Source organism: Odontesthes bonariensis, chromosome 11 (assembly GCF_027942865.1).
Source record: "Odontesthes bonariensis isolate fOdoBon6 chromosome 11, fOdoBon6.hap1, whole genome shotgun sequence".
Taxonomy (NCBI): Eukaryota; Metazoa; Chordata; class Actinopteri; order Atheriniformes; family Atherinopsidae; genus Odontesthes; species Odontesthes bonariensis.
Genome location: NC_134516.1, coordinates 27,438,442 through 27,510,530, shown reverse-complemented (window position 1 = coordinate 27,510,530; position 72,089 = coordinate 27,438,442). Strand labels below are relative to the sequence as shown.

Sequence of the window (72,089 nt, the reverse complement as noted above, 5' to 3'; positions counted from 1 at the left end):
CAAATCTCTGTAGAAATATAAAGATGCAACCATATGCTGACGACATTGTATTATACTGTTATGCCAATTCAATTCAAGAAGCTGCTGCCATTCTCTCAGGAGCCCCATTGGCTCAAAAACTGTTGTTTACATTTGAATAAAAAAATAAACAGTCTGTATGTTTTACTCCCGGCAGCCAACAGAGGGACAGCAACCATCAGTCATGGTGGATGCAGAGACACTTGATGTGGTTCAACACTTTAAGTACCTCGGGGTAATCGTTGGTCCTTTTATTTTTTATTTTTCTTAAGCACAAGTTTCTTGTGTTTATATTGAATCAGACTCAGTGAATAATTCCCTATACTCCCTATAATACAGATCAGTGAGCAGTGCTGACCAACATGTCATTGGGGTCATCAGGTGGGAACCTCCTTTCATCAGTGTTTCGTCTAGTTGGGCCCACGACACCTCCAGGAGGCTAGACAATGACCACTGGCGTCCCAGAGTCACCCCCCTAATGCCAGCCAACACTGCCCCTCAGACCACAACAACCATAATCTACCTCAATCATCACGGCAGCACCTCGGTGACGCACAAACATTTAAAGAGAAAGCACGTCGGGCAGTTAAACGAAACGGAGTCTGACTCGTCTCGGTAAGTTTCAAGTAACATTCAAGCCAATACGTTTTGTTTTTGATGTACATTTTATACGCGTTTTTTCGCTTTAAAAGAGAGCTTTAACGTTATGCCTGACTGTGCCTGACACACATATTTTAAATTAAATGCATGCGGTCCGAAGAAGAGAGCCACCATGGACTGTTGACAAAATGCACTTAATATTTGTTTTATTTACTGTTTTACTGCTGCTAATGTGCCTGTCCTTGGTTTACAGGAAAAAATGTTTACTTGATTGTAACTAATTATTTATTTTTATAAAACACATTTGCCCGTCCTTAAAAAACTGGACAGAGGTTTATTTATTTATGGATTTATGTCTATACTGACCGAGCACTGTGCCTAATTGGTTTTAGATAGGACATTTTTATTTACTTTTTGTATGAATCAGCAGCAAAGTTGAATAAAAGATGCATTTTTCATTGAAGTACCCATCTTTCTTGTATTTATTATCATTTGCCACATAATTAAAGCAACTTCATGCTAAATTTAAGAAAAAATTTATAATTATCCGATTAGTCGACTAATCGTTTCAATAGTCGGTGACTAGTCGACTATTAAAATAGTCGTTAGTTGCAGCCCTAGTGCCAAACCCTCCACTTAAATATCTTGAACTTCTTCTTTGCTTTTTCAAAAGTCTGTTTACTCTAAGTGCTCCCCCTGCTGGGCCCCCAGCTGCTATTGCATCTTCTAATCCAAATCCACTGGCTGGATTTTACTGCCTTATCTTACACTTCTTTCACCATTTTCCTCACACTCTGTCCACTTACACCCAGCTCCCTCAACAATGAGACAACAGACTTTGCAACAAATCCTCTACATCCTACTTCCACTAGACAGATTCTAATCTTCCATCCTCGCTGCTCTGCTTCTGCCCACAACTCTACATATCTAAGCTTTTTCCTTTCATATGCTTCTGCTACTAATTCCTCCCAAGGAACAGTCAGCTCTATGAAATAGACTCTCATTCTACTCCTAGACCACAAAACTATATCAGGCATTAGATTTGTAGAGGCTATCTCCTGGGGAACAACAAGTTTATTTCCTAAATCTATCTGCATCTCCCAATCACAAGCATCCTCCAAGCTGCCGTGCCTCCTTATCGTCTTATTAACTTTCTCCCCCTCTTGAACAAACTGAATTGCAACTCTCTTCACCTTAGACCCTCCTAAGTTTACCTGCCCTCGTTTATCTTCAATACCTGCAGCTAAGCTTCTTAATACTTGGTCATGTCGCCATGTATACTGGCCTTGTGACAGACTAATCTTACAACCTGACAAAATATGCCTTAGAGTTGCAGTACCTGAACATAACGAACATAACGGGTCTCCATTTACCCAGAGTTTTAGGTTCCGGGGAGTTGGCAATACATCATATGTTGCCCCTATCAAAAACCTAATACTCCTTTCCTCCATACTCCACAGCTCTTTCCAACTAAACTTTTTCTTCTCTACACCTTCCGAATTCAACCACCATCCCTGCTTAGCCTGAGCCACTGCCTTTGCACCCCTTAACATTTCCTCCTGTCTATGAATCTGCTCAACAACCAGCTTTCTCTTCTCCTTGGGACCTGCTCTACTCCACACTGGTTTGCCTGGGCCAAGCCCCAAGCCTCCCCGGCCTATTTGCACATTACCCACAATCTCTGTATGTCTAAGAGTTGCTTCTGCTTCCTGTGCTGCCATTCTTGGTTTCCACTTCCTCCCCTTGGTTGGGTTTGGAACCACCTTAGTAACTACCACATCTTTATTCCCAGCTAACAGGAGCTCTGTCCTAACTTTAGTACATTTAAACTCCTCTACTAGACTAGATACTGGGAGCTGGAGTATGCCTTTCCCATACAGTGCCACAGTACGTAAGCATCTAGGAACACCTAGCCACTTCCTAATGTAAAAACTAACTAATCTTTCCATTTTTTCTGCAACAGATAATGGAATCTCATACACAGACAGTGGCCACATCAACCTAGGAAACAATCCAAACTGCAGACACCACAGCTTCAACTTTCCTGGAAGTTCTGATTTATTTATTCTATCCAGTCCCTCAGCAACATCTTTCCCAATCTGCACTGCCTGCTCTCCATCATTCATGTCTGCCTGGTACCACCTGCCTAAACTCTTTACTGCCTTTTCCCTAATTATTGGAATGTTTTCTTCATCTATTACAAACTTTCTATCACTTAATTTCCCTCTACTTATTGAGATACTTCTAGACTTAGTAGGTTTGATTTTCATACCAGCACACTTTAGATTTTCATTAAGTCTCAAGTATTCTCTTCATACATGGCACTGTTGTAGTCACTAACATCATATCATCCAAGTATGCTCTAATTCAGTGGTTCTTAACCTTTTTTCCCTAATGCACCCCTTAGCTGTGCATAAGACAAGCCGTGCACCCCCCAGCACCCCGCCCAATGAAAATCCTACCCCCATAGGCCAACACCCTAAAATAATTAAAACAATAATGACAAACACTTATTGGCAAAAAAAAAAACCTTCCTTTAATAAAGTGTATAACACATACACACGTGTAATATGTATTTTCTTCTGGCTCACCAGGTCTATAAAATATCCAGAAATGATAACAGTAAGGACATTTAGTTTTAGCTTATATATATGTCTGTGTGCCCTGAATGTTTACTTTGTATTTATATGTCCTTTCCTATCTGTTGTGCCTGTGCACTTTATATGTCACCGTGGGAGTGTGTGAAACGTCCTCTCGATTCCCTTGTATGTTTCGGCATGTGAAGGAATTGATAATAAAGCAACTTTAACTTTAACTTTAATGTGACAGTGTCCCCTTTTCATTAAGGCTAAACATTAAATGCAGAAAACCAAGGTCTCCTTCAGACAGTTAACAAAAGTCTGATGATATAATGCTAATATAATTAAAATAAAAGGTCTATCAACAAATAGAATGCTGATAAAATTGAAAAAAAGAATTAACATTGATAATTATTGACCATAAAAAATAGTATTATTATCTCTTTAACACTTTCTTCAGTCATAAACTGATGACCAACTTGGGCTTGAAACTTAAACAAGGTCTGCTGAAACTGATTATTTCTAAATGTCTTTCAGTCATAACCTAATGACCACTTTGTGCTTGCATATCTCTGGACAGGGATGTGATGTCAGGTGTAATACTTGTGACAGCCAATCTAAAGTCCTGGTGGACATCAAGTCTGTTTCTGGCTTTTGTTTTTATTGTCACAAGGGCACTGAATGCTGTCTCAGACAAGTATGTGGTGCTAAATGGGAGAATAACCCTTCTTAGTGCATGTTTAGCTAATCTGGGAGCAACAGACTGTCCTTTGACAATCCAAAACTTTTTGTACCCCATCTCACGTAGATATTTTTGGGACACAGAATCAGCTTGAAGGTCACAAAGCTCATCCTCACAGCCGAGGTATTCCACATCTCCGAGGCTTGAATTGTAAGGGTCCAGCACCCACGATTCCTTTGTTGAGTATTCACTGACATCTGCGAAGCGGCTATTAATCTCCTCTCGGAGCATGGTCATATGCCTGGTGAACTCGGTGCGTAAAGACGCACGCACAGTCCCAGCAGACTGCTTCTGCAACAGTGGGAAGTGCTGTAATTCCCCATTTGACATTTTTTCCACTCTGTAATTCAGTTTGTGCACATAAGCATCCAGGGCGTCTTTGCAATGCACAATGTTTGATTCAGGCCCTTGCATCCGCTTGTTCGTCTCGTTGTAAAGCCAGAACATGTCCGCCAGGTATGCCGTTTTGATCCAAAACTCCTCAGTCAACTGTTCACACAGTCGGCGATTGTGATCTTTCAGGAATTCCTTTATTTTTTCTTGCAGCTCCATAAAACGCACAAGCACCTTTCCACGCGATAGCCACCGCACCTCTGTATGTAGCAGCAGTGTTTGATGCTCTTCATCCTCGCACAGCTGAGTGAAGAGTTGCTTGTTGCCAGGACGAGCTTTGATAAAGTTAACAACGCTAACAACAGTTGACAGGGTGTCTCTGAGATCTTCGGACAGTTTTTTACTAGCCAGTGCTTGGCGATGTAGCATGCAATGAAAAATTAAGCAATGTGGCGCTTTTTCTTTCAGGCGGCTGTTAAATCCCTTGTTTTTACCCATCATAGCCGCGGCCCCGCCAGAGCAGCATGCCACCAGCTTTTCATAGGGCAGATTGTTTGGATGTGAGGTATGAGTCCACAGCCATAAATATATCCTTGCCAGTTGTTGTTGTCTCAAGATTTTTAGACATAAGAATGTCTTGCTTCAAGTCCTCGCCATCAACATATTGCACATATACTATGAGGACGGACTCGCCTGCCACTGTTGTGGTCTCATCCAGCTGTATCGCAAAATCAACATCTCTCAACTTATCATGCAGCTGGTTTTGACAATCCACAGCCATTTTGTCAACCCTGTCTTTGACTGTGCTGTCCGAGAGGGGGAGAGTTTTCACTTTATCAACAGCGTGAGCCCCAAATAACCTCTGCACAATTTTCAGACATGACGGTTTGATTAGCTGCTCTCCGATATTGTGCAGCTTTTTAGTCTTTGCGATTAGCAGCGAACAGTCAAATGACGCCTCAGTGACTCTGAGTAAATCACTACCTGCTCTTTCGAAACTTTTTCTGATGTCCTGGGACGTTTTGAGAGTGCCACCTGTTTCTTCCTCTGGAAATATTCTCGACTTTCCCCAATTCTATGGCTGTGCCTGGTCTCCTGGTGTCTCTGGCTCTTCATCGAAACACAGGCACTTTAATGAAATTACATGATGGGGACATAACTAGTTTTCAATATATTTTTAAATGTTTTAATTTTACTGACACCGTTTGGATGTGTTGTTAGGATTCTGTAATTATTGAATCTAACTTAACAAATACAACTTTGGTAACGTGACGTCACGACCTCACCGCAGACAAAATTCTGCGCACCCCTTGCGCACCCCAGGTTAAGAACCAATGCTCTAATTGGTGTAAGGTGCATGCCATCCTCACGTCTCTCTCCTCCTACAACCCACTTGGAAGCTCTAATAATTATCTCCATGGCCATTGTAAATGCTAATGGAGAAATTGTACACCCTGCCATAATACCTATTTCTAGCCTCTGCCAACCTGTTGTGAAACCTGCTGTACTTAAGCAAAGTCTAATATCCTGAAAATATGCTCTTACTAAGTTAACAACTATTACAGGCACTCTAAAATACTCAAATGCTTTCCAAATAAGGCAAGCCAATTTTATTTATAGAGCACAATTCATACACAGGGCAATTCAAAGTGCTTCACAGCTACATAAAACCACAAGAAGGCAATAAAATCATTAAAAAGAAATTAAAAACAAAATAAAGAAATTAAAAACCCAATAAAATAATCATTAATTAATTAAAAAATGAAGAGTGCAGATAAAATACTTTCAGGTGTCATATGCACAGCTAAATAGAACTGTTTTCAGCCTGGATTTAAACATTGTCAGAGTTGAGGCCTGTCTCACATCTTCTGGAAGGCTGTTCCAGATTTTAGGAGCATAAAACTGAAACGCAGCCTCACCTTGTTTAGTCCTGACTCTGGGCACCAACAGGAGACCCCTCCCTGAGGTTCTCAGAGCCCGAGTTGGTTCATATGGCTTTAACATGTCAGAGATGTACTTCGGCGCTTGACCATGAAGAGACTTGTACACAAGCAGAGCTGTTTTAAAGTCTATTCTCTGAGCGACAGGAAGCCAGTGCAGAGACCTGAGCACTGGACTAATATGGTCGTATTTCCTGGTTCTAGTCAGGACTCGAGCAGCAGCATTCTGGATGTACTGCAGCTGTCTTATAGCCCGTTTAGAGAGCCCAGTGAGCAGGCCGTTACAGTAGTCTAACCTGCTGGAGACAAACGCATGGATTAGTCTTTCTAAGTCTGGTTTAGACACTATTCCTTTGATTCTGGCAATGTTTTTTAGATGGTAAAAAGCTGCTGATGTTACAGATTTAATGTGGCTGTTAAAGTTCAGGTCTGAGTCCAATATTACCCCGAGATTTCTAACTTGATAGTTAGGTTTTAGAGAGAGAGTCTCAAGGTGACTGATAACACTTTCTCTTTGTTTCTGTGGGCCACAGACAATGATTTCAGTTTTGTCTGAGTTTAGCTGGAGGGAATTGTTTTGCATCCACACACTGATCTGTTCGATGCAGCGACACAGTGTATCTACAGGCCCGTGTTCTCCTGCCGTCAGTGACACGTAGATCTGAGTGTCATCTGCATAGTTGTGGTAGGATACATTATAGCTGCGTATTAGCTGGCCTAGTGGAAGCATGTACAGATTGAACAATACGGGTCCCAGGATTGACCCATGGGGAACCCCACAGGTCATAGCCATTTGGTCTGAGACACAGTTACCAATTTCAACAAAATATTTCCTTTCCTCCAGATAGGACTTGAACCAGTTTAAAGCACGACCAGAGATTCCCACCCAGTCTTCTAACCTCTGTAATAAGAATGCATGGTCAACTGTGTCAAAGGCAGACCTCAGGTCCAGCAGAACTAAGACTGTGACTTTACTTGCATCTGTGTTCAGGCGGATGTCATTTGTCACCTTGATCAGAGCTGTCTCAGTGCTGTGGTGGGGCCTAAAGCCTGATTGGAAAGTATCAAAAGCATTGTTAGACAGGAGAAAGTCACTAAGCTTTTTCTAGGACTTTGCCTAAGAATGGCAGGTTTGATATGGGCCGGTAGTTGTTCAGCACTGTGGCATCAAGATTGCTCTTCTTTAGAAGGGGCTTAATGACAGCAGTTTTTAAGGCCTTTGGAAATGTTCCAGTCTGGAGTGAGATGTTGACTAGATGAGCGAGTTGTGGTAACAAACTGCTCAGCACAGACTTTAGGAATCTAGTGGGCAACTCATCAAGGCAGCACGTTGATGAACTCAGACTGCAGATGGTCTCTTCGACTGTTTTGTCAATAACAGGTGTGAAATGTGTCAGCTCTAGGTGTCTAGCTGGCTGCAGAGTAGTTATTTGTGTTGTGGAAATTATTGCATTTTTAGTGCCTTGAACTTTGTCATTAAAGAATATTGCAAACTCATTACACTTGGATGTAGAAATGAGTTCTAAAGGCAGTGAAACTGGAGGGTTTGTTAATCTGTTTACTGTAGCAAACAGGACACGAGAGTTGTTACTGCAGTTTTTGATGATTTCAGAAAAATAACTCTCCCTTGTTCTACGCAAAGTCTGGTTGAACACACATAGCTTTTCTTTGTAAGTCTCATAATAAACCTGGAGCTTTGACTTGCGCCATTTCCGTTCGGCTCTCCGGCACTCCCTTTTTTGTGCCCTGACCGACTCTTCTTTCCTCCATGGCGCCCTTTGCCTACTTTTAACCATTCTAACCTTGACAGGAGCAATGGTATCCAAAACATTTAAGAGACTTTAAGTGTAAGAGTTCAACAGATCATCAACATCAGAACACAGGGTGTTCTCAAACCTAATCATTTCCATAAACTGTGTCCCTGTTCTGTCATTTATGAGTCTTCCCCGAACAACTGCAGATCCAGCTGCTGGTTTGGGTAAAGTAGATAGGTCGAAGAAAACACAGAAATGATCAGATAAAGCAACATCGACGACATTTACGTTTGAAATAACAACACCCCTTGAAATGGGCACATCTAGAGTGTGCCCTCTGTTGTGGGTGGGCTCAGTCACATGCTGAGTTAGACCAAACTTTTCAAGGACAGCAGTGAGCTCATTAGCTTCCTTGTTATGCGCTACGTCCACATGCACATTCAAGTCCCCTGTTATGACTAAACAGTCAAAAGCAGTGCACACAATTGAAGGTAGTTCAATAAAATCATCAATAAAACAATTCTGTGGTGGTTTATAAATGGTGATATAAAGTATGGAAGATTGTTTTATCTCCATTTTGAATGACACATACTCAAATGATGAAAAAAACCCAAATGACAGCTTGTGGGTGGGTATATTGTCCCTGAACATGGCACAAACACCCCCACCCCTCTTGTTTTCTCGTGTTTCAGACACAAAATTGAAGTGAGGTGGACTAGACTCAATCAGGACTGCATTTGCTGTGTTTTTGTCGAGCCACGTCTCAGTAAAATCAAGATTGTGAGAGGAAATAAAACTATTAATTAAGAATGATTTGTTACTTAAAGATCTGACATTGAGTACTGCGTGTTTGAGATTAGTTATAGTTGAACTGGATGCTGTGTTCTTGCAAGGGATATGTATAAGATTTCTCTGATTGGACAGTCTGATTGTCCCTCTCTTCACTCCATCCTTGGACCTCTGGTTGAGATGGTGTTTACCAACACAGAGGCCCTTCGCGCCCTAGACAACAGCATTGACGCTGTAGGCACCGGTGGTGGGGGCCAAGCTGGGGGGGGCTTTGGTCGATGGAGTAGGCTGGGGAGGGAGAGGGGCTCAATGATTCTTTGAAGATAGAATTCTTGATCTTGCCATGTTTGGCGTGAGAGGAGCCATTTTAATCCCCAATTTCACCAAGCTTTCAAGGTGATCAGGAAATCTCCTGGGTGACGGTGGAGAAGAGAACGATGGTGAAACATTTCTGGAGGGTGTAGATGCAGCAGGTGGGTCCCAGGCCTGTGGTGAGGCCCGTGGTGAAGGCGATGGTGGAGCTGCTGAATCCTGTGTTCGGGATGCTGAAGGTGCTGCTGTGGCTGCTGTGGCTGCTGTGGCTGAATCCTTTGCTGGGTCCTTGGGTGGCGAGGCAGGAGCTCTTCTCTGGCTCGTCTTTTCTCTCTGCGGCAGCACAGGACCCGGTCCTGGTCCTGGTCCTGGCCCCTGGCCCCTTCTCATGCCTCAGAGCGTGGAGAAGATTATCCGTCAGTCGTCTCACTCCACCTCTGTTCAGGTGTGGGCCTTTTCTTTGAAAGAGATCATCTCTTTGCCAGAAAAGATTAAAGTTCTCGATGAAATTAGGTCCTCTGGACTCACAGACTTTGGACAGCCATGTGTTCAACTGAAGCAGCCGGCTGAATTTGTTGATCCTCCTGTCGATGTTTGGGAGAGGTCCACTTATGAACGTTGGTATCGTCACTTTATCAAGACTCTCAAATAGTTTCTCAAAGTCTTTTTTTAAGATTTCAGACTGATTCTCTCTGATGTCCACTGCACCAACATGCACAATCAGCTGTTTCACCCCTTGGTGTTTTGCCAGCACCTCTGGTAGTAATCTTGTGATGTCAGAGACAGTGGCACTTGGATAGCTGCATGTAACCATTCTGTTTATGTTTATATTAGATATGGCTCTGTCTCCAAGCACAAGAGTATCTTTGACCTTGACACTTGCCACAGTTTCTCTGTCCATCTGCTGCTTTGTACCGTCTCTCTGTCTGTTACACTCAGTCACATTTGGCTCTGACAGTGGTGAAAATCTGTTTGTTAACTTTATTCCAGGTGATGTTACATCTCCTCTGTTGAGGGTATGTGGCACTGAACCAAATGCATTTGCAAGATCCAGAAATATAACATTGATACTAATCTTAATTTTAAGCAACACGTTAAAAAAGTCACAAATACAATTAAATCTAACTTATCAAATTTCAAACATATGAGACCCTTCCTGACTATGGAGTCAGCAAAAACTTCTACGCATGCAGTGATACTTCCTCGTATTTCCTGCTGTTATACAACATGGTCACATACATCAGAGTGCAAAATCTTGGACTTTGATAGCTATCAGCTGTTTTTGGATGTCTGTCTCATCTTTCAGGTTTCCAAAGGATTAGCCCCTCCACTAATACAGGATTCCATAAAGACAGAATCCTCTAGAGTAAACACCAGAGCACTAGAGGAGACTGATGTGCAATGATGCAGGACTAAGTTTGGTCAAATGGTGGAGTCCATCAGAGGAACAGTGCTGGAACACACTGCCAACTCGTGTTAGAAACTGGGACAATTCCACCACCTTTAAAAAGACCCTTAAAGGCCTACAGGAAGGTGATTTTTTTGCACAAAACTGAAATAGCAGATCGATTCCTTATATACCATGGAATTTTTTTATGATTTTAAAATAATTTTAGGCCCCTGGATAGTCCTGATTAGGCCCAATAAACTATCACCACATTTGACTCGAATTTGGCAAACTGGAACGACAGGTGCGTGACGTCGCGAGTGCCAGCTGCTGGAACAACCCCCAGTAGTTCTAGTAGCGAAGCCAGCAGTTTGCCAGACCTGGACAGCTTCTTCACGGCAAATTTCGATGTGTGCCGCGGGGACGTCGCTTGGAAATATAAAACGTTGGGTTCAGTGCAGTTTTTATTGCGAGTAGATATACGAAGTGCGTGTGTTGCCCTCAGCACCAGCAGCTCACACCACCGGGGACAGAGGAAGCAGAGAGACCTAGTGTCTGTGTCTCCCTGTCCGCCTGCCTCCTCTCTGGTGAAATCAGCCGGAGTGCATCCCGCCGTGTTCAGCTCCCTGCGGTGCGGACACTCAGGGGGAATCCACCTGGCGGAGAGCGGACACACTCTCCGCCAGGTGGAGAGTGGAAATCAGCTGGCAGAGCGATCATGTCCACGTCGGGGTTCTTGATGATCGCTCCGACCGCAGTGAGCAACGCAATTCCGGTTATTTTGACAAAATAAAATACCCGTTGCCTTTTATCAGAGGGAAAGCCATTACGTGCTGTTGTTTTGAAAACAGGAAGTGAACCTATCCTCGTCGTAGCTAGCTTGAAACTGCCGTTTTGACAGGAAATGACGGTATGCCGGGTTGCCACCGTCCTGCAGTGCTTCTGTCTCGGCTTGTACGGTGTCGCGGGGCAACTGATTTGTCACTCACAAAACAAGTTGAATTGTCGCTAGATTCAGCCAGATTGAGCCCGAAAGTCGCTAAGTCGCTAGATTATTTTTTTTTTGTCGCCAGAGATGGCCAAAAGTCGCTAAATCTAGCGACAAAGTCGCTAAATTGGCAACAATGAGGCAGCCAGGAAAAACCATGGCACATGTGACGTCGCACGGAAGCCCCGCCCCCAGTCTGGAATTCCAGGAAGGTTTCCTAGCGGCAAATTCAAAATCGCAAATTTCATGCGTTTATGAAATGTTTTGGTGTAGAGTCCAATGATCATTATTGTTCCTCTGTGTATGTATTATCATTATGTATTGGGTGTAGTGTCAGCTTTCTGTAGGCCTTTAAACAGTGGTTGAAAACAGCCAGAGCTGCTCTCATGGGTCACCTCTCCATCTTTTCCCTTTTGTGTACGGACTCTTAACTTTGATGTGAATCTTTCTAAAGATTTTCTGTTTGTTCTTTAGTTTTTTGTCATGGTGTATTGTCTGTGTGTTTTTATGATACCTGCCTGAGGACAACGGATGAAATTTAGCAACTGTGCTAACATATTTACATGGATGCTTTGCTGATATGTTGATTAATGTGCAGAGTCCTAACCAAATAAATAAGAAATAAAATAAAAACCTCCTCCACACTGACCTGTGGCCCGGTGGACCCAGAGGATGAGCCGGCTCTGTTCCTGGTGGAGGGGTTCTGCTCCTGGTTCTGCTCCTGGTTCTGCTCCTGCTCCTGCTTCTGCTCCTGGTTCAGCTCCTGGTTCTGCTCCTGGTTCAGCTCCTGGTTCTGCTCCTGGTTCAGCTCCTGGTTCAGCTCCTGCTTCAGCTCCTGGTTCAGCTCCTGCTTCAGCTCCTGCTTCAGCTCCTGGTTCTGCTCCTGCTTCAGCTTCTGCTTCAGCTCCTGCTTCTGCTCCTGGTTCTGCTCCTGGTTCAGCTCCTGCTTCAGCTCCTGCTTCAGCTCCTGGTTCTGCTCCTGGTTCTGCTCCTGGTTCTGCTCCTGCTTCAGTTCCTGGTTCTGCTCCTGGTTCAGCTCCTGGTTCAGCTCCTGGTTCTGCTCCTGGTTCTGCTCCTGGTTCTGCTCCTGGTTCAGCTCCTGGTTCTGCTCCTGGTTCTGCTCCTGGTTCTGCTCCTGCTTCAGTTCCTGGTTCTGCTCCTGGTTCTGCACCTGGTTCTGCTCCTGCTTCAGCTCCTGCTTCAGCTCCTGCTTCAGCTCCATTCTGGTCTGACTGATGGACTCTGCAACTGTCAGCACATACGATAAGATCCAGCTGTGGCGCGCAGCGTGTTAAACCACACCCACTTTTCTTCTTCTCTTGATAACCTTTCTGCACAGTTTTTAACCATCCAGACACATTCCATTAAGGCGAGACACGGCAGGCAAAAACAGTGATTTTTCCGATGTGTTCTCTAGACCTGCTATAAAGAAAACGTTGAAAACATAAATTAAAATGTTTATTTTATCACATTTTGTTTACTCGCGGCAGTACGTTTCACCCGAATTGACCAAAAAGTTAGCATTCCAACGCGCCATGCTGATCTTCGTCTATTTACTGAAGTCTGTCATGACCGGTATCGTTGGAAAGCTCTGAGTCTCCTGCACAATAACATGTCACCCAAATAACGGCACTTCCTTTCTATCAGTAACCAATCGTGGATGTCTAAAGGCAGATTTATAGCTAATGACAGAATCTCATTGGCTGCTGCTCGTTTCTGCTAACGTGATTCGCTCAGATGCAACACATGTTCGACTCTGACACTTCTGTGTTTAGCTTTCGCTGAATCTCCGAAAATGCCCCGTAACACCGCAACTTTCACAGAAGAGAAAGCAACAATTGAGCTTTGCAAGATGCAATAAAAGAAAATGACGGAGTTAATGACGGTGCAGTGCGACACAGCAGTGGCACCGTCGTAAGTCATACATGTTGCACATCTCAATGAATTGATATGCCATCTTTTATTGGTTTGAGCTTGTATTCTTTATTAATATGATTATTTTATTCAATATTAGTATTACTAAGGGCCTGAGCATTTATTCTGTTTTTGAGCAAATACAAATGTATTGAATTCTCCTATTTAATTCTAGGACTGGGCGATTAATCGAGTTTTACGATTTCTCGAGATGTTTTATGAAATCGAGAAAGATTTTGACATATCGAATTTCTCGAGTTAATGCTGTAGAACAGCGATTCCCAACCTGGGGTGCGCGCCCCCCTGGGGGTGCGCCAGAGAGGTCAGGGGGTGCACGAGACCTCTTCGGGTTAGAGGCATTTAAACGGCCGGATTGTGTAATGATACGCTCATATCTATTATCTGCCGATGGTTCAAATCATTCGAGATCATAAAGCCTGTTTTGCATCTCACAGCCTCTAATAAACGATGTAATACACATGACGTCGTATTGTATAATCCAGTCCCATCAAAGCAAATCATAATAGCTATGAAAACCTTAACTATTTTTTATCTGTATCAGCCTCCGTAGTTAGAACGTTCGAATACTGACTGAGCCCACCCACACTTGTTCCCGCACAGTTAACGTTAAGTTAATGTTAGTAAAAGAAATGACATACTTTTGAAACTATGGCTGACAAACGCAAAAATGACACCGACAGCACAGCTGGGGTGAAAAAGAAAATTAGGACCTACAATGAGAGCTATATTATGATGGGGTTTACCCTGGGAACAGACAACCGACCGGAGTGCGTGATATGCGGTGAAAGGTTAGCTAATGATAGCATGAAACCCAGCAAAATGAAGCGGCACCAGACGACAAAGCATCCTGAAACGGTTGGGAATGATCGTAGTTTTTTTCTAAGGAAAGAACAGCTTCTTAAGGCAAACAAGCCAATGGATATCAGAGCCGCGTTTAATAGGGCTGGCAGTGATATGCAGAAGGCTACTGAAGCCTCTTTTAAGTGTTCGCTTTTAATTGCAAAAGCAAAAAAACCTCACAGCATTGGCGAACAGCTCATCAAACCAGCTTGCATTAAATTAGTTGAGAAACTGTGTGGCCCACAGGTGGCAGACAAAACTAAAAACTGTGCCACTCTCGAATAACACAGTGAAGGACCGAATCGATAAGATGGCAAATAACTGCGAGCAACAGCTGGTAGAAAAGCTTAGAAAGGGGCAGTTCGCCATACAGCTTGATGAAACTACAACTGTAGCAAACGAGGCTGTGCTCATTGTTTATGTACAATTTATTGAGGGGGAAGATCTGAAGCAGGACATTCTTATGTCTGTCAACCTTACCACCACTACCAGGGGTGAGGATATTTTTACAGCAGTGGATTCTTGCTTCTCGTCCCAAAAGCTTCCCTACGAGAAGGTAGTTGCATGTTGTTCAGATGGCGCTGCCTCGATGATGGGTAAAAACAAGGGCTTTAACAGTCGCTTGAAAGAAAAGGCCCCACACTGTATAATATTTCACTGTATGATACACCGCCAGGCACTGGCCAGCAAAAAACTGTCTGACGACCTCAGTGAAACACTCGCGACTGTAGTTAAAGTCGTGAATTTCATCAAAGGTCGCGCCACCAGACAGCGTCTGTTCGCAGATTTATGCGAAGATGAAGCGCACCAAACACTCCTCCTGCACACAGACGTGCGCTGGCTCTCACGGGGCCGAGTGCTGGCGCGTTTTGTGCAATTGGGTGAAAAAGTAGGTGAATTTCTCAAAACTCACAGCCCCTCACTGTTAGAGAAGATAACTGAGTCATTCTGGGTTAAAACTGCATACCTAGCCGACATCTTCAGTCTGTACAATGAAACGAACAAGCGTCTCCAAGGCGCGGAGTCCAACATCATGGAATGTAAAGAGGCGCTTGACACATTCGTGGGTAAACTTGAGTATAGGGTCGGGAAGATGGAAAGGGGAGAGCTACAACAGTTCCCACTACTGCTGAAACAATGCAGAAATGATCCTGAAACGATCCCTGTATCTGTCCGTCGTGAGTTTACCAGACACATGAACGCATTGCAAGAGGAGATTAAATCACGGTTTGCCGACACAGATGAATACGTTTCGAAGGAATCGTGGGTGTTGGATCCCTTTATTGCAAAAGTCGAGGATGTGCACTACCTTGATTGTGAAGACGAGCTCACCGACATCCAGGCCAACTCTCTGTCAAAGAGATATTTCCAGGTAGGCCCACGGTATTGCATTTAATATTGTATCACTTGCGATGTCTAATAAGCCTCTGTGCTCGCGCTACTTGGGGTGTTGGACATATTTAAGCATAATTCAATTCATTCTTTATTTATTTCATTCAAGGAACACGGATTTAAAAAGTTTTGGATTGTGAAGGCACCCAGCATTGCTCCAAGACTCACACTACATGCCACAACAAGGATCATACTCCCGTTCAGTACCACATATCTTTCAGAGACGGCCTTCAGCGCTCTTGTCGCAATCAAAACTAAAGCGCGCAACAGACTGGAGGTGCACAATGACTTTAGACTGGCTGTCACTCAAATCACTCCTGATATTCCAGCCCTGGCTGTGGCTATGCAAGCCCAAGGTTCTCATTGATGAATGTAGGCCTATTAATGCCATGCACTGTAAGATATGAAATAAAATGTGTTCAAAAATTTGTTAAATAAAATGTGTTCAAAAATAGAAATATATGATTTTCCTTTAATAGCTTTTTTTTTGGGGGGGGGGGGGGAGAAAAAAGGTTGGGAATCACTGCTGTAGAACCTAAATTAACAAGATTTCGTCACTCTTATTTTCCTTCTGTGCTGTGGAGCTGTCCGCTCCCAGTGTTTCCCACATAGACTAATTTGTGGCGGTGCGCCACAGATTCAACACCGGCCGCCACATATTGCGTTTCGTTATTATTATTTTTTTTAACGCTATTTAAAAAAAATACTCGTATTCGTTCAGCTGCATTTCCTTTCCCTGCTCTCCCTCAGTCTCTCTGTCCCTCGCGTCTCTCTCGCATAGCCTACACACACACACACACAGCCCCTCCCCTCCGTGCTTCCCTGGAAGCTTGCTAGCTTCAGCGTCGCGTTAGATTAGCTCTATAGCTCTGGCTCAACCGAAAGACGGCTGGAGAAATTCACGAAAGGTTGGTATCACGTGCACCTTTATAAAATCACACATTAAAAAGTCCTATAAAAATATTTTATATTTTGAATACAATGTTGTCCCGTCCCGTCCCGACCCATAGCAAACAAGCGATTACGCCTTCTTTATAAAGTTAACTAGTCGCAAGTTTGTCGTAAAAAATAAAATAAAAATGTAGTTGGGTTGTCGAGGTCATAACACTAGCAGCTGTGAATCAAATAAAGTAGTTTTTTTACCTCTTACACTGAATGTTTGCTGCTTCAATCCAGATGAGTATTGAAAAATATTTTCCGCGATTGAAAGAGAGACGTGCGTGTTGATGATGAGGACCAGCCTGAACCGGAGGTATCAGTCTGAAACAGCTGAACAGTCCGACCAGTGTAATTACAGGGTCCCCCCAGTATTGTTAAACCTAAATTTAATACTTTTAAGACCTTTTTTAATGCCTTTTCAAGTAAAATTTAATACTTCTATCGCACCCATTATTTAAATAATATTGAACGACATTCAATAAAGAAAACACTTAAGTTTTATCACATTTAACCCATTTTACCTCTTAAGAGATTACGTCTCTGTTTGGCAAAAGAATGTACATTTATGGAAAATACAATTAAAAACACATTTAAAGTTGCATTATAAAATCGCCGATCCAGTACCTTACATGCAAGTCCAACTGTTTGGACTTGGTGGTCTTGTTAAGGCTTTCGTCGAACATAACGATGAAGGCATCTGCGCCATTGACTTCTTTCGTCATTTCTTGAGTAATAAACGGTGCAAGACCAAATTTTGTAATACAGTGGAAACCGCTTATAGTGATCACGTTGGTCCAGAGCCAATTTGAACACTATAAGCGGTTGATTACTAAAACCGAATTTGTACTGTATTACAGGTATTTCACTTATTTTTTTATGCAGAATATCAACTAAATGACATTTGTATCGTTTTTCTATGAGAAAAATGAAATGAATTCATTTAATTTTTCTCATAGAAAAACGTTTCCAAAAAAGCTATCCGTTTAAACGGATAGCTTCAGCATTTACTGAATTTTATTATCATGCAAGTTTAATTACAGTACTGTGCAGTGCGCAGACATACTGTAGGCTAACTCAAATACAGTACGTAACTTATTCTCTGCTGTGCCGCTGGTGCTTTTTTTTTTTTTACAAGTCTGAAAATAAAGTTTGAATTCAATCCGCCTTTCAGCACCCCTGCTCAAGAGAGTCTGGCTGCACAGACCTGCACTGTCAGGACCATGTTGGAGACCTGCACTGTGAGGACCGGAAGTGCACTGTGAGGACCGGAAGTTGAGGACCGGAAGTTGATTCGAAGCCTTTCAAAATAAAAGCGTGTGTATCGGAAGCACGTATTTTTAAACAATTTTAAACGCTATATTTTTCAAGAGGTCCTAACAAATGAATTAATTAGTTAACAGTACGACATAAAATCTATCAATTCCCGGTCTATTGTTTTTATTTATATTGTAAACTTTTGTTTGGTCACTGCACACATTTTCTCTTAGGCTCATATTCATAAGCCAACATCTCACAAGATGCCATAGGCCTATACTGTACATTGTATTGTGTACTATAGAGTAAGTCACTGCTATTTCATTATCATTTCATTTTGACTTTATCGCACTGGTCTTTATATATATATATGTATTTGTTTCAATTAGTTTTTCTGTTGTATTAGTTTTTCTGTTGTATTATTCTGTATTTTTATCCTTAACCACCATAAATTTCATGTTTGGTTCTGTCTATGCCAATTATGTTCTTTTTTTTGTTACTTTGTTTATTGGTAGACTTGTACAACATATACAATTTCATCATCATCAATATATATATATATATATATATATATATATATTTCCCCTTTCTTCTTTCTCTTCCTCCAGTTCACAGTGTATGCCCATACACGACTAGTTATTTTCCATTATATTTCAACATACCACCATATAAACTTTTTTTTTTTTCCCACAAATATACACAAATGACACTAGACAGTAGACAAACACATAAGCATACAAGAAAATGGGGCAGAGAGAGAGAGAGAAAAAGTAAGAGATAGAGAGAGAGAGAGAGAGAGAGAGAGAGAGAGAGAGAGGACTGCTGGAACACCTTAGTACCACTAAATAGTACCCTAACTCTTGATATCTACAGTATAATCCAAGTCAAATTATTAAGGGATCAATGAGAAAACATAAAAAGCACACCAAGTCACAACATGATCAAATGTTCTGTAGTGTTTATTCAGTCAAACATTCACAATATGACAAAAAAATCTTTGTTTTTGTCGACTACCTGTTCACAAAATATCAACATGTCGTTAATATTGTGAAATATCATTTTGAAAGGCTCCAGGATCGCTTCTCTTTCATCCTCGTCCAGTTCTTCGTTCCACAACCTCCCATACTGTAGAGCAGCCTCTGCCTGTTCCTCTTCCCCGATGCCCAGAACGCCAGGCAGGTCCACTCTGGCAGACAACAGTGGTTTGTTGGCCTCAGCCAATTTTGAAGAATGCGATCTTCAACCGAGTCCTATGGAAAAGACAGAAAGAAAGATGTCTGTAGTATAGCTGCCACACCAACAGTATCTGACCAATAGATACTGTGCAAAAGCTTACGTCTTCCACTGGTGTGTCCACATCAGCAAGTCTGGCTCTCTTGGAGACCTCTGCCTGCTGCTCTTCTTCCTGAGTACTCAACTATTAATTAAAAAAAACATGCATTATACATACTTTATACTCTTACCTGAATTTGTAGTCCAGTTTTCTCTGTCCAGTTGCCGGGATTTAGTGACTGGGATAGGTTTCTAAAAGACAGAAAGTGAGGTGTCAGATGTTCTTCACTGCAACCTACATTCCCTTCATTTTCCTTTTACCCTTTTACAAACCAAACCACAACCTGCCAGAAGTTAGTAGCGTTGGCTAATACTTATGAGTACAAACAAACAGACAAATACATTATGCTTACCTTTAAATAAAATGCCACCTTTTGTATGTGCCTCTAAGTGGCTCTGCAGCTTGGACAATTTTGCTGGTTTAAATTGTAGGCACAGAGGGCAGTGAAACAGTTTGCAACATGACGTGCAGCGTTCGATTTTGGGCGTAGTGCCGGCGGTTGTTATTGAAAAATGCATCTGTAAGAGACAAATAATGTCGTAATAAGTAAAACTAAATTATATATATATATATATATATATAAATGGCGCATTAAAGTGAGCACTATCGATACGATAACAACGCTAAAGACTAGCCAAAAGTAAAGAAACCTGATTCTTTAAAATTAATAAAACTTTACAGTATATAGTTATTGAAATATGCATCTGTAAGAGACAAATAATGTCGTAATAAGTCAAACAAAATTAAACAAGTCAGCATTATCGATACGAAAAATGGCACATTTAAGTGAGCACTATCAATATGATAACAACGCTGAAGACTAGCCAAAAGTTTAAAAAAAAACCTGATTCTTTTAAATTAATATAACTTTAGATATGGTGTGCAACGTAACGTTCCAGTGAATAAAGAGTGTTTCTGTTTCTTCGGATGAAAGAAAGTTGTTTTCACTCGACTTTTACTCACCTCATCGTCTCCACAGTTCAAATGTGGAACAAAAAATACGTGCTCCTCGCTTGTGTGCTTCGGGTCCTCACAGTGCAGGTGACGTCACAGTGCATGTCTCCAACTAAGGGTCCTGACAGTGCAGGTCATGGATCCTGACAGTGCAGGTCTGCAGCCAGACGCCTCTCCCCCTGCTCGGATCTATGCTCCTCCGTGCCGGTGTTCTGTCGATTTGTGCTACTTGGCGTGAAAACGAAACTTAGAAAATCGGCTTGGCGCATGCGCAAAACCACAAAGTAGCAATTCTCGACAAGTAGGAGAAATTGACTGAACACCGGCCTCCCATCTTACAAGAACCAGTCTGGAGCTTCCAGCGGTCACACACGCATTCAATCCGCTCTCCAGCACCCATCCTCGGACACATGCTCCTCCATGACTTCCTTTTTCCAGCCATGATTCGCGCGCTTGCTGCCCGATGTCAACTCGTTACGTTAGCTAGCGAGGCAGAAGCTTTCCCATGCTACACTCCTCGTTCTAAATGACGGCGCCACGGCACTCTAGGTTTGTACGTCTATGGGTATTGACGTTCTGTGCGTCATCTTCATTATGAAAAAAAAAACTTCGTCATAATTTAGGTTGCACACGGATGTTTTTTGAAAATTCCAGACTTTCAACAGCTAATTTAATACTTTTAAGACGTTTAATGCTGGACAACTAAATTTAATGCCTTTTTAATACTTTTAATAACCTGCGGGTACCCTGATTTAGCTATGTTATTAATTTGTTTACAATGATGAAGATGTGAAAATAATCTGCAGATAGGCCGCACCTGTGTCACCCACCGTGACACAGGTGTCACACATCCTTACGTCCCCCATCATTTTCCTTGATGGAGAAATTATCCAGGTTCCCCCGTGGCCCACCACCACACATTGCCTTCACATCTGTGGGAAACACTGCGCTCCACTATATAACTGTCTATCCTCAGATTTTATGTTTGAATTAACAATAAGGCAATATATTTCTTCCTTGGTCTGATAATGTTAAAAATGGTGCACACGCACTTTGTTACTAGTACCTACTTCTAGGCACTTGGCTGCCTACCTGTTTGTATTTCAATAAAAAAAAACTTTGCTGAATTTGGTGCGATTTATTTTTTTAAATTATTTTTTCCTGCATAGATATCGAGATATATATCGTATATCGAGATACAGCAAACACTAATCGAGATTATTGTTTTTCTCAAAATCGCCCAGCCCTATTTAAATCTTTAAATGTCGTTTTCTCAAAATCAGTTTTTTGTATTTTTCCAGTATCAATATCTCAGCCTATGGAGCACCTACTAACACCAAACTTTCCAGTGATACACATAGCAGTATTCTGAAGATATTAACAGAAGGATTTGTTGATAAATAATTCCTGGCCTGATTTATGTGACATAATAAAAAAAAAAGGCAAAAATCGATGTTTTTGACTATGGACTATGGACAGTATATTTGAAATCCCTCTAATTTTTTTTTCATTTTGTGTGTAAACAAAATGAAAAAAGAATTTTGCACCTGGTTTTATCATATGTTCAGATCTATCTTCCGGAAATACTGTATATGCAAATGTGCACATATATTTAATGAGATCATGCCTAATTTGCATAATTAAACATACAAATTTCTAAAACTTGTAATACATTTTTTTTTCATACTTGTATAAGTAATCAACTGAGGAAGTTTCATGGCGATATCTATTATTTTAAAATATTACCCTATTCACCTGTAGTGTCTCGCCTTAAACTCATTACTGTGGTTATTATTTAAATCCCTGTGAACTTTAAAATGCTTCTTTAAAGACCCACTAAGGTCACAGTTCAAAATATTTGTAGCTTTTTGATCAAATTCAGAAAAATTTTTTTTAATAATAACTCTGTAGACCGACACCCACTGTGTGCAATATCCCATAAATCTCACCTGAGTCAGTGGAACACCATCAACTTAAATCATTTTACTACATTAAAGCTATAATGTGTAATATTTCACGGACAATGAATGTCTCCATGTCGCTCCGCCATTTTAAAACTACGGGATTTGTAGAAGGACATGTCATCAGCTTCGCCCTTTCCGTTTTCAATGTGAGGTAATACTTGTGAATGATAAGACTCAAATTTGTTAAAGGTCCCATGGCATGAAAATTTCACTCTCAGAGGTTTTTTAGCCTTAAAATGAGTTCCTCTAGCCTCCTTAAGTCAACCCAATGAGTAGAAATTGCGAAATGTATTCACTGAGCAGTACAGCATTTCCTCCATGTTTTGAATAGAGCGCCTCCAAGTGTCTCGTTGACTCAAGGCTCCTGGTATGACGTCATACCAGGATAGAGCTCATCAAAATTTCCCACCCCCTCTCTCCGCCACGCCCTCTGTCTCCACCCACACCTGCATTACCTTACCCGCCCAACTCATGTGGAGTAGACTGAGACTCGCCAAAGAAGAAGACTCGCCACGACTGAAGACAGTCACAGAAGATACAGCAATGGCTTCCAAACGACGTTACCATGCGAAATGTACTGTGCCAGGATGTGAAGATGAAGAGAAGAATATGTTTCCGCTTCCATCCTCTGTCCCTTTGAAAACGGAATGGCTTAATTTCATTTACGAGGGACAGGTGCCCATGCATGTTCCAAAGAGCGTCAGTGTTTGCGCGACACATTTCAGAGGAATGCTTTTACAACTTGGGACAGTACAGGGCAGGTTTTGCCCTACACCTGAAGTTGAAGCCTGGATCAGTGCCAATCCTTGCCGGTCCATCAGCTACCCACACCGATCAAGTAAGTCATAATTATTTGCTAGCCGCTAGCACTTTATGGGTGACAGCTAACTAGCCAACATTAGCTGTGGAGGTATTTATCCATGAAACCTACACTGCGCTACAAAACCAATACTCTGTTAAACTGGTTAGATTTGGAAAATTGGTTGTAAAACAAGACATTTGTCTTTTGACCATGTATCTTACGTGTAGGGGACTACATACAGCATGAATACTTAGGTAAGCAAGTCTAGTTCTGTTCTGTGGCTAGATACGTCTGTGACACGGAAAATGACGCCCGACGATAACAATTCATATTTTGTAAGCCTTTCTTTCGATTGGTGACTTTATATTTTGTAAGCATTTGTTGCGGTTTGGTGACCTTTTATTTTTATTTATTTATTTTTTTTTACGTCGAGTTGTTTCTGCGTCTTTCGTGTGGGATACGCGATCGGGTGTTGTGGCTAGGTGAAGGGTGTTTAGCAAACGTTTGCTGACTACCCTCGAACATACATCATTATGTATCTGTCAATTCAAACACAGTTTTGACTTCAAATCTGTCGTGACTCGTCAGTTTATCACAAGTGTAATGCTCGGCTTTCGAACCATGAGATGTGTGCTCTCTGTCTGCATCAGGTTCACTCTTCACTGGCCAGCACATCAAGTGCTCACGTCCAGACATCCCGGACCAGGGATGCTGCCTGCCAGACTGACCCCATTGTCTGTAAATAGGACTGCAGCCACACCGAAGAATGTTGTCTTTCTCTATATTGGAATGCTTTGCAGGTGAGATGTTTTACCTTGTAGTTGTTGAAAGTTTTTGTTGTCTGAAATGTCATAATTGAGCCGGGTTTTTCCAGCACTATAAGGCACGAAACACCTAGACCAGGTCCCCTGAAAAGATTGTCTTGTGAATGTAATTTATATTTGATTTACCAAAAAATGTATACTTTTAGGGGGTTTTCAGATCATAGTTCCTATGAAACTTCACAAGATATGAAAAGCTTTTTCCAAAATGCTTTATACCTACTTTAAAAAATATTGTTTTATTTGTTACTACCATTAAAAGCAGCATTTAAATGTTTCAACATGTTATGTAAATCTCAGCTAATATCACTTTTCCTGATGCTTGAAATCAGATTTAAAAAAAGTAATGAGAACAGCTTTTATAGCATTTTGGAAAAGAGCTTTTCATATGCTCTCCCATGATGATGATGTGTCTCTATCAGCTAACCCCCACCACCATGACAAATGAAAATTCTGTGAGAAACACCGTTTACACATTGTTTCTTGTACTTTCAGACTGTACTTGGCGGGGATCCACTTTAATGAAAATGCGAACCGACCACAGGCCCAGACAGCAGACGGTGTACCTCTCTTCAAAATCTCCTTTCCCAAATCCAAGAAGGGGGAGTGCAGTCAAACGTCAAAAGACTAAGCCAACCTTTGGTAAGACCTCAAAAGTTCAAGAATTCAAGTACAACTACTTTTGCCTGTATCAAATTTACTGAGGTTAATTCCAACAAATAGGAATACAAAAAATGTGAGAAATATAAATCTAAACAAACATAAATATATAGAACAAATATAAATATATAAATAAACATTGAAATGTACAAATGACTAACTGAAATATACAAATGTTGTGCGTATACAGTGTGTATGAATGTTCTGTGTGAAAGGGTATGTGGATGTCCTGATGGACCTAATTTTTCACATGCGAGGCAGTCTAAACCCGGTGCAGTGTCCTTCATCATCGGGGTACTCGGCACGGATACGCAGGACCACACAGGCAGGAATGACCACTCTGATCCGGCGACCCAAAAAGCCCCGGCACCACGCCACGAACTGCGCTGTAGGCCAAATACCTGAAGCGCCTGGAAGAACAGATAGAAAAAATGACACTTGCAGAGAATGTTGTTGTTCTTCTGTTATTGCTATGTTGTACATATTTACATATTCCTATGGATTATTCTTGATTGTGTTTTAATAATGTCTTGTAAATAAATCTACAAACACTCTTCATACCGTCTGCCTAGTGGAATTCTCAGGCTCTATTGGGTGGGTATACTGTAAACTCTATGTATGTGGCTATGAGTAATTATTTTACAGCGCTTACTGATGCGTTCTTCTCAGGCGTAAACTGCCAAAATGGTGCCTGTAGACTCGCCCAGCGGTTTGTAGCGAATATACATTGAGACAGACCGGCTCAAACCCTGGATGATCCAGCATACATGCTGGCTCTGCCGCCACTTCTCCTGTAGTGCTGTGACCTAATAAAGATTAGAACTAGACATGGTAAGTGTCATTTCAGGAACAGGTAGATCCAAATGTTTACAGTGTTACCTGAGGGATCTCCATGCAGCATCTATTCTCCCTTTCTGTGGGCATTATCTCGCAAATTCCACATTGACACCTATTATTAAAAAAAAAAAAAAAGGCAGTGTAATGATATTCTGTTTTCAGGTAATGCCGGCAAATATAACAATGAAACATCTTTAGTGGCAAGTAAATGAGTTAACAGGTGAGCATGGAGAATAATTACATGCTGGTCAGAATACTATCATGTTTTTTGCATGCCATAGGCTACTGTATAACTACATGGGCAACAAACAGCTGGCTGTTCCCAGTGAAGACAGGCTACTAAAAAGGTGTACACAGAAATCTGTAGCATAAGTTTCACTTCGTGTAGTTACACTTTGGATCCAGCACCTGGTCAGGATATGATGAGGAAGTTTTTTTTTTTTTGTATATTATAGCATGTAAACCTTTTTGTCTAGAAAACTTGGTTATAAATCGCTCCCCTTATGTCAACACTGGGTGGAGAATCATTTGCCAAACAGGACAGTGTTTGTGGGGGTAAAAAGTCCATTACCCACCGGCGTTTATTACAGTTGTTTTTCATAACACGTTGGCAATGTGTACTATGGGAAATACTTTGGCAGTGTTACTGTTGTACAATGCAAGGCGACATTGAGAAAGTTACTTGGTGTAGAGACTGGAGATGCCAGCAGCCATACTCACTAATGTTAGCACTGCAAATACGTGCCCACATTGCAAAATAAGTTGGGAACTTATACGTTTTGTAAGCAAAAATAATATTTTAGGTAGTCCTGATGTAGTGACTACAATTTCTGCTCTAATTAGGCTACCGTAGGCTAAGCCACTGCTAGTATCTGCGCACCTCAGTGGTTCGGACCGACCCAACTATAAACGTTTCCAGACATAACATTTCAAACTCACCATTCTGAGACGTGTTGCTGAAGGCGCTGCTGAGCTGCAGTTTGTTGCTGAACTGCCTGCGCCTCGGCTTCAGGGTCCGATTCCGGGTAGAAGGCGAACGGTACGATGGTTTGCTCACCTGCCATTTCTATTTTTTTTTCCTACTAGCAGGCAGCTAACATGCGCGGAGCCAAAACAGAGAATCAGACACGCCCCCATTCAGCCATGACACACCCCTCGCGCTCCTCCTTGCTTCTCATTAGGAAAACAGGGCACTGGAGAAAGCGCTGAAATGCGGCTTTCTTCTAAGAGGCCAAATCTGCGTTTTCCGGGTGAATTTTGAGAACGCCTGGGGGTATAACATCCTGAAGCCTCCGAAAGCCCATTTAAAGTGCCGCTACTATACCATGCCATGGGAACTTTAATAGACAACGTGAAATATTACACATTATGGCTTTAAGACAATGATCCTGTTTGAGGAAAGGGTCCCAATATCATCCCAAAGACTGAGGTTCAGATTCTCTCCGTTTCTAAACCTGGGGCCGTATTACAGAAAACATCCTATCTTAAGTCAAAAGTTAAGATAGGACGAGTGGAGATAAGATTTTTTCAAGTTTGGTATTACTGAAAGCAAATCCTAACTCCGTTTAGGAATCTTATCTTATCTTTGGAAATCCTATCTTATCTTGAGTTAGGAATCCTAAGTAAGCGATCTAAACATCTACGATCGACTTTCATGTCTGTTACCTAGCAACTGATGCTACATTTTTGACAGGTCAGCGACTTCGGTTTGGAAGTCTCCTTTCGCAAAAAAGCGTAGCGCATTTGTTACTTGACATATCACCGGCAGGGCTCCATGTCGCCGCGTAGGCCTTTCCAAAGTCGGGCGGAGTTGCTCGGTTAACAATATTATTAAGTGCCGGGGCAAACGGTACCAGCTAATTAAAGTACGGTCGTCAAACCGTAAAACATCGCCGGGGTCCATCATTGCCCTTTCGATATAAAAATTTCTATTTTCCCTACGACGTTGTACTAATAAAATTCGTGCCATATTTTCTCGATAGAACTGACAAATAACTAATAGGCCTACCTAACTGACAAAACACCACTTAGGATAGCAAAGGGGGTTATCCTAAAGTTAGGACAATTTATTTAAGATTTTTCGAAGTTAGGATGCTTCTGTAATACACTTTTCTTAACTTGAGAGATAGGATGCGTAAACCAAGATAGGAAACGCTGTTCTGTAATGCGCTTTTCCTAAATACGGTCCTAAAGTGCCGTTACCACGGTAACTAGACAGATAAGATAAGATTCTCTAGTTAGGATGTTTCTGTAATATGGCCCCAGTTCTCATTTCCAGAACCTTTCTATCATGTGCTCAGTCCTTGTTGATTGGTGGATAACAGAAAATATTGGATATGTAAAGGAAAGTGAATAATGAAGCTTTCATGAGACACTTCTGAAGAGGACAGTCAGACTGTCTTTTAATGGGCTTCTGAGTGTAAATCTGAGAAATCACACACTGATACTGAGGAGAACTGGATTTCTACTGCTCCTGTGATACTTTCCTAGCCTGGGTGCCAGCCGAACTTAGCCCCGCCCATAAAAGTTTTGGTCGGGAAGTTCGGTCTGGCTCTGCTCAGTTGGGAAATCTCTATCCTCGACATCAAAACAGTCGACCCAATCAGATTGCCAGGGCGGGCTTTATACGATGATGGACAGATGATCAACAGGGACAATATCGACTACGTCACTAAAGAGCTGAACACGGCTGCCGCTGGAGATTCTGCCATCGAGTCTGTTCTACAGGATCTCCACATTGCATTCATTTTGAAAGACGAACAGAGCAACGCGATAAAGGCTTTTATCGATAGAAAATATGTTTTTGCCGTCCTTCCAACAACAAGTGTGTGTTGCTTAAACTACGTCACATACTATGTTGCTCTGATTGGTTGTAGGTCTATCCAATTGAGCGAAGAGGCATTTTTTCTCCTGGTTCGGTTGAAACACGCCCCATACTCAAAACTCTATTGAGCGGTATCAGACTCACATTCTGACTAGAATCGTGAGTATGACGTAGTCAGGCTAATACTTTCCTGGATCACCCACAAGTCTTTATAATAATGCTATGACTCCTCTTCACACAACTTAAACTCTTCATGTAATTAAAGGATTTATATTGAGCATAATTAAGTCCCATTTTAAGATCTAATCATGAAATATGGCATATTGTGTACGTTAAACACATCAAATCACATGTTTTGGCTGCACACTTCTATCAAGCGTTAGCATTAGCAGGCCGGGCTAACTGTGAATAGCAGCCAGGTTATCTGAACTTTTTACTCTCTGCTGCATGTTCTGACTGCCCGTGTCCAGCAGCAGGAATCAAACCAATGACACAGAGCACTTTGAAGACATTTCTGCTAACGTCTGACCGCTAAATTCATTCTTTTCTGGACTCACCTGCATGCAGCTTTCTGTTGCTATGCTACCAGATGCTTCGGCACAACGCCAGAGAGTCTCTATGACAACGCTTCCGAAGCGCAGAACGCATTGTTTGGTCGAATCGGCTCGGCTTCCGTCGCCTGCTGATTACGTCACACTGTATGGCTGTCGGCTTGAAAGGGAGTACATTGTGGAGGGTCGCGCAAGATGGCGACTGCAGCAGACGTGTAAGTGCGAAGCTCTGCAGCATTAACGAGTATCTGATGATAATTTGACGAGGCCAACGGTTTGAACGGCTTGTTAAACGGCTAAACACCAACCAAACAAGGATAGAAGAGTTTTGATAATAGGTTGAAGATTCTGACGAGTGACGACCTACGGACATTAACTCTCCTGACACGTGCGTCAACTAAGCTACAAGCTAGCCTACGAAGCTAACACCAACATTGCACCAGTGAGCCGAAATGACAAAGAGAGACGCAAAAAAAAAAGAAGTCACAAAAGGAAATCTGGTGATGGACATGGAGCCAGAGGAGAGTTTCTACGGCTTGTGTTCTCCTCTTCCCGAGACTCCCAGCAAAAGTCCAAACCCAAAGAAACTGTGTGGAGAAAACAAGGAGAAGGACACGGTTTCTAACTCCGACATCCTCCAAGCCATACGTGAGTTAAAGCGGGGTTTTTCCGTCTTTGAGCAGCAAATGAAACAAAACACTGCGGACATTAAAGAGGCAAAAGAAGTAATGAAAGGGCTTAATTTTCAAGCTAAAGAAACGGAGGATAAAGTGATAACGCTGGATAAAAGAGTGGACGAACTGAAAGAAAAAACCGAAGAAGGAGAAAGATACAGCAGAAGATGGAATCTGCGCCTCATCAACCTCCCAGAAAAGGAAAACGAAGATGTGAGGCATGAAGTCCTCAAAATATTGAGCCAGATTGCACCGGATGAAAAAAGTAAGATGGGGTTCCTGGTTGACACGGTACACAGAGTGGGACGCCCGAGGGATGATAACAAACCGCGTCCAGTCATCATCCAGTTCAACATGCGGACCTTCAGGATTAAGATTTGGAGAGAATCACGCAACGCTGACATCCTGAAGAAGATGAACCTCCGTATGGCCGAAGACCTGACCCGCTTCGAGAAAGACTGCAGAAACAAACTGTGGCCTTTAGTCGAACAGGCACGTAAGGATGGAAAGAAAACCAGATGGCAAGGGCCGATCGTCTTCATCGATGGGGTAAAATTCACTGCGTGAAAAGCCAGCTCTGAAGACCATGATGCTTATTAAAAGTAAAAAAAAAAGAATATTAAGAAAGCTCATTACAAGTAATGTTATGGCCTCAAAACAGCACATTTTATATGCCTGATACTCATAATGTTCAGAGTTTTTCTAACTTTTTCCAAAGGTAGAGAGTTTTTATAAAAAGCTCTTTTCTTGTTGTTGTTTTCTTTTTGATTGTTCAAGTTAGTCGGCATCCAGCTATTTCTATTTTTTTTATTTATGGCGACCAACAATTTCATCAACCTTAAAGTATTTTCTCTTAATGTCAATGGTATACGCAATATTACCAAAAGAAAGGCAATTTTTTTGTTTTGCAGAAGGTCTAACGCCGATTTACTTTTTCTACAAGAGACACACTCCTGTGAAGATGATCGTAAATTCTGGAGAAGTCAATGGGGAGACCAGATTTATTTAAGTCATGGTTCTAACAACTCAGCAGGAGTAGCTATTCTGTTTAATAAATTTAAAGGGGATGTTATAGAATCTCACTTATCTGAAGAAGGTAGATGGATTATTTTAGTGCTTAGAGTAAACAATGTGATTCTGGTGGTGAATAACATTTATGGTTATAATTACAATGCTCTAGCAAAAAATATGATTGTCCAACTGACAGCAAAACTTTTGAAGCTCAAAGAGAAATATAAAGAGGCCCACTTAATAATTGGCGGTGACCTAAATGATGCAGCTGATGACTTAATGGACAGAGTACCAGCAAGAATATCTTCCAATTCAAGATTTAAAGTGATATCACACTTAGGTGAGCAACTTAATGTTATAGACGCCTGGCGATATATCCACCCTTACCAAAAAGAGTATACATGGAGTAGTGCTAGTGGTTCTTTACAATCTCGAATAGACATGTGGTTAATATCTTCTTACACTATGCAATATGTTTCCGAAATATCACATAGTTATGCCCCCTTTTCAGATCACAAAATGATAGTCATTTCCTTTACTAATCCTCTAAAACAAAAAGCAACACTGCGTGGTTACTGGAAATTAAATTGTAATTTACTGAAAGATGAAGCTTTCTGTAACTCAGTCAAAGCAATTGCTGGGAATATTTTCAATGAAAAAGAACTTAGTAATATACAAAAATGGGAATTTTTTAAATTTAAAATCAGAGAATCAGCTATTAGACACAGTAAAGAAATGAAAAAACGCAGCAATCTTAAAGAATCTGAAATCATGAAAGAACTAAATATCCTAATAAACAAAAGTTCCCCTACTCCAGAGGAAGAAATTAAACTGATAAAATTGAAAGATGATTTAGATAGTTTATATATTAATATGACCAAGGGAGCCTTTGTACGCTCCAGGGCTAAATGGTTAGAGGAAGGTGAGAAGAATACAAGCTACTTTTTCGCCCTAGAAAAAAGGAACTACAAGAGAAATAATATCACATCTCTAAAAATAGATAATTCTGTAACCTCCAACCCAACTGATTTAGCAAATCACGCCTTTCAATTTTATTCTGACCTATACAGCTCTAATTATAATTCAATAAAAGGTGAAGAATTTATTAATAATGTTAAAGAATTTACTCCCAAAATATCAGATAATTTTAAATTGGATTGCGAAAAACCTATCTCTAAAGTTGAAATCCTTGAAGCTGTAAACAAAATGAAAAAAGGTAAATCTCCAGGAATGGACGGTCTTCCTGTCGAATTTTACCAGTGCTTTTGGGAAATAATTGAAAGACCTCTTTTTGAAATGCTGAAAGAATGTACAAATAATGAAGAAATGACCACAACCATGAAACAAGGCATAATAACTTTGCTTCCCAAACCAGACAAAGACCACCTTCTATTGGATAACTGGAGACCAATAACATTGCTCAATGTTGACTATAAAATACTCTCACTAATTTTCGCCAGGCGTTTAAGAAAAGGTTTAAGTGAAATCATACATGAAACTCAAACTGGCTTTATGAATAATCGCCACATAAGTTGCAACATTAGGTTTATCCTTGACTTAATAGATTACTCTGAATATGTTGATTCAGACGCTTTAATTTTATTTTTAGACTTCTACAAGGCATTCGATAGTGTAGAGCATCAATTTTTATTTAAATCTCTTCAAACCTTCGGTTTTGGTGAACATTTTGTATCCTATATTAGAATGCTCTATAAAGATATTAGTAGCTGTGTCATGTTATTCCCAAATACCACAAAAAGATTTTCAGTGTCTAGGTCAGTCCGTCAAGGATGTCCTTGCTCCCCATTTCTCTTTCTTATAGTCGTTGAATTGCTTTCAATACAAATTAGACAGAGCAATGTCTTTCGAGGGTTAAAGATTTTTGAGAGAGAGATTAGGATAACTCAATTAGCGGACGATACAGTCTTATTTTTGGAAAATAAACAACAAATAGAGACAGCACTTAAGATAATAGACACCTTTTCTGTTGCTTCAGGTTTAAAACTTAATTTAAAAAAATGTGAAATACTATGTCTCTACAACACAAATGAAACTCTTATATGTAAAATACCAATTAAAGAAAATATTAAGTATCTTGGAATTTATATTTCTAAAAATATAATTGAACGTCAAACAAAAAACTTCAAACCTAAAATACAAAAAACTAAAAATATTTTCAATATGTGGCTCCAAAGAGATCTGTCCCTATTAGGTAGAGTTCTTCTGAGTAAAGCAGACGGTATCTCTAGATTTGTATATCCTACTCTCTCTCTTTTTGTTCAACAATCCCTTTGTAAAGAAATAAATAATACCCTAATAAGTTTTGTCTGGAAAAACAAATGCCATCGTTTAAAAAAAGAGATCTTGGCAGCCCCAAGAGGAGATGGTGGTATGGAGCTGTTAGACTATATGGATGTGAACTATACCTTTAAGACAAAATGGATAAAAGAATATTTGAAAAAGCCAGAATCTCTTTGGTATTTTATACCTCAGAATATTTTTGGGAAAGTTGGAGGGTTACCTTTTCTCCTAAATTGTGATTATAATGTTTCAAAATTACCCCTAAAATTATCTAAATTTCACCAACAAGCCATTTCAGCAGCAAAACTATGCTTTGTCCATAACTTCTCTCCACATAAAACTATTATATGGAACAATGAGTTCATAACTAGGAAAAATAAATCACTATTTCTGAAACATTGGATTGAAAAAGGAATAATATATCTTAAGGATTTACAAAATGATGTAGGTGAAATTTTTAGTTATGAAGAATTTCTTAGATCTAAAATCTTCCCTGTTACCTATAAAGAATTTCAAACAGTGATAAAAGCTATTCCCAGTGGCATTCTCCAATTGATAAAAGGTCATTTTGAAAGGCAAGAGGCAGAGAAAGTTGACTTTACCCTCTTTATTAATGGTATAAACATTATGAGTCACCATTGTAACAATAAACATATAAGGAATCATTTTTTCAGGAAAAGGAAAATTACACCTCGAGGAAAATTTGTATGGTCTTCCTCTTTCTCTGACATTAATTGGAAAACAACATGGCTCCTTCCACATAAATTTGTTATCTCCAATAAAATCAAAGAAGTTCAATATAAAATTATACATAACATCTACCCCACTAACAAATTTGTATCAAAATTTGTCAATATTGATGCCAATTGTGTATTTTGTAATGCCGAAGTGGAAACGATTAGGCACCTTTTCATTGAATGTAATTTTTCCCAGATTTTTTGGAAAAAAATCGAAGCTTACATCACATCACATTCCAACATACCAATTAATTTGAATGCCAAAGATATACTGTTATACTATAATAATAAAGATAGGAAAATGCAACACTTAATTAATCTGATTATTCTAATTGCAAAATTCCACATACATAAAACCAAATTTTCTAAAGGTCGACCTTTCTTTCCTGTTTTTGAAATTGATTTCAAGAACTACCTCGAATGTATTAAAAGAATTGATAATAAAAAATGTATACACACTGTTAACATAATTGAAGGAATATTTGGAGAAATATAATATGTCCTGCCATTTTCTTTCTCCTTTTATTTAATTTCATTTATTTTATTATATTTAGGTTACCTATGTAATGACCTATGCACCTTATCCACTTTGTCTCATACTGTATTTGTTTTATTTAAATCCTTGATGCCTGACTGTTTTGTATTGTCCACAGTCAATGTTCTGATTGTGATTGGAACTTTTAAATAAAGTTTGAAGAAAAAAAAAAAAAAAAAAAAAAAAAAAAAAAAAAAAAAAAAGGGAGTACATTGTGATTGGCTGTAGTAGCCATAGTAACCGTAACTAGGAGAGTTTTTTTCTCGGTCTTTCGGTGATCGGCAGCAGCTATGGAGACCTTTTAGGAAGAAATGAAATATTTCCTACAAAATAGTGTGTACCACACCTTGACCACCACTAGCCCCAAAGCTTTAAGATCTAGTTTGTTTAGTTGAATCATTTTGGCCTTGGTTCACTCTGAAGACAAGCTTCATTTTCAGTTTTGTGTGCTGAGCAGCAATAACCTCTTTGACTATATGCGTGTGGACTCCTGCATATAAATGTACATAAAACTAGCAAAAATTGTTCTGTTGGAAATGTGTGTATATACATACACTATATATATATATAGTGTATAATGGCAAAGCTAGGCTGAATAACTGATTTTAAAGAAGCTTTAAATGACTTGGAGGGAAATATGTGGCTGTAGATGCTTTGACTGATGAGCCGGGATCAGTTCTTCTTTTCTGTAGAAGACCTAATTATTCTGTATATCTCACGTGAACCATGAAGCAACTCTGCTGGAGTTGGGTTAGATGGTCGTGTTGATCATTTCCATCAATCACCAGTGAGTGGGATCAGGTCTGAGTCACTGAAAAGTCAGTTTCAGGAACACAACTCTTTGTCATTCTTAGTCTCCTCCATAAAAGTAGATTTTTACATCTTCAGCTTCTTAGTAGTTCCCAGAACATCCATCTTCCACCATGTCCCACCCTCTGACTTTATCACCCGCAGCCATGTTAGTAAGATGGAAATGTCTCTTCTACCAGAACATCATCTGCTTCTGAGATAAAACTGCATCTCACAGATTCCACTTATTCAGCTCCTCTTAGTCACAGCACCCTCTGCTGGATTGTAGGGGAACTACAGCAGACTGACATTTATTGGAATCTTAGCAGTGTGGTGTGAGGACAGGATGGTGGAACTACATATTTATTGTTCTCACTGTTTTCCCCAGAGATTCTTAGTGGGAGACGTATGCAGCATCTTCAACTGAAGCCTCTTGGTCTCATCCTGTTCCGTCTTTGTTCCCGAGATACTTTCATCAGTCAGATTAACCTTCAGTTAGTGCATCATTTAGGTCCAACAGAATCATGTCAGCATCACTATGGGGTTTCATGGATTTATTTATTCATCATATCTTCAAAGTAATTAAATATAAAATCCATTAGTATATATATATATATATTTATCTATATATATATATATTATATATATGTATTAATTTCTTCTGAGATATATGTATATATATATATATATATATATATATTTAGTTTATTTTATAGTTTCTGTCTATTGTGTTTTATCTTCTATGTATAATGTATTATTTCTTCATTTTTCAACTTAATCATACACAGAATAACATGTTGATTATGTTGATATTTCTACAGTCAGCTCAACACTACAGATATCTGTACAATGTTTTGTATGCCATGCTTTTTGTACATTTACATAGACCAATACATTTTATTGAAAAAAAAAAAAAAACCTCCTAAACCGGTCACATGGTACGGCCGGTTCGAAAGGCCTCTGACGTAACCATATAGTCATCGACACGCGCCTCGGTACAAGCTTCACAAAATACATCCGAAGTTACTGGACACGCGCTTCAGAGTCAAGACCCTGTTGGAAACATCACTACAGACAAATACGCACATTGAGAAAAGGCCCATTACCCGACACACACTGCGAAGCCTCGGCTCACCTCGGTTCATCTCGGCTCATCTCGGAACATCTGGTAGCATAGCAACAGAAAGCTTCATGCAGGTGAGTCCAGAAAAGAATTAATTTAGCGGTCAGACGTTAGCAGAAATGTCTTCAAAGTGCTCTGTGTCATTGGTTTGATTCCTGCTGCTGGACACGGGCAGTCAGAACATGCAGCAGAGAGTAAAAAGTTCAGATAACCTGGCTGCTATTCACAGTTAGCCCGGCATGCTAAAGCTAATGCTAACCGTTAAAGCGTTAAACCATCCCAGAAACACAACCTCAGCTATAGATTTCAATAAGCCGGCCAGATGGCCAAATAAAATGGAGCTTTATCCTTTTAGCTGTGTGTGAAACATACTTCTGGGCCCTTTTCTTCCTTTTTTCTAACCTTTTGGGGCACTTTTTGACCATCCTGTCACATTTCCCACTAAAGCTGCAGTTTTCTTAACTTCTTTCTGTAGTTTTGCTGAAATCTTTTGTGATTTAAAAAGTTTGATGATCAATGTCAAATGTAGAATGGTTCTTTCCAGACTTATCTGAGCATCATTTGGCTTTTTGATAGAAGTGTGCAGCCAAAACATGTGATTTCACTAGTGCAGCCAGCAGTGGTGTCCAGTTCAAGTGGTGAGAGCAGAGTAGTAGTGATATAAGGGAAGACAAAACTGGTGGTGAGGATGATATAAATGACCGAGAGCCAAGCTGAAGCTGCGGCAGAAGGTAAGCCCACAGCCGGTCTCTCTGGTGAGAAGGACGAGCTCATCCCTCGAAGGGGCTCAATTTCGGCTGTGTGGAGCTACTTCAGATTCAGGGCGAGCGATGTCCAACAAAAGCAGGTGTTGTGCAAAGACTGTGCAATAATAATTGCATTTCAGTTTTATTTTGTTTATTCCTTACATAGTACATTTTTAGCTAGATTTCATTTCGGAATTTTAAATTACATTCTGCACTGAAAATTGTTTTGTTTTTTTGGAAAGAAGTGCAATAAAATTCAGTTGTTTATCGTTGTTCCATAATCGTGATTAATAATCTTGATTTCAATTATGATCCAAATAATCGTGATTATGATTTTTTTCCATAATCGTGCAGCCCTACAATAAATTAAATATAGCATGCCCTGACACAAACTTTCATATCCATTAAGTCTTTTTAATAGTAAAAATGAAAAGTGCAGGGAGCTGCCAGCAGCATTTGTAAAATAAAGCCAAACATAACTTATAAAATAAAATAATAATATACATAATTATCAATAAAAAAATAAATCACTCCCTGCCACGAGAATACTTGAATATATGCTATTTTTATATTAAGAAGTAATAGAAAATGAACTGACTGAGAACTAAAAAGCAAGTGTAGGGAGCTGCTTATAGCATTTTTAAACAGTAAAATAAATATAAACATCCCTGTACAACTTTACAATGAACCATCTGAGTCGCGTCGCGTACGGCTTCATGAAGTTGTTCACCTAACACCATGGTTGTTAGCGAAAGCCTGCTAGCTACTTGGTGGTGGTGTGACAGCCTGTCTGGCTACCCGTAACAAGATGTTACTCCAGATGTTTGAAACGCGGCGAATGGCCAAAACTTAATTCTACTTTCGCCACGGCCGCCTTGAAACCGTTCGCAGCCTTGCGTGTTGATTGGTTGTATTCCGCGTGCCAAACAAATCCGATGCTGTGACGGGCGGGGCAATGCTCATGAACTCAAAGTGGTGAGAGCGAGAGCAGAAGACGCGTTCAGAACCAAACGGCTGCAAAATTTGTTGTGAAAATTATATGAACTTATCGGAGGAAATTCATGGAAAGTATGGCCAATGCCGATATCCCCAAAATGCTAAATATTGGCCCGATATATCGGTGGGGCCGATAATCGGTCGGGCCTTATTTAGGATGATATTGGGACCTTTTCCTCAAACAGGATCGATAGCCGCTTTCGGACTGTAGGAACCTTTGGCAGTTCTAATAACCTTTTAATCCGCGGGGCCGTTTTCTCCCGTGTTCGGACATACAGGAACTCGGGGCTTTCTCCCTTAGTTCCTATAACTATTTAGCTCCTTCTCCGAGGTCGGGTCTTTTCATAGTTCTATAGAACGCATCTGACGGAGGTGTGTGGTGGTCGGTAGCTACGCCCCATGTCATGCTATCACGGCTGAAATGTTTCCTCATAGGAAACGGACACAACTTGCGGGTGTTTAATAAGTTAAACTTACACTGGTCTCATTTGTCTGCGTCGCTCTGCTCTCCTTTCTTCCTTCATGAAATGAAAAAGTATCGTCTCCTGACTCTCTCTCAGCTCGTTTCGACCAACGCGGTGCCGGTGCTGGTGCCGTGCCCAGCACCGGTTCTATGCTTTTCGACCAATACACGACTGGTGCCGGTGCCCAAAAAACCCGGCACCGTCGGCTCCGCGAAGTTGCTGGGCACCAGCACCAGCACCAGCACCGGCACGGCCCTGGTCGAAAAGCAGTATCTGTGAGCTCTTCCAGCCTCGATGTTAGACGCCTGATGTGATTGTCCATGATTAATATTACCATCATGCAGACCATGAACACGGTGGCCTCCTAGCTCTCCATATTAGCTTCTTTGTTGTGTTTTTCTTCTCTCCTTATTTTTACCAGGTTTTGTTTTGTTTTGTTGTTGAATGTGGCGCTAAACGACTAACGGCTAACACGTCACGCAGACGGCTGCGCGCGGCACATCAGTCCCGACTCATGTGCGAATGCAGACTGAAACAGCTCCGCTGGGGAAGGACGCAGTTATTATCAGAACGAAATTCGAGTAGGACAGTTCTGATAATAACTGTGTTCTTAGAACGGCTCTGTCCGAAAGCGGCTATTGTCTTAATGTAGTAAAATGATTTAAGTTGATGGTGTTCCACTGACTCAGATGAGATTTATGGACTATTGCACACAGTGGGTGTCGCTCTACAGAGTTATTAAATTTTTTTTCTGAATTTGATCAAAAAGCTACAAATATTTTGAACTGTGACCTTAGTGGGTCTTTAAAGAAGCATTTTAAAGTTCACAGGGATTTAAATAAAAAGCACAGTAATGAGTTTAATGGAATGTGACTGAATGGTTAAAAACTGTGCAGACCAGAATGGAGCAGCTGAAGCAGGAGCAGAACCAGGAGCAGAACCAGGAGCAGAACCAGGAGCAGAACCAGGAGCAGAACCAGGAGCAGAACCAGGAGCTGAACCAGGAGCTGAAGCAGGAGCAGAACGAGGAGCAGAACGAGGAGCAGAACGAGGAGCAGAACGAGGAGCAGAACGAGGAGCAGAACGAGAAGCTGAAGCAGGAGCAGAACGAGGAGCAGAACGAGGAGCAGAACGAGGAGCAGAACGAGGAGCAGAACCAGAAGCTGAAGCAGGAGCAGAACGAGGAGCAGAACGAGGAGCAGAACGAGGAGCTGAAGCAGGAGCTGAAGCAGGAGCAGAACCTGGAGCAGAACCTGGAGCAGAACCTGGAGCAGAACCTGGAGCAGAAGCAGGAGCAGAACGAGGAGCAGAACGAGGAGCAGAACGAGGAGCAGAACGAGGAGCTGAAGCAGGAGCTGAAGCAGGAGCAGAACCTGGAGCAGAACCTGGAGCAGAACGAGGAGCAGAACGAGGAGCAGAACGAGGAGCAGAACGAGGAGCAGAACGAGGAGCAGAACCCTTCCACCAGGAACAGAGCCGGCTCATCCTCTGGATCCACAGGGCCACAGGTCAGTGTGGAGGAGGTTTTTATTTTATTTCTTATTTATTTGGTTAGGACTCTGCACATTAATCAACATATCAGCAAAGCATCCATGTAAATATGCCGGAGTTAGCACAGTTGCTAAATTTCATCCGTTGTCCTCAGGCAGGTATCATAAAAACACACAGACAATACACCATGACAAAAAACTAAAGAACAAACAAAGATTCACATCAAAGTTAAAGGGACAGTTCACCTCTTTTGACATGAAGCTGTATAACATCCCATATAAGCAACATCATTTATGAACATCTTCTTAGCCCCTGCTGCGTCCTGTGAGCAGAGTTCCAGCCTCGTTTTGGTGTTGATGAAAGTAGTCCGGCTAGTTTGCTAGGGTCCCGAAAATAAAGCGTTTTGCTTCCCAAAACAATATGCGTTCCAAAGAGTAATATATTTGCATCACAAAACCCTCCCTCCAGAAAAAGTCAGAGCTCACATCGCTTGGCCCTATTTTCTCTCCCTTCGTATCACTGCCTGCTGTGTAAACTGTGCAGACCGAAGTGCAGACCGAGCACTCCCCTGCTTCCGAGCAGCAAACACTGTAACAGCTGCGGCTATCACTAGGTGGCTGTTCGCATTGATATGAAGGGAGGCAAAAATAGTGGACGTCATTGAGGGATACTCCTTCATACTCAGCTGCCTTCCCTCTAATATTTCATGTCTGGGCAAACACACCAGTTCCCTGAGCACACTGAGGACCACTGTGAGCAGCATCAGATGTGCACGCTGTGGCCACACACCTGCATCACACCTGTTCAAAACCCTGGATCATAGCCAGTTACATGGCTTATTAAAAGAATCAAATCACAGCAGCATTTTCCATTAGTTTACTTTTAATAAAAGCGATTTGGCCCACTTAAAATGAAAAAGACAAAAATCTTGTTGTTCATGAGATGTGTAGTATGTTATATGTGAGAGTCATGCTTGCAGCCTTGTTTTGCAGAGTAGACCTTTCTCACTCGAAAAAGAAAAAATCTGACCCAGTTTCACCGCTTGTTCTTCTGTTTGCACTCAGACAGCCATTCCATCCTAAAAGAACCGCATTTCTTTTTTACTTTGGCTCGGTGAGTGGATGTGTCGCTGGCGCTGCCCGTTCGTTTCGCCATGATAAGGGGTTGCGTCTCACTGTTAGCTAGCTAACCTGCACGGTGCGTATGGGCAGGGCACATATGCAAGCACCATCAATGCTCTGATTGGCTGCATAGCGTAAGTAAGCCGTCTCATTGGCAGAATTAATACGTTTATGGTGAATTTTATTTTATGCGCTGCATAGATTTTCTTGTGCGCTGAGACTGCGAGCAGCTCAGAGGGAACGTTGCTTAGCTGCACAATAAAAGACGACACGTACCTTTCCAGGCTTGCGGGGATGAGTCACTGGGTGATGTGGGAGGTACCAGATCTTGCTATCGCTGCGGTCAAGTGACGAAGCTGAGACCTCTTCTGCATAACCTTTGTCGATGGTCGACTTCATCGCCTCCACATACTGTACGTTCTTTCTTAGTCTGCGTTCCAGTAATCGTAGTCTGTGTTGCTAAGTTGATGTTGTTTGGTAATGTCACTGTTTCCTTTTGAAAGGTATGTCTACGCTATAGTGTGAGCCTTCTTTGGAGAATGACTTTTTCCACAGTTTAATGACTTTGTGGTCATTGATTGATAGATTGTTCTTGTGTGTGGGGTCATCAAGTTTCCAAAACCTTTCCACCTGAGTTTGCAGGCTATGATCGGACTTGAGGAAGTAGGCGCTGGCCTTCCTTCTTTCCTTGTAATCAATTGGTCCGTTTATGGCCCAGCCAAGCACCGTTCTGGTAGCATATGGGTCATTATCTCCTCCTACAGGATATTCTTCAGCTCTCAGAAGACATGGTGGATCTTGTCCAATAACAAGGTGCACATCTTTGGAGTTGACCCTGGGAATAGGGATGTCCGCTAAGTGATCCCATCTGGCCGTCTCATCAGGTGTAGCTAGACGGATAAAGGCTGAGTTATACTTCTTTTAACTGCCCTTGCGCGTGTGTTAATGGCTCGAGACGTTTATACTTAATTTTGCTTTGTCGGCGGTTGCGTGTGCTGCGTGGCGATTCACCACCAGGACAGTAGGTGGAGTAGCGGGTTTTTTCAATGACAAGCCTACTATGATGAAAGGAAATTCCCCGCCAGGACCTCTCACCTGGATTCATGCTTCTTCTTCTTGTAAATAGCCGGTATTTTGTCAGATTTTCAACACCTTGGGGGTCTAAACGACAACTTTCTCGCCTGAAAATGTTTCAAATGTTGCTAAAGTTATATATTTACAGAGTTTATAGCTTAAGGGAAATCAGCTTTTCAGGCCGGCTGATTTCGGCTCGGACAGGAGTGAAGTGCACTGTGTGTAAACGCTCTGCATACTGTCAGATCGATGAGTATGCCGTTTTCAAGTAGTAGGCTTGCGTCTCTTCTTGCGTGAAGTTTAGAAAATTGAGGTGACACACGCAACCGCGCAAGGGCTTGCGTTTCTTCTTGCGTCTTGCGTTACCGACTATAAACCAGGCTTAAGTCCTATGTTTAACTTATTTAGTGTTCTCGCACCATTAAGCGTGTACATGCTGCCATCGTGCAGTGAATCTATCTCAAGGTCCACACTTCCAGTAAATATTCCTTCTCGACTGCCTCCTACTGTATCAAGGTCTAACCTTAACCTTGAGTTTCTTGGTGAGTTCTTCCGACACTAAACTGGTGTTGGCTCCTGGATCGAGTAATGCGTACGTGACAGAACTGATGCTGCCAGCCTTGCTTCTAACCACAACAGGAACAATAGGTAAGCAAACCTTACCATTTCCAGCTCCAGCAAATCCACAAGTGGCATTAGGTGATCTGGTAGGTTGTGTTTGTTGGGGAGTTTTACTGTCAACAGTGGCGTCCTGACTTGCTGTAGTATTCTGTTTGCTCGTGTGGTTAGGATGCAATCATTTGTTATGTTTCTGTCCGCAGCAAGGCACATTACGTACCCAATAGCGTGTGTAGACCTCAGTGTTGTGCCCCATCATGAAACAGTTTTGGCACAGGTTTTTCTCCTGAACGAACACGAGGCGATCTGGCTCAGTTAATGAGCGGAAAGCTGGACACTGGTTCAAGAAGTGGCGCTCTGAGCACTTCAGAACACTTTAGATTAGCTGGTTGCTTGGTACGTGTAGACTTGTTCTCCTGAACAGCAGTGCCTTAACACTTGTGGGGTAGTTTTGAAAAGGTTTTTTGAACCCCTTTGTAGTCAATGTAAAATTGTTTGGTTTCTCCTGTTTCTTATAGCTAACTAACCCACCAAAGACTGGATCAGACCTCTTTTCAGCCTCTGTCTCTACGAAGCTGACAAAGTCGTCAAGTTTCAGAAGATGTTCTTCTTTTGTAATTTCATAGTTCTTATTTAACCATTTGGCCCTGAGATCTGATGGTAGCTTGCCAATGATCTCAACCAATGTGCGGCGACCACTGAGTTCTTCCTCACACTTCATGGCAGCAAGCATATCCTCACAGCCTCTCAGTTGGTCTGCGAAGTCTCTGAGTTGCACATTGTCTCTTATCTCCTTAAAGTTCAAAACCTTTCCTACCCAAGCTTGTGAGATGGAATGAGGATTTCTGAATCTTGTTCTTAGTTGCTCAAGTGCCTCCTTGCTACCCGCACTAGGATTGGGGTTGTATAAGCAGTGACTTATGGCCTCTCGAGCCTTTCCTTCGGTGTACTGGTGTAGACGAGTTAACCATTGTGGTGAAAAGCCCCATGAACTTCCAATACTGGAGGGGGTCTCCATCAAACTTGACCATATCCCTTGGTGGGACCCTAAGAGAGTCTACTTGGACTTGATACTGCTGCCTTGAAAACTCTAGCAATTGTGATATTGAATCCCTAGATATTGGTGAAAGTGACGGTTTTGTCATTGCAGGGATCCTGCCAGCTCTCGATGTAGAATAGAAATGTGCAGTCAGGGCTTGCTTCTTTTCTTCATTGTGTAGCATCTGTGCATCTAGCTCGGCCTTGTGATGCATTTGCATGAGTTCCATTTCAAACTACTCTTTGTTGCGTTGAAGCAGCACTTCAAAGTTTTCCTGTTCCCTCTTTCGCAGAGCTTGTAGCATCTCTAGCTCTCCTGACACAGAATTTTCATCATTTGTGTCGGCTTAAGGTTCATTGACTAAATCATTTTGGTTTGTGACATGCAGCCAGGCTAGAGCCTCATTATGCACATCATGAACGCTCATCAAGATAAGCTTCTCATAGGCATCAAACTCTTCTTTCTCAATGTCATCAGTGAGTCTATCATGATAACATCTGTGTGCTTCTTGAAGTTGTGTGAGGGCTAGGTCGAGGCTTTCCAATGCTGCTTACAACTCTTCAGGTTTGTTTTCTCGGATTTGTACATTCACAGCCATTATCATCTTGGTTACAGCTGCTTTAGCTTGTCCTCGCCTCCTTTTCAGTGTTGTAATAATAAAATCCCTCACCTTCAAGTACTGGAAGAAAGGATACCGTGGCAGATCATATTTTTCTTTGAGTTGTGTGAAACTGGCGAAGACGCCATGCCCTTGGCATGCCAAATTTTAAAGACTGAGGAGAATAAGAAGGTAAGTGTGTCATATTAAAGTGATCACCTTTATTGTCATTATAATTTACATTACAATGAAATTTGGTTGCAACTCCAAAGGTGCTTATAAAACAATCAGAAATGAAAACAAAGCTATGTTAAAAATAAATTTAAATATATTTAAATAAAATGAAGGCACAGTATGAAATATAAAATAATATATGGTAGTGAATGGAACAGAGTTATTTAAACTAATAAAATATTGCACATTTTTCCGGATTTACACATATTGTATGGTATATATTGCCCATGACGTGTATTGCTAGCTATGACAGATGTCAGGATTGTTCCAGAGTGTACGTCATAGGTCACGTGACGGACTAATAGGAAGCTCGCCAGCAGATCGCAAAAATCGCACTTTTAAAAGGCCGTACAAACTCAATTTCTCTATCATAATGATTAAAACCAGCTTCAAGTGACTATTTTGTATGTGTACTTTCTATGTGTTTATGTATATTACAGTATTTTCCACGTGTCATGAGGTCTTTAAGGGAAGTTTGAAATTACCCACAGTATAATGGGAAAATGCATTGAAAGCACTTAACGAGCCAAAAACTGCCCTATTTTGGAGGCCTCACAACTCAGCCATACAACATCACAGAGACCTCATTCAAAGTTTATGTGACAGTAGACTCAACTTTATATTTTACGATACAACAATACAATGACTCAATTTTACTATTTGTTTTTAGTTTGGTTTAATATTATTAATTTTGTTCCATATTAGCTTTTAATCACCATTTGCCCCATTTATGGCCTCAATATAGAATCTGCTTTCACCTTACGGGTCATCCTTAAGACTTTATCTCTATTTTTCATTCATTTTATAATTTCATTGTTCAACCAGGGCAGATTATTTCTATGTTGCTTGGATTAAATTTTTTTTTGTGAATTGTTATAATATCATTGACTTTTTAAATAAAGTATCTGAGCTAGAGATCAATGTCGTTATTTTCCAGAATATTAGACCTTCTAGATTTTGGATTTCCTCATTGAGGAATTGTTGCTGGCTTTTGGGTATGAAGTAGAACTGGTGACCTCTGGTTAGGGGTGGGTATTGGCAAATAAGTCACGATTCGATTCGAATCACAATTCACATGCCACGATGCGATTCCATCACGATGCATCACGATACTTGAATTATTACGATACATTCCGATATTTTCACTGAACATACTTAAAGGCAGGGTAGGGGATCTTTTTCTGCAACATTTGTTTACATATTGCTTGAAATACTCTTCACACCCCCATTGCAACCAATTAATTAAAAGTTTTGACACAAATATGAAATGTTTTAGTGGCCTCTTGAACGTACAATCTAGGAAAAACAGTATCCAATCATTGTGAACGGACCGTACACAATGATTGGATTCTGATGCTGTCTATCAAACTGCATCTGCTCCTCCCTCCCCCTCCTTCCCCCTGTGCGCTTACCCTGCTCCGTGAACGAATTACGCGTCCAGAAGCTTGGCAGGAAGCTAAACTAGAGCCAGCTTGGCTAGCACCTAGCATTATTAAAGTATAGTTAGCATAAACTAAATACTAAATACGTCAACGATCGATGCTTGCTGTCAGAACAGCGCTCGTGCACCTTCGTGCACGTTCATCTACTCTAGAGGCGTGCCTTTGGGGGGAAAGTGAAGAAAAGGGTTGGGACTTTTTACCTGTGTATTTTCAAAATGCAGCTTCGCTGGACTCAAAATCCAGGATCTCCTACCCTACCTTTTTCAAAAAAAAAAAAAAAACAGCCATTACCAGTGGCTGACTGGCTGTGTATGATCAGGATAGTGTCTTCAATTGATACATAACTCAAAGCAAATCAATTCATAACTGTATTTATTGAAACAACTTTTGGAGGTATTACCATTAAAACAAATATTACTGGATACAAATATTACTATTACTGGACAAATTCATCACAAAAAGTGCATAGGATTTATAAAACTTAAAACTTAAAATAACAAAATAGGGTTGATCAGTACAGACAAAAAAAGTGCATAGGCTTTATAAAACTATAAATATATATGTATATATGTAGATATATATATATATATATATTGCAAACATCCCTTGCAGCGAAATGTATCAATTACATGTGTCCTATCATTAAAGGCATAAAAAATAAAAATAATATATTTTTTTTATTTATTTTTTTTAAATAATCGATACTTGGCGTCCAGAATCGATGCAGTAGATCGCGAAAATTAGAATCGCGATGCATCGTCATGACGATTATTTTGCACACCCCAACCTCTGGTGGATGCCATTAAATGCTTCATCTTAATTTTCCATGAGCACAAGATAAAATTATGATTCGACAGGCCTGATAATAGATTAAAAGTCTTAGAGATTCTTTCAGGATTATTAGTAAATATTAGATTAATTGTTGTATTTGACGTATAAGTTATTCTTGTCGCTCCTTTTATAATTTATCTCAAATTGTACTCACCCATCAGCTGTTTAATATTTTTCCTGAATCAGAGAGTAGGATGATTTCCTTTTTCGAGTTGCAGTGATTTAAGATTGTCTGAAGATGATCATAAAACACAAAACACATAGCTCAAGTTCCTATTCAGAGTTTCATCATGACAAAAAGAATTAGTAAAAGACCAAAAATCCAGAGTTTACTGCTTAAAAAGCTGAACGTGTGCAGAACACATCAGAGCACAGTGCTGATAGCTGAGGGCACTTATAAACGCACCCTCAGCTTTCACGTTTGATCTGAGATATTGAGACCTGTGTGGCTCGGTCTGTCCAGGTCCAGTTAGAATATGTTGGTTAGCGTAGGTTAGCTTAGAGAAATCTTTTGTGTGAACTTCAAAAGGATCTAAGTCTTCTTCCTCTCTGTCATTGCAGAAACGTAGAGCCCAAGAGGGATCCAGATGGCACTGCTGTAAGGACTGTGGGAAAGTTATCAAACGATCAAATCTGAGGTATCATCAGAGAATTCACACAGGAGAGAAGCCATACAGCTGTGACCAGTGTGGGGCAGCTTTCACTGTATTATCTCATCTAAAGACACACCAAGGTATTCACTCAGGAGAGAAGCCATACAGCTGTGGTCAGTGTGGGGCAGCTTTCACTCAATTCTCTAATCTAAAGAAACACCAACGTATTCACTCAGGAGAGAAACCTTTCAGCTGTGGCCAGTGTGGGGCAGCTTTCACTCAATTAGATAGTCTAAAGAGACACCAACGTATTCACTCAGGAGAGAAACCTTTCATCTGTGGTCAGTGTGGGGCAGCTTTCACTAGATTAAGTCATCTAAAGACACACCAACGTATTCACACAGGAGAGAAACCTTTCAGCTGTGGCCAGTGTGGGGCAGCTTTCACTGCATTAGGTAGTCTAAAGACACACCAACGTATTCACTCAGGAGAGAAACCTTTCAGCTGTGGTCAGTGTGAGGCAGCTTTCACTAGATTATCTTATCTAAAGACACACCAACGTATTCACACAGGAGAGAAACCTTTCATCTGTGGTCAATGTGGGGCAGCTTTCACTCAATTATCTAATCTAAAGACACACCAACGTATTCACACAGGAGAGAAACCTTTCATCTGTGGTCAGTGTGGGGCAGCTGTCACTCGATTATCTCATCTAAAGACACACCAACATATTCATACAGGAGAGAAGCCTTTCAGCTGTGGTCAGTGTGGGGCAACTTTCACTGAATTAGGTAGTCTAAAGAGACACCAACGTAGTCACACTGCAGAGAAATGATTGGCATAAATCAACAACAATTTTTACGGCAGATAAGCAAACATTCACCTGGGAGCAGCAACAGGAACTACCAATCAGAAGCCTTGCCTTTGTTCAGATTAAAAATCTTCTTTGTGGATTACCACCTTCTCTTGTCAGGACTTTAGTTCTGAATGTTCTGTGGGGAGCACATGTTTGAAGAACCATTGAAAGTGCTTTATAATTTGTTGGGATTGCTTTAAAGTTAAGATCCACAAAGTAGCTTTGCACCAGCAAACCGGTATTTCTGTAAACATCTGAAGAAGCAATATATCATTTCAGTTTGATGTGAAGTCGAGCTTTACACTCGTCTGTATTTCATTGTTCTGCATTTCATTAAAGGTCAATGTTAACTTTTCTCATGCTTCTCATGTTCTTGCTACACAGATATTTTTGAAGAAAATGTGTGTTTGGTTACGAGGGAAAGTTGACCCTTATCATCTTCCCCAAAGACCCAGAAATCTTTAACGCAGTCTGAAAAAGGTTTGGAGTTGTTCCCTGTACTTCCCAGACAGCTGTATGATGCTCATGGCTGAAGCTGAAAGTTAAGGCTGTTCCAACACTAAAAGGGCACGAGGCTCAACTTCAAGCTGTGAAACTCTTTCAAATGTCTGTTGTGTTGGAAACAGATGTGTGAACGCATTTTAGTCCAAACGAGGGAAAAGGCAGCTAAGTAGGCTAACGGTACTTTGAATTAAACCGTTTAACACGAGAAAACTGAACTGATCTGTTTGTTGCTTCTACAACTGCTCAGTTACTCTCACAATCAGGTACTGAGCAGATTTACCAAACAGACATTCTGCTGTAATCTCAGATACTCTGTCGCGCTGCTCACGTTGTTTTAGTCCACAACTCTTCTTCTTCTTCTTCTTCTTCTTCTGCCCCGACGGCTGCACAACTTACCCAGAACACCCGGTGGCAGTGTGCACACGACACCCTTATACTTTATTGGATTGTATCTACAAACTGAAACGCTGATCATTTAAACCTGCTTCAGGCTGTTTTTGTTCCCTTTAGTTTTAAGCTGACTGTGTTTGGCGTACCCTGAGCATTTCAGTGGAAAATGTTCAGCACAGACTTGGAGTTGTATTGTGCTCTTGTGGTAACTACGTCCCCACAGCTATGATGTCCTTAAGAGTTTCTTAGAAAGCGCTTTCTGTCGCTCACAGTGGGAGGACCTCACTGACAAATCCCACTTTGGCCTAAAGATGTGATCAGCGGTGACTTTTGTGTGTTAGCGACTGGCGCTACGGTCCTGGCTGAACAGGAAGTAGCCACCAGAAATGCAAGACAGTCGCTGTAGCGACTGAATGTTACGCAGGACTGTCTTCCTGTATGCAGATGGTCATCAGTGAAGTCACCTCCCCCGAATGAACCCCGTCATGTTGTGTATATGTGGCGAAACATGGCGAGCCAGCCGGGGGGGCTGTTAGCGGGACAGAGACAGTCCCTCAGTCAGAGACCAACCTCAGAAGTTAAACCCAGTTTGTAACTGAGCTGACTCACAGTGGAAGTCACACGTTAGATCTGGTTCTCAGGGACTGTTTCCTGTTGAGATCCAGCCGTGTCTGATCAATGCTGCAGTTTCTTGTTTTGCAATATTCTCTCCTCTTAGTCAGACTACACCTGAAACTAATCAAAAGCAGGAAGTAGCATGAAGAATTGTCACATCAGCTAATTCAAAGAAGTAATAACAAGTGCTTCAAAAAGGCAAATGAATGAAGGGACGTAAAAATGAGGAAAATCCCCTCAGTCCCCAGAAGTCTTTCTAGGGTTCCTGCTCCCAAAGCACACTGAGCGCTGCTTCTGTGCTTCAGTGTTTTTCAGTAGTTTGTGTTCACTTTTTCCACCTCCGTAATGATCTGTAAAAGGTTGTTGAAGAACACAGTGCTGGATCCAAACAATAGTGTAATGTTCCAATCTGACCTCCTGGTGGCAGTGTCGTCTCACTGGGGATTTCTCATTGATTCTTTTAAAGGATAAGACCGGTTTTTTGACATTGGGCCCTTGATTTCACATTATAACATGATGTTCTACTCACCCCTGCTTGTTGTTGGTCATTTGGAGCTGTTCCGAAGATATTCGAGAGGCGTCTGGCTGCTCTCTTGAGATATTCGGCCATGAAACGGTTTCCTATGGGCAAGCTTATACAGGCACAAACTATGCTGTTTATAATTTATTAATTACTCTACACTAGCACTGATAACGTGGAGGTGCGTCGCTTACTTAAAAAAATCCGGGTTACTAATTTTGAATTTTAGCCGAATGAATAAATAGACAGCAGGTCTGTGGGCTGTCTGTGGTAGTAGCACGACGATGACGTCAGTAACACCCACTTTACAACAAAAAAAATCAAAATTACAATAACCCGGATTTTTTTAAGTAAGCGACGCACCTCCACGTTATCAGTGCTAGTGTACAGTAATTAATAAATTATAAACAGCATAGTTTGTGCCTGTATAAGCTTGCCCATAGGAAACCGTTTCATGGCCGAATATCTCAAGAGAGCAGCCAGACGGCTCGCGAATATCTTCGGAACAGCTCCAAATGTTCAACAACAAGCAGGGGTGAGTAGAACATCATGTTATAATGTGAAATCAAGGGCCCAATGTCAAAAAACCGATCTTATCCTTTAAAAGCAGGAATCAACGTCAGATATTCATGATCTGAAGGGGATGAACTCCTGTGCTTCTGCAGAATACCTGAGGTTCCTCCAGTGCACCATATATATTTATATTTACACTAACTTATAGATTTAATCTGCTGTAACTCCTGGTAAAATGGAGGTTTTCCTCTTTCTTTAACTGCAGAATTCCACCGTAATATAACTCTAGTTAAAAAAATAAAATAATAAACTCATATGTCAGCTTTAGTTATTTATAAATGTAGATTGATGATACATATTGGATGGAAGCTTTTGGCTCCGGATGAAATGTCTTGGGTTCAGGTGGAACCGAACCAGGTCAGCACCATTATTCCAGAATTCTTTGCATCTTCTTCAGATTTTCTCTGTGAAAACAGAGACTTCTGACACATGTTTCTGAGCTGGTGTGGATGCTGCTGGAAGGACCTCTGCTGGTCACTCTGGTAGTTTTTCACATCTGTCATGATGTGTAACCGTAGCAACGGGAAAGTTGTTCACCTGTTGGTGCAGCTAACTGAGCTTCACAAAAGCCCAAGAAATGGCTGGAAAAATACCCCAAATCTGGATGAGCTGAAGAGGAGATGTCTCGGATGTAGAGCAGGAACAAACTGGAGGAAAAGGAGGATGAAGTTTAAAGCATTTCATCCCTCGATCATCAGGGGAAATGTGAGGTCACTGGTGGATAAGACAACTACACGGATCAATTACACACTGAAAGGTTGAATCGTAAACTTTCTCTTTTCATTTTCTTTTCATAGGGACTGAGTTCAAGCCTTTTCCAGGTTCCACTCAATTTTTCTCAGTCTTCAAAGTTTGAAACCAACAAATCTGAGACTTTATTGGGATACAGAGCATGAGACAGAACACCAAGCAGCTGAACAAGCCAGAGACAGTTGATGAGCAAAGCTGCTTCACAGGAAACATGTTGGAAGACTAAAAGATAGTGTCTGTAGTCATCAGTCTCAGGTAAAAAGTGCCAAGAAAGCAGCACAAAGCAGCAGAGGCATCGCTCAGAGGGTCAATAAACTGCTTTGGGACTCGGAGATCATATGTTCAAGTCCTGTGAGAGCTGCTCAAAGAGTTTAAATGTCTCCAGGTTTTAGAGGCCAAAGCAAAGAGTGAAAAGCTTTAAGGTGGAAAGTTTCATTCTCTGATTTAATGGCTCAAACTGGTACTGAGCAGCTTTTAGTTTGTCAGGATGAGGGATGAAAGCTCCTAAAGAAATAAAGTCTGCAGTTCAGCATCCCAACAGAAGAATGGAAGCAGCTCAGAAAGGAGGCTGAAGCTGTGATTGGGCGCTTCAGGCAGATGCAGAGCAGCTTCTGGAAGCAGAGGGAGGGGCTTCAGCTCCTGTGGATGCTGATGGCCGTTAGGAAAGGAAGGGCAGGTTGTTCAGCTCAGAGCAGGCTGGGATTTATCAAGCCAAAATGAAAAGAGAAACTTTAGGATTCAGCCCTTCAGTGTGGAGTTGAACAGCTCAGGCTGTCGGCTGAAAGCTCTGAGCCTCTGAGAACGTGGAAACTACGAGCAGACCACTTTTAAAGTTCAACAACGCTGCTCACAAGGAGCAGCTCAGGATGATGGGACGCTGCCTGGGGTTGGACTCCTCATGGGTTCAGTTCCCTCAGATGCTCTGAGTCACAGCTGTCTTTCAGCTCGCAGCCCGAGCCGTGCGTCCAGATGCTCAGTTAAAGGCAGATGATTTATCTGATCTGATTACTTACAACATCTTCATTCAGCTTTGGACATATTTGTGGAATGAATGGTTTATGGCTTGTATCTTTAAAAACTTTGCCCCCTGGTGTATGAAGAGAAGAAGAAAGCACAGGGACCCACACAGGAAGAGGGCGGGCTTTATTTGGGGCTTCAACAACAAGCTCAAACTGGCCAAATGAGTGAGAGACACAACGATGGAAACAAGTGTTCAGCAGCTGCTCTGTAAGTAGAGAAGCTGTGTTTTTCTGCTTTAGCTGAAATCCTTTAACCGTTCCTGCTCTGTGGAGAACTTCTGATAGTGGAGGGGACATTAAAACAGCTCAGGCTGAGGTCAGATGGAAAACACATGATGAGCTGCTTCAGGAGGAACTTTACACAAGTCAGAGCGTACAGAAACTAAGTGAAAAGAATGCAAAATAAATGCTCAGTTTGATCCAAACTCCTGCAGCTGAGCGTGTAAAGAATGAAGGGGGGGGGGGGGCAGCAGGGCTTTACCACTGCTCGCCCCACCTTGTTTCAGCTCAGGTGTTTTCTGCTAAAGTCGACAACAGAAAATGTTTGAGGAAATCTAAGAGACAGTGGTGTCAGAGAGAGATGGGCTTTAGGCCACGCCCACACAGAACCTTATCAGAAAGTAGAAATGGACTGTTCCTGTACAGCACTTTTATGATCTTAATGACCACTCAGAGCTTCAACACTACCTGCCACATTCAGCCACACTCACACAGCACGTCTTAGTCTGTAACTACAGGCTTTCTACTCAGTCACACACATTCATACACCCATGGATGCGTCGCTAGGCAACGTGGGGTTCAGCGTCTTCCACATGTGGCCGGGGAAGCCGGAGTGAAACCACCAACCTCCCCATTGGTGCCTGCTCTTGCTCCTGAGCTCCAGCTGCTCTTTCTCTGCATATCAGAGAATAGGCAAGGCAATTTTATTTATAGAGCACAATTCATACACAGGGCAATTCAAAGTGCTTCACAGCTACATAAAATCACAAGAAGGCAATAAAATCATTAAAAAGAAATAAAATAAAGAAATAATAAAACAAACAAACAAAAAAAAACATTAAAATAATCATTAATTAATTCAAAAGTGAAGAGTGCAGATAAAATACTTTCAGGTGTCATATGCACAGCTAAATAGAACTGTTTTCAGCCTGGATTTAAACATTGTCAGAGTTGAGGCCTGTCTCACATCTTCCAGATTTTAGGGGCATAAAACTGAAACGCAGCCTCACCTTGTTTAGTCCTGACTCTGGGCACCAGCAGGAAACCCCTCCCTGGGGCAGGAGACCCCTCCCTGAGGTTCTCAGAGCCCGAGTTGGTTCATATGGCTCTAACATGTCAGAGATGTACTTTGGCGCTTGACCATGAAGAGACTTGTACACAAGCAGAGCTGTTTTAAAGCTGCCGTCGGCAACTTTTTTTAGTCATATTAGCTTGAACTGTCATGGGATTCTGGAAGTAGAATATTAAATAGGCTGTTTAGGAAAAATCCCAAATTCTGTAGCTCCCTCTGAAGCCTGTAATCATGCCTGCAAAAATCGAACGCTCCCGGCTGTTTTTAACCAATCACGTTAGGTTTATTATTGATCTATTATCTGAGCAGAACAGTCACCAACCACGTCTTTCATGCTGAGCGTGAGTCTGCCCCCAGCTTGTGTGCGCGTACACTGGTGTGAACTCACGTGCACAACCTCGTCCACAGAGGGGGAGGGACCTGAAAGTTGTATCAGTTCGAATTTTCCGACTTTAGACTCGGAATTTTGAAAACCTGCCAACGGCAGCCTTAAAGTCTATTCTCTGAGCGACAGGAAGCCAGTGCAGAGACCTGAGCGTATCTTAAGTTCACGTGCACTAGGATAGTAGATTTGCATACTCCACGCCCCAAATGATATCATATAAGGCTGTGCTTCCTCGCTCCTGTGCCAGGAAGTGTTGAGTGTTGAGTCATGAGAAAGGCATCAAGGCGCAAAAAGAACAACTTTAGGAGCTCTGAGACTGAAGTTCTGCTTTCAGAGATCCAGAAAGGAAAATTTGTCATTTTTAGCAGTGTCAGCAGTGGAATTACGGGACCTGCTAAAGCGAAGAAATGGGAAGCAATTACGAGTGCTGTTAATACCATGTCACCGAAATAAAAAATAAATGGTTTGATATGAAAATGGCTTAAAAAAACGTCTCGGCCTGGGCAGGCGATCGATGACTGCAACTAAAGCCGTGCAATCAGCTGTTGCCTCATCATGATGGCACTTTGATGGGGTGGTCCATGAGGGGGGTCTTCTGGCCTGACGCACTAAGGCATCCAAAAGTAGCAAGTCAGCCGCTGGTTACGCTTCCCGTTATATACAGATTCAAATGAACCTTTAATTAGTGCACAATTTAAGTTAAACAGAATAATGTCAGCATCACTATGGGGTATAATGTATATTTATTTATGTTTTCTTCAAAGTGATTAAATATACAATCCATTAGTCAAGCAAACTTGATTTGAATAACAGCGGACTATTTTACGAAACTCCTACGACAGCTCTGGATCACTCGTAAATTCTGTTCGTACCTGAAAGAAAACGTAAAATACGAAAAGATTGCTGAATGTGCAAATTCTCTTAAATCACTCGTACGGACGATTTAAGAACAAATCTGTGCGTACGAACGCTTCTTGCATGAGGCCCAATGTGAGCTTGTACTTGAGCTCCCCCTACAGGAGAGCAGATAAATACAGATGGGAACAGTGTGCAGAGGTTTCTGTTCAGTGTTCACATGTGTTTGGATCACTGTGCAGTCCACTGCACCAATGACAATGGGGAAACCTGTAATACAATGCAATGAGTATCTTACTCTGAATGTTAACATTGTAATTGTAACTGTAATTTAAAAAAAAAAATTCTTACCTGCAATCCTGTAGAACTTGATGTCACAGAGTCTTCTATGCCCAGGGAAGGAGATGAAGATGCTTGCAAGTCCTTTAATTGCGTTTTTTATTTCACTGCTAAAACAGTACAGGCAATGTGTGGGCGGGCACATTCTTAATAAAAAGTTGCTGCCATGTCCATTTTGGTTGCTTGCTTGCGCTTGACTCAGAGCGCGGATCTCAAACACATGAGAAGCTATACAGAATCATACGCGGCGGACAGCACAGCTTTATGCCAATTACGCACACAGGCTCCACACCTCCACACGCATCGCGTCTGCAATCATAACTCATCAGGGGAAATCACATTTTGCCAATATTTTAGAGACCCCCCAACATTTCCCAAATCATGTTTTCAGGGGGGTCTCTTGTCAGTTTCAGGGGGTCTCGGATCCCCCGAGTCCCCCGTAGTTCGAACACTGCCTAATTGTGATAATTTCAGTGGAGTGGTGAGTGTGATTTGTGCACTACTTACGCATTCAGGAGGTCAGCAATGGTTTGCCACGCTTGCTCCCTTTGTTTTTTAACTGTGGCAGTATTTCCTTTTTGTTTTATTTTCTCCGTCACCTCTTCATATGCTTCCATTAATAATTATTGCTCCGCTGGGGAGAAATGCGCCGCCCTTGTTGCCATGGTGAATCAGTGAATCTATGATCGATCGTGGGGTCTATTTAAGAAAGCCGTGTGCAGCACTTATCCAGGATCGCTTTCAGCTGGCTTAATGAATCCGTGTCTGCTCATCCTGGATTGGCCTTTGTGCAACCAACTAAGCCTGGGCGCCCATGTTTTGGATTCCTTGAACCTGGCTAAGTAATTCATCCTGGATGTCTAAATCCTACTTTTGTGCAACGGGCCCCTGCACAGATTGATCTCTGAAGACACAACTACTTCCTCTCACATATTTCGAAGACTGACCATTTCTAACAAACAAACAAAAAAGCTTTTTCTTGATCGTCATATCTTAGGTCTCTCTCAGGAGTTGAAGTCCTTCATGAAAATGATGATTTGTAACCGTTGAATGTCAAAGGTGAACACAAGTGTATGTCGTTGTCGTGGCCAAGAGGTTAAGGCGATGGATTTGAAATCCATTGGGGTCTCCCCGCGTAGGTTAGAGTCCTGCCGACAACGATAACATTATTGACTCAGGGTTGCGAAAAGTTAACCTGGAAAGAAGCACAAGTTCCTTGGGCCATTTGATTAAACAAAACAAAGGCCAGATCACATGTTGATCACATGAACTCCTGCACAGATTGATCTCTGAAGACACAGCTTCCTCCTCTGACCCATTTTGAAAGATTGACCATTTCTAACAAACAAACAAAAAAGCTTTTTCTTGATCGCCATAACTTACGTCTGTCTCAGGAGTTGAATTCCTTCATGAAAATGATGATTTGTAACCGTTGAATGTCAAAGATGAACATACATGTATGTCGTTGTCGTGAGGTTAAGGGGATGGATTAGAAATCCATTGGGGTCTCCCCGCGTAGGTTAGAGTCCTGCCGACAACGATAACATTATTGACTCAGGGTTGCGAAAAGTTAACCTGGAAAGAAGCACAAGTTCCTTGGGCCATTTGATTAAACAAAACAAAGGCCAGATCACATGTTGATCACATGAACTCCTGCACAGATTGATCTCTGAAGACACAGCTTCCTCCTCTGACCCATTTTGAAAGATTGACCATTTCTAACAAACAAACAAAAAAGCTTTTTCTTGATCGCCATAACTTACGTCTGTCTCAGGAGTTGAATTCCTTCATGAAAATGATGATTTGTAACCGTTGAATGTCAAAGATGAACATACATGTATGTCGTTGTCGTGAGGTTAAGGGGATGGATTAGAAATCCATTGGGGTCTCCCCGCGTAGGTTCAAATCCTGCCGACAACGATAACATTATTGACTCAGGGTTGCGAAAAGTTAACCTTTAAAGAAGCACAAGTTCCTTGGACCATTTGATTAAACAAAACAAAGACCAGATAACATGTTGATCACATGAACTCTTGCACAGATTGATCTCTGAAGACACAGCTCCTTCCTCTGACCCATTTTGAAAGATTGACCATTTCTAACAAACAAACAAAAAAGCTTTTTCTTGATCGCCATAACTTAGGTCTGTCTCAGGAGTTGAAGGCCTCCATGAAATTGATGATTTGTAACCGTTGAATGTTAAAGGTGAACACGAGTGTATGTCGTTGTCGTGGCCGAGAGGTTAAGGCGATGGATTAGAAATCCATTGGGGTCTCCCCGCGTAGGTTCGAGTCCTGCCGACAACGATAACATTATTGACTCAGGGTTGCGAAAAGTTAACCTGGAAAGAAGCACAAGTTCTTTGACCATTTGATGAAAAAAAAAAACAGAGGGCAGATGTGTCTTTGATCACATGAACTTCTGCACAGATTGATCTCTGAAGACACAGCTCCTTCCTCTGACCCATTTTGAAAGATTGACCATTTCTAACAAACAAACAAAAAAGCTTTTTCTTGATCGCCATAACTTAGGTCTGTCTCAGGAGTTGAATTCCTTCATGAAAATGATGATTTGTAACCGATGAATGTCAAAGGTGAACACAAGTGTATGTCGTTGTCGTGGCCGAGAGGTTAAGGCGATGGATTTGAAATCCATTGGGGTCTCCCCGCGTAGGTTCAGGTCCTGCCGACAATGATAACATTATTGACTCAGGGTTGCGAAAAGTTAACCTGGAAAGAACCACAAGTTCATTAGACTATTTGATGAAACAAAACAGAGGGCAGACGTGTCGTTGATCACATGAACTCTTGCACAGATTGATCTCTGAAGAGACAGCTCCTTCCTCTGACCCATTTTGAAAGATTGACCATTTCTAACAAACAAACAAAAAAGCTTTTTCTTGATCGCCATAACTTAGGTCTGTCTCAGGAGTTGAAGTCCTTCATGAAAATGATGAGTTTTAACCTTTGAATGTCAAAGGTGAACACAAGTGTATGTCGTTGCTGTGGCCGAGAGGTTAAGGCGATGGATTTGAAATCCATTGGGGTCTCCCAGCGTAGGTTCAAATCCTGCCGATAACGATAACATTATTGACTCAGGGTTGCGAAAAGTTAACCTGGAAAGAACCACAAGTTCATTAGACTATTTGATGAAACAAAACAGAGGGCAGACGTGTCGTTGATCACATGAACTCTTGCACAGATTGATCTCTGAAGAGACAGCTCCTTCCTCTGACCCATTTTGAAAGATTGACCATTTCTAACAAACAAACAAAAAAGCTTTTTCTTGATCGCCATAACTTAGGTCTGTCTCAGGAGTGGAAGTCCTTCATGAAAATGATGATTTGTAACCGTTGAATGTCAAAGATGAACATACATGTACGTCGTTGTCGTGGCCGAGAGGGTAAGGTGATGGCTTAGAAATCCATTGGGGTCTCCCCGCGTAGGTTCGAGTCCTGCCGACAACGATAACATTAATGATTCAAGGTTGCTTAAAGTTAACCTGGAAAGAAGCACAAGTTCCTTGGACCATTTGATTCAACAAAACAAATGCCAGATAACATGTTGATCACATGAACTTCTGCACAGATTGATCTCTGAAGACACAGCTCCTTCCTCTGACCCATTTTGAAAGATTGACCATTTCTAACAAAAAAACAAAAAAGCTTTTTCTTGATCGCCATAACTTAGGTCTGTCTCAGGAGTTGAAGTCCTTCATGAAAATGATGAGTTTGAACCTTTGAATGTCAAAGGTGAACACAAGTGTATGTCGTTGCCGTGGCCGAGAGGTTAAGGCGATGGATTTGAAATCCATTGGGGTCTCCCCGCGTAGGTTCAGGTCCTGCCGACAACGATGACTTTACTGACTCAGGGTTGCGAAAAGTTAACCTGGAAAGAACCACAAGTTCCTTAGACTATTTGATGAAACAAAACAGAGGGCAGACGTGTCGTTGATCACATGAACTCTTGCACAGATTGATCTCTGAAGAGACAGCTCCTTCCTCTGACCCATTTTGAAAGATTGACCATTTCTAACAAACAAACAAAAAAGCTTTTTCTTGATCGCCATAACTTAGGTCTGTCTCAGGAGTTGAAGTCCTTCATGAAAATGATGATTTGTAACCGATGAATGTCAAAGATGAACGAACATGTACGTAGTTGTCGTGGCCGAGAGGTTAAGGCGATGGATTAGAAATCCATTTGGGTCTCCCAGCGTAGGTTCGAGTCCTGCCGACAACGATAACATTATTGACTCAGGGTTGCGAAAAGTTAACCTGGAAAGAAGCACAAGTTCCTTAGACTATTTGATGAAACAAAACAGAGGGCAGACGTGTCGTTGATCACATGAACTCTTGCACAGATTGATCTCTGACGATAACACTATTGACTCAGGGTTGCGAAAAGTTAACTTCAGACTTTTGCTGCACAACGCCTCTTGGTGTAAAATGCAGTGAAAGTTCCAGAATACCTGGTCTGGGTTAGCCTCTCGTACCTTTTCTCTCAACTTGACGACAACTCCGGCCTTTCTTCCTACCATGGAAGGTGCACCATCCGTAGCCACACTGACAGCACGACTCCAGTCCACCTCCAGATTGTCAAGGGCCCCGACAAGGCTAACAAACACGTCGTTAGCTGTAGTCGTTTCTGTCATGGGTACCACGGAAACAAACTCCTCCGTGACATTTAAGGCAGCATCCACTCCGCGAATAAATATCGCCAACTGAGCCGTATCAGTCACATCAGTGCTCTCGTCAAGAGCAATGGAGAACGCGACGAAGGATTTAATCTTTTCTTTAAGTTGGCTATGCAAGTCTCTGGAGAGCTCTTCCACTCTCTCGGTCATTGTTGGTCGGGATAAGCTGATGTTCGCAAGAGCTTGTCGATTTTCTGAACACACTAGCTCGGCTGCCTTTATCATGCAGGTCCTCACGAATTCGCCCTCAGAGAAAGGCTTGGAAGCTTTGGCTATCTCCCATGCGATGACATAGCTCGCCTTCACTGCCCATAAACATGAAATAAAATGTTAAGTTAGTATTGAGAATGAGGAGTCGCGGTCGGCCATGTTGGCAGGAGACGCTGTTGGTTGCCAGGGGCAACGCCATCAGAACTTAACGGAGGCGCGCCGAGACAGAAATCCCCGTTCGAAAACAGCTGCAGTTAACGTAAAAATAAGAATTTGAGAAGATATACAATTAAAAAGAACCTTCATATGTCTCTCGGCATTTCGAGAAAGCCGCTTGCTGTTTTTGGAGGGATGAGGCTAGCTCGTTTAGCTTTTGTGTCCTACGTTGCCCTGTGTAGTCGTTGTACTTCTCCTGATGGGTCTCGTAATGTCGTCTGATGTTGTACTCCTTTGGCACAGCCACTTGTTGCGAACAAATTAAACACACTGGTTTGCCCCTCACTTCCCAAAAGAAATACTTTTCTTTCCATCTCTCCTGAAAGATTCTACATTCAGAGTCAACCTTCCGCTTTTTAGACAACATCCTTCCTGACTGATGTCGCGCGACTCGTCAGTCAGTACCTTGGACAGTGCACGCGCTGCCCGTCTCTGTTGCAGCGCGTGCACTGGTCTCTGTCCAAGGTACTGAGACCGGCACGAGCGAGAGACAAACTGTTGGATTACGTGAAAATTAATTAAATGAATATTATACTTAAAACCATTAACACTCTGGGGTCTAATGCCCACCGGTGGGCATTTTTGACACATCTCCAAAAACACATCTGTAACTCTGTGAGTTTTTGTCATTCAAACATATAAGTGACACCATTAAAAACCTTGAAACTTCTAGTTTTCAAATATATATATTTTATAAATAAATTATATAGCTGGCCCTTTTTAAAGAGAGTGAACAGAAATCTTTGGATTTTCTGTAGTCGCAGACTGCAGCAGCTTCCTAGGCCACACCCATTGCTATTCACATGTAAAGTACCAGGTGATTGAGTGGCTATTCACAGGTGAGAACACGCCCCATTCAGCCAGCATGTGGGGGAAGGCAGCAATGTCCTGCCAGTGACAGACAATTATCACATGGAGAGTGACAGGGGGGTGGGGGGAATCAGGGGTGTTACACACCCATCTAATTAGTATTCAACGCTCAGAGACACTGGCCCTCATTTATCAAGCCGTCGTAGAAAGCATCGTAGATATGAGCGGAGAACTCGTCGTACGCAGAGGCTCAAGTGAGATTTACAGAACATGCGTACCACACCAATCCCATCGTAAAACAGAGCGGCTGTTGATAAATCCGGCGGCCGAAATCCATCGTAATGATCCTAACCACGCCTTCTACAAAAGGGGGCTGAGAGGCCGCACCTCTAGAGTTTGCGACATGGATAGACGAAAGGCGGCAAAGAAACGCTGCCAACAGCGTCGACAGCTGGGACGGCTGTCAACAGCGTTGGCGATGTAAATCGCAGACCGGACGAGGTATGTATTTTCCCCTACTGTGATGGTCAATAAAATGTGATAAACTCCAGATTAAATTAAATCTAAAATTGAGCGACGTTTTACTTTTTCTCCAGTAAGATCAGGAAGAAGTGGTCCGATATGAAATTGGCCAAAAAAGAAGGTCGCAGCTCTCCGACGCAGCATGTCACAAACGGGGGGGGGGGGGATCCAGGTTTGGATTTGAGTGCCTTGGAGGAGAGGGTGGCTGGCCTGATCGGAGCTACGTCCTCATCAGGCGTGCCAGGGAAACTTGACACTGATGCGCCCATGTCAGAGCTCGAGAATGGTAAGAATGACTGCACACCCAAGACGTTTAAATAACACAGTTGCTTTAATTTTCAACACAAATGAGGTTCCTAATCAAACTAATATTTTTCATTCACAGATGAATCCGAAGTGGCATCCGGGCAACCTGACCCGCGCAACGAATACGCGGCCCGTCAACATCCGAAGCCTCTGCCTCTGCCCCCCGGTCTGCAGCGTCACACCGGCCAGCCGTGTTAACCACAGAGGTCCTAGAAAGACAAACAGAGATCGTGAAGTGGATGATGGCTTTAACACACACCATGCAATCTATTGACAGTACATTGAAAGACATAAATGAAACACTGAAGTCACAGAATAAATGCTGAAAGAAATCGTTGTTCTCCTTTCTTTTTTCCTTGAATAACAGAATGCTTACCGAAAGTCAGAATCGCTGAATAAGTTCCTCTCTCCTCCTGAGCGCTCTTGGCTGTGCAGGCTGGTGGAAGGGATCTCTGGGTGCGTGGTCCTCTGGATGTACATCTGGAAATGGCACTCCATTTTTTTGGGCAATGTTATGAAGATCCCCGCATGCAATAATAATATTGCATACCTTTTCGGGCGTATAGGGTTCCCCCCGCAGCCGAGAGACAGATCCAGCTTTAGGAGCCCTATACAGCTCTCCACAGTGGCACGCGTGTGCGTATGCGCAGTGTTAAAGCGCCTCTCTTGTTCGGTGTGAGGGTGCGCGGTTGAATAATGAGCCATCACTCTTCCAAATACGGAGTTGTACTTGTTTAATTTATTTAATTTGCGTTTATGTTTATATTTATGTTGAAGTCAAATAAAACATGGGCCTTCTTTGAAGTGATAAGTCTGTAATTTTAACCAAGGGATTTGTTGCGACTCCTGAGGCACGCACTAGTGACGCTGCTGTGTTGCAGTCACCGCAAGTCAAAATGGAAAAGTGCGTACACGGCCTCAGACCTGTCGTGGCGATTTCATCTTTCCTGCGCTCACGATGGATTTGATAAATGCCAACCTTTGTGCAGAAAAGAACGTACACACGACCTACGCACGTTTTTCGTCTTACGCAAGTTTGATAAATGAGGGCCACTGCCTGGAGTTACAAAAACTTTTTTAGAGTTTGTGTGAAAACAACAAAACATTTCTGACTGCACTTTTTACTTTTATGCAGCCAACACTTTTGTTTACAAGGTTCAACCTTCAAAAGTCTTGGCTAGATATATTTATAGTGTGTTTTCTTGCACTGTTTGAAGACCTCTAAAACTTGTTTTTTTGTACAGTTGTGTTTCCCCTCAATTGAAATAAAACTTGTTTGTATTACATTCACTTCACTCTCATATTGTTTTTTGTTAGGCTTCTCAGAATACAACCATATGTGTCACTTTTGCATAGATGTTTACAGTTAGTTGAAATACTTGAAAATGTCAAGGTGATGACAACTGCCTCAAAGTCTCTGAAAAGGCCCTAGACTATGTACACACGTAGCCGGGTATTTTTAAAACCGAACGTTTCCCCCCCTCCGTTTATAAAAAAATCTGTATCCACATTACCTCGTTTTCGAAAAAAACACCTTCCACACATAACCGAACATTTGCGTTTTCACCTGTCTTGACAACCCAAATGCATTTGCTGTTTTGCGCAATCTGCCCTCGTCAGCTAAATAATAAAGTGTGCACGCCACTTTTTTGAGCACACGGACAGGTGATCGCATGACAGTGGACTGCCCCTCGATATGAGGACGTCATAATTCCGACAGCGACAGGAGTGAGGACCGGGACATGTGGAAATTGTCACGCCATTCCTCTGGGAGTACGACTTGGGTGTGTAAAATCAAGGCAGTAAACAGCGCCTGCACAATAATAACCACCACAGTTCTCAAGGCATCCATGCTTCTTCAGTAAACAAAGGTCGCACTTTAGACTTTAAAGGAGATCTGTTGTTGTTTTGGCGCATATTGTGACGTTCGAAAACGCAAATCTCCGGTTATCTGTCTACACGCAGCTGCATAAACGGAGTTTTCAAAAATCTTCACTTTGCCCGGAGTTTTTAAAAACATGCCTTTACGATGCGTTTTTATGCGTTTTCATGTGGACGACAGGTCCAGACGTAGAAAAATATATTCGTTTTAGCAGATACCCGGCTACGTGTGGATGGGGCCTTAGACACAAGGGGGTTAAGGATCAAAAAACAAAAGTAGATTTAAATTTGTTGATAATAGTATTATTTATTTAAAAAAAAAAAAAACTTCTCAACCACTGATGTAACCGGGCCGGTTGTGATGTCCATTCGGGCCGGTTCCAGCCCGCGGGCCGTTACCATGGCATCAGTGCCATAGACCAATTCTAACTTGTTTAAAGAGGTAAAATATGTCTCCTTTAATACTCATAAAAGCTGCCATTTTCGCTCAGCAGCTAGGGATTCGCCTAAGTCCGTTTCACACCATAGCATCAGAAAATCCTTTCAAAACCTGCAAAAATGTACTTTACATGTCAAGAATAGCAGATGAGGCTCCCCTCCTATCCATAATTATGAATATGTTGATGTTGCTATCATTAACGTGCAGTCATACATCTTCACACAAGGATGAAATAAATAAAGGAGGAGCAAGTAATGTTTCCGCCCAGTTTCGAACTGAGGACCTTTCGCGTGTTAGGCGAATGTGATAACCACTACACTACGGAAACTGGAACCATGTCTATTCACTAGTGTTCCGGAAGCCAAAGAATGATGTAAGTTTTCCCAAATTTTGTTTCAACAAATTGAGTCAGAAGTGGGATTGTAACACACTCCTGTGGGAGAGCATGGATAAATAGAAGAATCGTAAATGAATATGCAAGAAGAAACCAAAAAAGATTCAACTATCAACACAGAGGTGTGATGTCACATACCATAGATCCTCTCATCTGGAATCGTGCACTCTGGTGTCATTTCACAACTGACTAGCCTACTCAACTCATCTTCTTTCCAGAACACAACCATGACAGCACACACCTGAAGTTTCCACCGAGATTTCAACTCAGATCACTGGATTCAGAGTCCAGAGTGCTGACCTTTACACCATGGAACCCCTTCCACAGTCAATTTACGCTCTCAGTCATGCAAATGCTTGACAATTCGCTGGTCAAAGGTTAGAATCCGCCTGTTAAGCGGAGGAACAGGATTCGATTCCTTGACGGAAGGTTGCCATGTGATTGCTGCTGCTTGTGCTTTTTTGTTTGTTTGTGTTTGTGTGTTTGTTCTCTGCTTGTCTGCTTACAGGTGCTCCTGGTGCCTCTAAGGCTGGATTCCCCACAAAAGCCTTGGATTGTCTTCAGTTTTGTTTTTACAGGTGTAGCAGCTGGTTGTCTGATTTTTCATTGTTTTCTATGTTTGTCTCTTCATATTTCTGTTCCTTTTTTTCCCTTCTTCGCTCTCCCTCTCTCTCTCTGTCCCCCGGTCCGGTTTGGCACTATCACACTATCACATCATGTTAAGTATTGTAACAAAAATAAATAAATAAATAAGGAGTTGATGGGCATCAAGGGGAGCTTTACATTCATAAAGCAACCCTTGGTATAGCAAATGTGTTTGCCATAAACGGTATTCAGATTACAATTCTGCTGCCATAATGCTGGACAGGACAAGGGGTTTAAAAAAAAAAAAAAGAAGTGAGTGCTCATCAAACACAGCTCCAAAGCAGTCCCCAGGTCAGAGCCAGCCTTCTTTAGCAGTTTGCTCAGTTTCTTTGAGTCGCTGGCTCTGATGCTGCTGCCACAGCAGATGGTGCTGAAGAAAGATGCACTCTGCACCACAGACTTATAAGAGATATGCAACAGGTAAACTCCCAGGTGTTCCTCAGCCACCTCTTCTCCTGGGATGGAGACGCTGTTTGGCTTAGTGGTGCTCCTCCTAAAATCAGCAGCTGAGGTGATTATTCCCACACCAGGCCACACAGTGGCTGCCCACCTCCCTGCCTCTTGTCCTTCCTTCCCTGGTTACCTGTCAGATTTAAAAAAAAAACTGACATTATTCTGTCTTGGGAAACACTGCTGGTGGAAAACATGATACTGGCTGCTGAAAAACTGGCAGAAGTGGACCTTCCAACGTGACAGTGACAGGAAGTAATCAGCTGAAGTCGTCCAGAGATTAACAGAGAACACAAATCAACATTCTGGAATCCGGACTTCACTTCCATCCAGAATCTGTGGTTGGAACCACAGACCAGAAGAGACAGAACAGAAGCCTTCACAAAGCTGTGATGTCATCACTGTAGTGACATCACAAGTGATGTCATCTCTGATCTTGTTTGACATCACAAAGTTTCTACAGGCCAGACATTTTCACTGCTTTTTCACAGTTGGTCAGGAGTTTATCTGAAGAAACACGTCCAGGTTCTGAAGCAGATTTGAAAGTCACAGCAAACGGTTTTCACATCGCCTAAAAAACACTTAATTACTATCTTAAATAATCATTTTAACAAGCACTTAGAAACAACGCTTACTGTTTCCCTTCCTTAAGAACGGCTTCTTGACAGCCACCCTTCCATGGAGCCCATCTCTGATGAGGCTCGGGCCAACAGCCGATGGATCAGCTGAAGCTCCAGATGCATCTCTCAGCTCCTGTGTCAGGTCTTTGCTGGATTTTTTCCTCTTTCTTAAGGACATCACTTTCAGATATTGCTCATCTTCTGTAGATAGTTTTTTAGGTCTGACACTTCTTCTTTTGTCCTCCACTTGTCCAGTTTCCTCAGATGTTTTAAGGACACACTGCAGAGCAAGACGCTGGAGCAGATTCTGGCAGGCGCTGCCGCTCAGAACTGTGACAGCGACACAAAGGAAGCTCATTTAGAAACACTTCCTGGGACGTCTGAGGAGAGCCCATCTGCACCTGTTCAAAACGTGGCAAAGAAAGCCCTCAAAGTGTGCCCCGTTTGCTCTAAAGCATTTGATTGTGTCAGAACACTGAACAGACACACACAGTGCCACACGGACGATCGGCCCTATCACTGCATCCACTGCAACAAGCATTTTAAACACATGCACGGCTGAAAAGACACCAGATTTACGCCATTTGCCAGAAGAAGAGCACCCGTTTCTTTTGGAGAAAAGAGTCAAGAGCAGAAGTGAGCGGCACCGACCACCAACAGGGGTCGTCGCTGAAGATACCCGTGTGGTGCTCAAACTGCGGCAAACACTTCCAGTACGCGTCCGCCCTGAAGGAGCACCAGGAGAACCTCGTGGAAATGAGGGACCTCATGAAATGTGACGACTGCGGGAAGGAATTCAAGAGCATGACGATGCTCAACGTGCACCAGAGGATTCACGAGCCGCTGTACTGAGTTACATTCATCAGCCGCTTCAGTCAGATGGCCAAACACCTTATTGTCCTTTATGAAACACTTAGGTTGATCTGGTGATAAGGCTTATTCACCATTACATTATTTAGGATGTTCCATGTGCGCTTCATATTATTTTGATTTATTTGTAACATTTTATCATAATGTTGCTTCTTTAATTGCCTCAACATGTTGGTCAGCCTGTTTTTGTACATCTCAGCGTTTTTCAGCAACCTCTGTTCTAGTTTTGATGAAGTCTCCATAAAGTTTATTTTTCTTCTCACATGCATTTTTTAATGCCTTTGTTATCCGAGGTTTCTCAGCATAACTATGCTTATGTGAACATAAACCTGTTGGACAGTGTTTATCATAGAGAGATAAATAACAGTTGAATGAATTGTCTGCAGTGTTTACTTCATCTGTATGAAACTCATTCCACTCTTGTTTTAAAGCTCATTTCTGAAGCATTAATTGCTTTAACAGTCCTTACCCTTTCATATCTACGCTTTTCTGTTTTCTTCCTCTGTAGCTGATCATTAAATGTTGCAAATACAGCTAAATGATCACTTACATCACTTATTACCAAACCACTATTTATACCAGTGTCCAAGGAATGTGTAAAAATGTTGTCAGTTAATGTTGCACTATCTGTGGCTCCTCTGCTCGGCTTTGTGATCAGTGGATACAAGCCTCTACCGTATAACGCAGCCAAGAAATCACAAGTTTGTTTAGGAGTATGTACCTTTAAGAGGTCCATGTTGAAATCACCACAGATCACAAGTGTTTTATTATCTGCTATAATTGTCTGTTCCAACGCTTCAGTCTTGTGCCTCTTGTTTAAAACTTAATAACAATTGCAGGCTTGGATTTGTTCTCCTTTCATGCAAAAGTGCAGCAAGCTGATTTCTGTTGATTTTCAAGATGAATGTTCTTACTTGCCTTGAAGTGAACCACTTGTTCATTTACATCCTCCACTCAACCTGATAGCCATTAAATACTGTGTCTTCTGAGCTGGTTTGGTGGTTCAACAACAAAACAAATGTAATGAAGTTTTAAAACTGCAGCGAAAGAGATGGAATAAATGGAGATCTGACACATTACGAACTACAGGACAGTTAGGATTATCTGTTGTTTGCATGGAGATAAAACAGGTTTTAAAGGTGTTGCAGCTAACATTCAGAAACACTTGGTGTAACTCCAGAGCACCAGAGCCTCTGACCAAAAGAGAAACTAATATAAACTTATTTACTTGAAGAACTTCAGCAGCTCATAAGGCACTTTATCTGGAGAGTGGGTGGCTCTGGTCTTATCTGGCTCTTTGCTAGAGGCCTTTTAGGCCAGAGGATGTGAGCTCTTAGGATTACCATGACCTGGATGAGTGAGAATCTTCATCAACATGCTGTGTGTGCTGATGCTAACTGTAAAGATGTGAAGCTCAGACAGGAGAGCTGCTTGTTGTATGAGGACACAGTGTGTGTCTTATATGGAGGTGGAAGCCTGGCTCAAATATAGAAATCATTTCTTTGTATGTTACTGATTTAAATGTGTCCTCTCAGTGGCTGTGAAGTACTGTCAGTAATACTGAGCGGGACTCTGCATTGATGGAGATGTGTCTCCCTCTGGTGGCGAATAGAGGAACTGCACGATGTCAGTTTGATGAAGCGTTCAACTAAAGGAGGAAGTGAAAGTCTTCCAGTGGTTCCTGCAGAATCCTGACTCACTGGATGGTTTCCTGCCATGAAAAAGCTCCGTCTGCAGAAGACGAGCAGAACGGAGCCAGCGGGCCTGATGCTGCAGATGTGCTGAACACCACAGATGCAATGGTTGGGACAAAGATGGTTGGAGAGAAGACACAGAGGAGTGAAGGCCAGCTGTAGAAAGAAAAGCACCTCCAGATCTGCTGTCTGATGCTGATATCAGTGAAAATGGGCTTCTTCTTCTCCTGTCTGATGATGTGCTCAGTAATTTCAGTGATACATCCCTCAGGTTCAGCCTTGGTTGGTCTGGTGAACACCTTTACTTTCTCTCACAGCCTGCTGTGTTTTTCACTGACTGATTCCATCTGAGTTATGAAGGCAAAACAGGAAACTATGAAAAGATGAGAAAAACATCTGGATTGGACTGATGTGTGTGTGTCCCGTTACTTTAGAAAGCCTGAACTTATAAAGGTTCCTATGGTGACGATGTATTCTGATAGTGTTGTATGAGTTTTATAAACTCTGAGGTGTCAAACAGAAGCTGTGAACATTACAAGTGTCGCTGCTGCCTCCAGAACCACTTCCGCTACACCGGCTTCAGGAGCCAGTAGGAACTTTGTCCGTCTCTCATTCAATTTTAAAGTGTAGATAGTGAGACCGTGCCTCTCCGAAGCGCAGATGGCGTGACCATAGTGAAATAAAGAGACTTCTTTTAGAGATCCCAAGGTCGAGATCTAAACAGTGGGGTGATCGTTCCTTTGCCATAGACTGTGGAACAAACTGCCCCCTGGCATCCGCACCATCACTGATCTCGGCCTTTTTTAAATCGAAGTTTAAGACCCACCTTTTTAGACTGGCGTTCGAACTCTGATTAGGGCCACTATGCATCCATTCTATCCGCTCTTTTTTAATTATAGTAATTTTACACAAAGTTTATTCAATCCATTTTATTGCACTTGTGGAAGGCTTTTAATGCCCTGCAGCACTTTCAGCACTTTTACAATTTCTGAATGGTGTTTTATGTTTTGTTTTATGTATTGTTGTTTTTATCCTGTTGTAAAGTACTTTGAGTACCAGTTGGCTATTGTAAAGGGCTATATAAATAAAGTTTGATTGATTGATTGATTGATTGATTGTATTGTCTATGGCCCGTTCTCTCCCGTTATATGGATATCTAATACTCTTCCGAAGGATGCCGACTTTCACCAAACTGTTATCGGTGAGTAGATGAACGTATTCTATGCCAGAAATAAGGTCCAGGTTTAAAAAAAAAAAAACTTCCCCTTTAATGCAAAACAATCAGTCAGAAACTGGAGTTGGAGGAACCCATGAAATGTAGATCAGGGCCTATTACACACTAAATACTGCAAGTCCTGCAAAACAGTTTTTATACACACTTTAATATTTACAAATCACACAAACACCAAAGAACCATTCAGGGTCATATAAGCAAGCAACAAGTGTCCATCAGAATGCAATATATATGAGCTCCAACTCAGTGGGCCAGAATTACAAAGAGATGAGCAGAGAATCCACTAAAGTGTTGCACATTCCAGGACTTCACTCCACATCAGAACACCCACGGAAGATGGGGAGCTATAACCAGGTCAGAACAAGCCTGTCAGTGAAATGTGGTAAATGTTAAGACCAGACTTTGAACTGCTGTTCAAGTTTACCTGTTGTTTCCTTCATTCATTTTCTCCTTATTTTGATCTTTTTTCCAGAACTACTTGGTCGAAAGGTGTAAAACATTAAAAGTACCGGGTTAAAGTTAGAAAAACATCATGTTTAGGTAATAAAATACACTTTTGGGGCAAAAACTTGGCCAACAAGACCAGGCGCTCCTGCCTTGTTGGGTTATTGGTTTCCCCATTTCCCGCGGTGCCTTAGACATTCTCTGGTTGCGTGCGCACATTCTGCGCATACGTGCATGAAGGCTGTATTAGCGTTCCCATGATCCTCAGCGACAGTTACCATGGGGAAAGATGAAACAGACCGGTCCTCGCACCAAAAGTGGAAGCTACAGAAAGTTCCACGGTATGGTCCAGAGCACGTTATAATGGCCTCACTCCAGCCATACATCCATATAATCAATGATATGTTCATGAATGGAGAGACACATCATGATATCTCACAGAAATGGCAAGAAATGGGTGTCCAGCGGGGATGCTCTAAGAGCAGTGTCCGGAGACTGCTTGCAAAAAACAGCCTTCTTGGAGCGGCCATCCTACCCATAGACACCCATAAAGTATTCAACATGCCACAGCACTGTGCGGCGTATTCCTGTGCAAATCGGCAGACGATTGCGAACAGGGTCGGGGGATTACTTTTCACAAGTAAGATTCAACATTATTATTGGTTGTATTTTGTGAATAAAATATTATTGTACTGTACTTATGTCCGCCAGCGAAATCGTAGCCAGCAAACATTAAGCTAAGCTATGGTTATAGCCGGTGTTCACCCGGCTATTAGGCCAACGGAGACTTTATAAATCATAAATTCCATAACACAGGCTTAGATTAAAACTGACACAAGAATGCTATTGTAGAAATAATGCAAATGTTGGTGGTATAACATTGACCAGCAAATTTTACAGCTGACACAGGCTGTATTGTTCACATGTAATTCTTTTATCCTAACAAGAGTAAGATACCTCTCATGTCTCACACCCACCCCACTTACTTAAAAATACAGACAACACAACATCTGACTGTAGAATAGTTTGCAAACAAGCTTACTAACACTTTCAGCAGCTTTGGTTTATTATCAACAGTTTGTTGACCCTAACCCTCTTAAGAAATGTGAAGGCAGAAGAAGGAAGAAAATAAGCTTGACCTCCTTTTTAAAATGTTTTTGTGTTGACTTTGTCGAATCTCACGTTTATATTTTGAAGGTTTCCCAAAGACAAAGATATGAGGAAGAAGTAGGAAGTTGTAATTTAGATTTTTTGTCGTAAAGTGGGTGTTACTGACGTCATCCTCGTGCTACTACCACAGACAGCCCACAGACCTGCTGCCTATTTATTCATTCGGCTAAAATTCAAAATGACAGTATAAATATTTTCTTGTTTGGTTCATAATTGTTAATGGTTTCTTTTAGTGGTTATTTTGTTAGTTAGTTAGTTAAGTTAGTTATAGTTATGAAAGGGAATGTTTGAATTGCTACCAGTGTGTGTGCGTGTTATATAGTTCTGTTAAGAATGTGTTTTGAATAAAGTGTTTGTAGTTGTTTGTACTATTTTGTTTACTGGGTACTCCTTTGGTTCCTGAGTTGTGCGTTTGGGTTCAAGTGCTAGT

At 41.7% G+C, this 72,089-nt stretch overlaps 1 protein-coding gene, 1 long non-coding RNA gene and 7 other non-coding genes across 10 annotated transcripts; 7 read left to right on the top strand and 2 right to left on the bottom strand.

Moving 5' to 3' along the window:
• Positions 1-18,754: 18,754 nt before the first annotated feature.
• LOC142391426 (uncharacterized) lies at positions 18,755-20,641 on the bottom strand. Its single transcript, XR_012770558.1, has 4 exons — positions 20,099-20,641; positions 19,488-19,653; positions 19,139-19,326; positions 18,755-19,052 (listed from the first exon to the last, which is right to left on the bottom strand). It is a non-coding gene; the product is annotated as an uncharacterized LOC142391426 (long non-coding RNA).
• Positions 20,642-28,737: 8,096 nt separating this feature from the next.
• Positions 28,738-33,836, top strand: LOC142391889 (uncharacterized). Of its 2 annotated transcripts, none has more exons than XR_012770627.1 (2): positions 28,738-29,824; positions 30,134-33,836. XR_012770627.1 is itself a non-coding variant. In XM_075478072.1 (2 exons), the coding sequence occupies exons 1-2, from the start codon at positions 29,001-29,003 to the stop codon at positions 30,140-30,142; spliced, it is 780 nt and encodes a 259-aa protein (XP_075334187.1). In that variant the 5' UTR covers positions 28,738-29,000; the 3' UTR covers positions 30,143-33,836. The 2 variants fall into 2 exon arrangements, 1 of the variants encoding a protein (XP_075334187.1); XM_075478072.1 differs by having other exon boundaries at positions 28,738-29,771.
• Positions 33,837-56,140: 22,304 nt separating this feature from the next.
• trnas-uga (transfer RNA serine (anticodon UGA)) lies at positions 56,141-56,222 on the top strand. Its single transcript has one exon. It is a non-coding gene; the product is annotated as a tRNA-Ser (tRNA).
• A 1,064-nt stretch (positions 56,223-57,286) lies between these two features.
• On the top strand, positions 57,287-57,368 carry trnas-aga (transfer RNA serine (anticodon AGA)). Its single transcript has one exon. It is a non-coding gene; the product is annotated as a tRNA-Ser (tRNA).
• Positions 57,369-57,674: 306 nt separating this feature from the next.
• On the top strand, positions 57,675-57,756 carry trnas-uga (transfer RNA serine (anticodon UGA)). The gene has a single exon. It is a non-coding gene; the product is annotated as a tRNA-Ser (tRNA).
• Positions 57,757-58,060: 304 nt separating this feature from the next.
• Positions 58,061-58,142, top strand: trnas-uga (transfer RNA serine (anticodon UGA)). Its single transcript has one exon. It is a non-coding gene; the product is annotated as a tRNA-Ser (tRNA).
• Positions 58,143-58,832: 690 nt separating this feature from the next.
• On the top strand, positions 58,833-58,914 carry trnas-uga (transfer RNA serine (anticodon UGA)). The gene has a single exon. It is a non-coding gene; the product is annotated as a tRNA-Ser (tRNA).
• Positions 58,915-59,218: 304 nt separating this feature from the next.
• Positions 59,219-59,300, top strand: trnas-aga (transfer RNA serine (anticodon AGA)). The gene has a single exon. It is a non-coding gene; the product is annotated as a tRNA-Ser (tRNA).
• A 5,093-nt stretch (positions 59,301-64,393) lies between these two features.
• Positions 64,394-64,466, bottom strand: trnav-aac (transfer RNA valine (anticodon AAC)). Its single transcript has one exon. It is a non-coding gene; the product is annotated as a tRNA-Val (tRNA).
• Between the last annotated feature and the right edge of the window lie 7,623 nt (positions 64,467-72,089).

Coding starts and splice junctions, on each gene's coding strand:
- LOC142391889 (XM_075478072.1), top strand. CDS start 29,001: ATGACAAAGAGAGACGCAAAAAAAAAAGAAGTCACAAAAGGAAATCTG.